The 71670-nt window shown below is 34.5% G+C and overlaps 7 protein-coding genes and 1 non-coding gene across 10 annotated transcripts in view; 6 read left to right on the top strand and 2 right to left on the bottom strand.

Moving 5' to 3' along the window:
* Nucleotides 2420–3306, top strand: LOC105163594. The gene is made up of 2 exons (XM_011082007.2): nucleotides 2420–2661; nucleotides 2789–3306. Exons 1-2 carry the CDS (start codon nucleotides 2564–2566, stop codon nucleotides 3015–3017), a joined length of 327 nt encoding a protein of 108 aa, XP_011080309.1. The 5' UTR covers nucleotides 2420–2563; the 3' UTR covers nucleotides 3018–3306.
* Nucleotides 8020–14337, top strand: LOC105163477 (receptor-like serine/threonine-protein kinase ALE2). 3 transcript variants are annotated; one of them, XM_020694899.1, is made up of 10 exons: nucleotides 8020–8535; nucleotides 8734–8860; nucleotides 9254–9334; nucleotides 9610–9702; nucleotides 9810–9874; nucleotides 10958–11326; nucleotides 11405–11671; nucleotides 12272–12661; nucleotides 12848–13088; nucleotides 13384–14337. In XM_020694899.1, the coding sequence occupies exons 6-10, from the start codon at nucleotides 11014–11016 to the stop codon at nucleotides 14093–14095; spliced, it is 1923 nt and encodes a 640-aa protein (XP_020550558.1). In that variant the 5' UTR covers nucleotides 8020–8535; nucleotides 8734–8860; nucleotides 9254–9334; nucleotides 9610–9702; nucleotides 9810–9874; nucleotides 10958–11013; the 3' UTR covers nucleotides 14096–14337. The 3 variants fall into 3 exon arrangements, with proteins under 3 accessions (XP_020550558.1, XP_011080134.1, XP_011080135.1); XM_011081832.2 differs by lacking the exon at nucleotides 8734–8860 and having other exon boundaries at nucleotides 9773–9874; XM_011081833.2 differs by lacking the exons at nucleotides 8734–8860; nucleotides 9810–9874.
* Nucleotides 16813–20515, bottom strand: LOC105163478 (FT-interacting protein 1). Its single transcript, XM_011081835.2, is given in 3 exon segments — nucleotides 16813–19854; nucleotides 19856–20070; nucleotides 20426–20515. Coding segments are annotated over 3 exon segments (3075 nt in total). The 3' UTR covers nucleotides 16813–17084.
* LOC105163479 (myosin-6-like) lies at nucleotides 31205–46525 on the top strand. The gene is made up of 39 exons (XM_011081836.2): nucleotides 31205–31719; nucleotides 32624–32752; nucleotides 33093–33236; nucleotides 33350–33495; nucleotides 33572–33728; nucleotides 33839–33897; nucleotides 34002–34161; nucleotides 34720–34869; nucleotides 34956–35092; nucleotides 35193–35339; nucleotides 35482–35583; nucleotides 36702–36759; nucleotides 36848–36949; nucleotides 37449–37486; nucleotides 37573–37699; nucleotides 37807–37977; nucleotides 38059–38190; nucleotides 38321–38430; nucleotides 38522–38582; nucleotides 39207–39384; nucleotides 39481–39686; nucleotides 39812–39931; nucleotides 40593–40691; nucleotides 41661–41873; nucleotides 41978–42117; nucleotides 42278–42389; nucleotides 42476–42505; nucleotides 42630–42707; nucleotides 42792–42962; nucleotides 43320–43475; nucleotides 43586–43780; nucleotides 44230–44358; nucleotides 44436–44506; nucleotides 44595–44694; nucleotides 44799–44855; nucleotides 44941–44997; nucleotides 45132–45212; nucleotides 45316–45398; nucleotides 45985–46525. The coding sequence occupies exons 1-39, from the start codon at nucleotides 31717–31719 to the stop codon at nucleotides 46097–46099; spliced, it is 4524 nt and encodes a 1507-aa protein (XP_011080138.1). The 5' UTR covers nucleotides 31205–31716; the 3' UTR covers nucleotides 46100–46525.
* On the top strand, nucleotides 59958–62017 carry LOC105163480 (probable indole-3-pyruvate monooxygenase YUCCA5). The gene is made up of 3 exons (XM_011081838.2): nucleotides 59958–60915; nucleotides 61009–61380; nucleotides 61500–62017. Exons 1-3 carry the CDS (start codon nucleotides 60079–60081, stop codon nucleotides 61722–61724), a joined length of 1434 nt encoding a protein of 477 aa, XP_011080140.1. The 5' UTR covers nucleotides 59958–60078; the 3' UTR covers nucleotides 61725–62017.
* Nucleotides 63143–63216, bottom strand: TRNAV-AAC. The gene has a single exon. It is a non-coding gene; the product is annotated as a tRNA-Val (tRNA).
* LOC105163482 (monothiol glutaredoxin-S10-like) lies at nucleotides 66435–68807 on the top strand. Its single transcript, XM_011081839.2, has 5 exons — nucleotides 66435–66844; nucleotides 66958–67031; nucleotides 67666–67740; nucleotides 68329–68355; nucleotides 68473–68807. The coding sequence occupies exons 1-5, from the start codon at nucleotides 66573–66575 to the stop codon at nucleotides 68547–68549; spliced, it is 525 nt and encodes a 174-aa protein (XP_011080141.1). The 5' UTR covers nucleotides 66435–66572; the 3' UTR covers nucleotides 68550–68807.
* The window catches only part of LOC105163483 (protein LOW PSII ACCUMULATION 1, chloroplastic), a 2959-nt gene continuing 1900 nt past the window's right edge, over nucleotides 70612–71670 (top strand). Inside the window, exon 1 of the mRNA XM_011081840.2 lies at nucleotides 70612–71018. Coding sequence (XP_011080142.1) covers nucleotides 70810–71018 — 209 coding nt within the window. The 5' untranslated portion in view covers nucleotides 70612–70809. The remainder of the gene's footprint in view (nucleotides 71019–71670) is intronic.

Genomic DNA, 71670 nt, shown 5'->3' on the forward strand with positions numbered 1-71670 from the left:
TCTGTTTCAAATGTTTGATCTTGCAGTTGTCCATGAAATCAGGAAAAACCAAATTCCGAAATCATCGGAACTCACTAGGCTCTTCTGGGCTTCCTCCAAGATAGGGAAATTCTCCACCAAAACAGCCTATCTAACACTTTCGAAACCTATTGCTCTAGTGGACCCTGAGGATAGAATTTTTGGAAGGAAAATTTGAAGACTCCAAATGCACAACAATTTTGTGTGGAGATTCCTGTTTGATTGTCTCCCAACTCGAGGTAAATTTGCTCAAATCTTTCCAATTCACGATACTAGATGCCCTTTTTGTGATTTTCAGGTGTAAGATGTTAGCCATCTTTCCTTGAGGTGCCCGTTCGCCAAACAAATTTGGATGCTCTCTAAATGGCAAGTGAGACTCCATCGTTGGTCCCACTTGTGGATTAGAGAGTGGTTCTTGCAAATCTCAAATGCAAGCTCCGATCTCTTTTTGGACCAGGAGACCCAATGGCAGTTCCTCATCACATGGGTCATCATCCTAGAAAGCTCGCAATGAAAAGACTCACTTAAAGCCGCCTCCCACAATAATGGAAGTTGCAAGAACCGTTCTAAAAAAAGTAGAGGAGCATTGTTCAGTGAGGATGCCAAAGCATACTACTCAGCAAGTCCACTATGTTTGGCATCCCCTTTCCATAGGTTAGTGTAAAGTTAATACTGACGCTTCCTTTTTGGATGGATAATCATTTGTTGTTGTTGTTGGCCGAGATCATAATGGAAATATTTTCCTGCTAGAAGCCTATAAGATCTTTACCTATAAGCCTACAACTGTTGAGGTCCAAGGACTCCGACTGACAGTCACAAGGTTGCATGAACTTAATGTGGAGCAATGCATTTTTGAATCGGACTCTGCTGATGCCATTTGATGGCATCATAAATCGGGAATAACAGGTGGATAGAGCTGCCCAATTGATATTTTGGAAATTAGGAGAATTTGAGATTTGAATGTAAATTGAATTTTTAGAAAAATTCCAAAACTTTATAATAGGTTTGCTCTTGGTGTGGCTAAGTGAGCACACAGAGCAAATTGGGACGGACCAATCCCACTCCCTCTACTCTCAAGTGATGTATTTTGTGATAAGAAACAAGATTTCTTGAACTGATTTTTGTGAAACAAAAGAAACCATATATATATATATATATATATATATAAGGCGTCTTTGAGTCTACGGTTTGTAATAGTGTAGGAAGAAAAGAAAGGGAAAAGGATGAAAGGTGAAGTGAAATGGCATCATCTTGAGAACAGTAAAACCTTAGTCAAAGGAATCCCAGGTGACAGGCCACTGTGGTGCTGCCACATGCCCCTTGTTAAAAAAATCGGTCAACCCTTTGACCAGAGGAATCCTATCCACAATCCATCTTATCCCCCGGGCCCCTTTGTAAAATTGTAATAATATCTCTCCAACTCGTTCTCGGGTTTGCTGTATCTCCACCTTTCATGGACTGCTATATTTATTTATTTATTTTTAAAAAAAAGTTAATATTTATATGTAAAATTCATTAATTTCCGCTAATAATAATTGAAATGCTCTCATTAATTGTAAAACCATCCTAATATAAATTACTCATTAATTTCAATACGAAAGATGTTTTTACGAACAAATGATATCTATGATTTTAACGTAGATGGCATCATAGACTTCTATCCCGCATAATTGTAGTTCAAAATTTTACTAATAAATATTTAATGTAAGATTATTTTGTACATAAAAGCAATAATTATATTATGATTATATTAATATTTTAATAAATTTATCGTGTAAATAATATATTGGTTCGATCAATACATTAATATAACTCAAAATTATAAAATACATTACAATAAAATCATATAAAATGAGACAAATAATTATATAAAGTGAAATAAATGCCCAAGCGTTTGGTGGTATTTGAACCTACAATCTCAAATTTATGCACAAAACATCAACCTTAACCATTGAATTAAGATATTATTGATAAACAATTAAGGTAAGTTGATCACTGATTTACAAGAAAATATATATGTAAACATCTCCGATAACTCTAAATTACAGTTTATTACACTAGTCTTCAACAAAAAGAAAAAAAAATCAACAAAAAAAGTTGATTTAACATGCATAAAAAATTTTCCAAGAAAATTTTCTTCTTTTTCTTTTTTTTTTTTAAAAAAAAAAAGCAAAACCCTAGTAAGATGCCATCAAAATAGAAGTTCAAACCACAAGCAAGGCATAGTGGAATTTGATGTGATGGGTCAAAGGATATTTATAGTGGGAGAAGGCTTATACACACATACATTAACCTAATTAATCAACAAAACCAATTGCATATATATATATATATATATATATATACTCTTATTTATAGTGGGAGAAGGCTTATACACACCACACATACACTAATTAATCAACAAAACCAATTGCATATATATATATATATATATATATACTCATCTTCCCTCTCTGATCATCAATACAATACAATACCTATCTAAAATTGACCGAACACAGCTCCAATTCCTTCTTCCCTCATCAAACAAGAGAACCCTACAACCATGGCCGCACCAGACTCCTCAAATACCCTCAAAATTACAGTCCAAAGCAACCCTTCTCAGTCCCAACTCTCTCAACTTGGCATCAAGTCTTGGCCCAAGTAAGCACAACACACGCACACACACACACACACACTCTACTATGTGTTTGTGTATATATATGTATAGAGTATTATGATTTACTATGGTAATTAATTGGGTTTTGTTCGTAAATAATTATATATGAAGATGGGGTTGCTCTCCGGGGAAGTACGAGCTGAAATTTGATGCGCAGGAGACGTGTTATTTAGTGCGTGGGAGGGTGAAAGTTTACCCCAAGAACCCGCAAGGTGAAGTGGTGGAATTCGGAGCTGGAGATCTTGTGGTTTTCCCAAAGGGTTTAAGCTGCACTTGGGATGTCTCCGTCGCTGTTGACAAGCACTACAAGTTTGATGCTTCTTCTTCTTCATCATCATAGTTTCTTTCAACATTAATATGTAATTATTAGTATTATTAATTCTTTATTTAAAAAAAAACAAAAAAAATTATGGCCCTCGATTGGATTTTTTATTCCAAATTCTATTATATTTTCTACTCCGTTATTTAATTCGTACGTCCTTTCAGTGCAAATCGTATTTCATCTCCTACCCCGTTCATTTAAAACACATCACGTGTATAAATATTTATTTAGAGAAAAAATTTATACATGTAGGGTGTGCATGTTCAATGAGTACAAAAATTATATCATGTTTTTTTTAAGGAAAAAAAATTAATTTTATACATACGATGTTTATACGTTAAATAGGGTAGAAGATACTGTTTGAAATAGAAAATTCAGTCCACTTAATTTATATGTGTTTCTTATTTCCAATCATGGTATTATTTGTTTTCTTGATTCATTTGATCAGTTTGGATTTTCTGTCATAAGAGTTTATTTAGAAAACAGGATCAAATTAAATGAATCGAGTCAAATACATTATTATTTAAATTTAAAAGTTGATAGTCGAAATATTTTGTCATATGGCATCAATTAAAACCAGCTTTTAGCCAAAAATTTTGTGTACAAGTTGGTTTATTAAGTTCAATAAATTAAATCCAAACAAATTTTATTGATTGGTTCCAACCAAATATTGAGTAATTTGATTTTTATATTAATATAATAAAATTTAAACTAAAAAAGTTAAATGGAGGGGATTATGTGTTGGTCAATTGTGGTCACAGTCAGACCAGACTTCTCTATGTCTATCAGTAGCAATGCTTTAAATGTTTCTTTTGACTGGTCAACTTATCATATTTTTATCATGACAAGTGATGATACATAACTAAAGGGGTTTATATATATATATATATATATATATTCTTTTTTCTACAACAATTATTTAGGCAGTGGACCAAGGTAGAAAAAAGTGAACAATTTTGTTTCTATTTCTTTTATATATTTTATTTTATTAATTCAGATCTTAAAGTATGTCAAAAAATAATGGAAGGTATTGAAGGTTGTAATGTTATTGACAAGAAATTCCAAGAGGATAGAGAGAATTCATAATATTCAGTTTTTACAACACAACTTTTAACAGAAATTCATTGTAAAATCAGTCATGGTTGGGGTTTAAACGTTATTCCATCATGAATGGAAAGTATTTATAATATTCGGTTAATAACAAAAATTGTCTTCCAATTGTGCAAGAATCCACTGCAAAATCATCATTCGTTGTGGTCTAGTAGTTAAGGTTGAAAGTTACTGATAAGAGTATATCACGACTATTTTTAAAAAAAAAAACATAAACATCTCTGGTTAAAAGGCAAATACCTCATATATACAAGGGTTTGTGTCTCTTCAAATCTCGGGTCAGATCAAGCTCAAAAGTCGTTTCAATAGACCACAATAAGGACTATTGATCGTTTTACAGCTTTGAACTGGAGATTGCGCCACTTGAACCAAGCAAGTTGGCACATTTAGCCCAATAATACATTGGTTACATTTTATTTATGGTAAGACACTTTTATTACGATCATCTGCTTCAAATATTTTCAGTTTGAACTAATCTATCTCGATTTCGAGCTGATTTAAACATCGAAGAGTCTTAGTTTGAGACCTCCCAATGAGCCTAATGATTTTTTTTTCTCAGGTTCCCTATTTCATGGGATATCCTTGTAATAACCTCGACATCCTACCTGAATCAGTTACTACACACACGGCGTGGGCACAAATTCTCGTTCGATAGGGCTAAACGTACGTATTGACTTATGTGTTGATTCTCACGTGATTAAACTTTAGTTCTTGACGATAATAAGTCTGTTGTAGGAATTCTAACAAGCACAAATGACGCAAATGCAAATTTTCGTGGCAAGTCTTTCGAGTGCCACCTCTAATTTTTTTGAAATTTTTTTAAAAAAAGAAAAAAAAATCCCATTGCAAATTAAAATATGTTTAAATAGGAGAATGTGATCATTGACCCCAAAGTATATGTTTTATAAATTTTGAAAGGATATATTGTTCTGTTTGTCTAGTAGGACAGTGGTCACATGCGTCTTCAAACAAAAATGGTGGCTGTTTTTCAACGATGGTGGGCTCTATGTCTCATTTCTGGCTCTGTTATATAGCAATTACTCAGCTTTAATCACATGCCTCCATATTTTTAAGGATAGATTCTACGACCTGTCGTGAGATTTGAAAGAATAATTAATATTTTTTTGTTATTTAAAAAATTATCAATATATTTTTATTTTAATGATTGTCTAACAATTAACACAATTTGCTAGATTTCTATTCATTTTTTGTACTATACTGACCGAAATGTCTTTGTAGATTAAAAAGTTAATTTTATTTATTTATTATTTTCTTATAAACTAAGTGGATGATTTTTTATAATTTAAAATATTTTCATCCACCCCATTTGATTCTTTTATAAGTTTTTATTTTTTAAAAAAAATTAAAAAAATATCATAGAAGCAAAGTTGATAATTTCATACATCTATTCAAGGATCACAAAATTTCATCATACTTTAGGGGATATTTGTAACTTTTTAAATAACGACAGGCATTTGTGATTATGCCAAAAATTTTAAGAGAGATCGTTGTAATTTCCCCTATTTTTTTATTTTTACTTGCAATGAGCAATAAATTCCTTCCTTTTTGTTCCATTCTTTGTGTTTAATTATAGGCGAAATTACAATTGAATGCCCGTACGTTTTCACATAATTATAAATACTTATTCACTATTTAGAAAATTGCTAATATTTCTCTAATATTTAATAAAATTATGTAATTTTTTTATAGAAGTCTGAAATTATCAATTTTACCATTATTGTATTTTTTATTTATTTTTAGAAAGTGAATAATTGTAAAAAAAAAATCGAATGAGGTGGATGGTAAAATTTGAAATATTGTAAAAAAAATGTTCAATAAAAAAATTAAATTTTTTTATAGTTTACAAGAATATTTTGGTCAATACATCATAGAAAAATAGATGAAAAACTAATGAAAGCTAATGGATTGTGGTAGTTGTTCGACGACTGTTGAAATAAGAGTATTATAAATTTTCAAATAACAAGAAAATATTCATAATTATATTAAATTTTATTAAATATTATTGTAATTACTTCTAATTAATTTCATAGTTGGAGTGTCCTTCGACATTATGAAACGCATTTTCGATTCGATCCTGTTCAACCTGGCGACTTTTAATTTTCTATCGATCGATTTGATCTCATTTGGTTCTACACTTCAATCGTTAATGTAAACACGTAACACTTGTATGCTGGATATATTCATCATACGGTATTTATTACTAAAATAAATGAGTAATAAGTCAATCGAGTAATTATATATTTTTTTTATTAGAGAGAACCACACACGAGAATTATTAGATGTAATCTCTCAAAAATCCCAAGAAGGCGGTGTAACTATTCCATTGATATGTTGATCCATAAAATTGTTGAAAAAGTATTAATATTAAATTTTAATGCAATTGAAACTGATACTGTTTTATAACAATTTTGTGCTTGGTTGAGCAACAAAAAGCCCAAACTTAAAGGCAAGCCCAATTCCGAATCCCACCCGCGTGGGGGAATAAAGGTCCATCCGAATTGGGCCCGAAGGCCTGTTTAGATATTCTATGGGCCATTCATTACAAGATTTGGGCCAGACAAATAAATACATTTGCAGGTGTATATTGGAGTTACCATTTGATCATTGCCATTCTCATACTTTAAATTAATTAATTTATTTTTATATAATTATAGATTATATATACTATTTGTTTTAGGTATATTGGCATTTTCATTCTTTTTATTATATGAAAAATAATCATTTTTAGATTTATTTTTTTCCGTATTATTTTAATAAAATTTTTCTCTTACGTATTTCAATTATACAATAGAAGTACTGAAACATAATATTTTCAAAAAAATAGATGCAACAATGATGTTAACTTTACCCCGTATAAAGAAGTAAGAAAAATATAAAAAGTTGGTTAGATTTTCATTCAGCTACTTTTTATGCACTGATATTATATTTTAAAATAATATTTGATTACAGTTACACAAATTTGACTTTCTATATTATATTTATCATCTTACGAAAGTTTGTGTAATTATATTGATGACATCAGTATTTCTTGTACAGTAATGGAAATGATACAGTTGCAGATGAAAATTTTTCGGAGGAAGTGAAAGTATAATTTACAAAAAAAAAAGGGGAAAGTATGAATTTGCATTTTCAAATGATGTCCAAGTATAATTTAACCCTGTAAAAATAATTACATCGCACTCCCTTGAGATTTGGTATAATTACATTTAGATTCACTTTAATTTAAAAAATTGCATCGAATACTCATGACGTTTGTTTTTGTGTAACAAATATACCATTCCATAAATCAAAATGTTGAATAAAAATCCATATAAGGATAAGTAGGTCAGAAAAAAAAATTATTTAATTTGCAATGAGCAGTAATAAATCAATTAAGAGCAAATATGGATTTTTTTGAATGTAAGTAAATACAGTAAATTTTGACTTGAGGAAAAATCTATTTGTTAAATGAAAGAAATAAACGTAAAGGATATTGATGTAATTTCCTAAATTAAGAGGAGGTCTATGTAAAACTATTAAAAACTTTATAGAAGGACTGTGGAATTATTGTTTAATATAAGAAGATCCGATCTTCATAAAAGAATGCAAAGATCATCATTAATGTGCAAAAATAAAAAAATAAAAAAAATTCCTTTGGAGACGGAGAATTTGAGTCCGTACACATTTTAACTGCTGGGATTGTCCTAATTCGATTTTTCTAATATTTAAGAAGTAATAAAAAGACAGATCAGCCATAAAATCCGGAAATTACATTTTTATTTATTTATTAAATACACCGAATATTAGTTCGTCATTGTCACGCGCATCAATGGTGCGTGTACCAGACAGACATCAAGTTTTGGCCGTAGGACACATTGCTGGTGGCTCCACCGTCATTAAAACCTCTCTACCACCTTCTTTCTTTCTCTCTCTCGCTCTTCCCTCCCTTCTCTCTCTCTCTGTCTGTCTTTCTCAAAAGTCTCACCGTCAAGATCTTCTGGATTCTCCTTTCATCTTGCTTTTCAAAGATCCACTTCTCACACTGTTCGACACTCCTGCTGTTTTTTTGCCATTTCTGCTGGAGATTTTTGCTTTGGATCTCCGTCGCACTTCATGGATCTATGAATTGCGCTTGGATTACCCGCATTGTTGTTTGGAGGTAGGGTTTGGTATTTTGGCGCTCTGAATTGCTGGAGATTGGTGGTTTAGTGTGTGGGAATAGATATGCAAACTTATCTGCGTTTGTGGGGAGAAGTGAATGGGAACGTTTGTAGTCGCGGAGAACTTCAGCAGAACCCCAGACTGCTCCAGGAAGTACTCCACGGCGGTGTTCTGGTCTGAGGAAAATGCTTGTGAATTGCATTTTGGAGAGAGAAGATGCTCCTTTTTCTTCTTCCTTTGCTCACTGTGCTTCATACTAATTTCGGTAGGTCTCGCCTTTTCGTTGCTTAATTTTCTTCGAGAACATTAGTTCAGCTTAACTTACATGCTGCTGAAAACGTCGAATAAATATCTGAATGGATATTTTGTTTTTTTAGCTCAGTTAGAAGTAAAATTTTGGATGGTTCCAGGCTCCTACAGCTTCCCTTTCATTCACTAATCATATAATAACCTTTTCATTTAGTAATGATCCAGCTGAGAAAGTTGATTCGTAAAGGTAATTTATGGAATGTGAAACGATGTGGTGCCAGATAATATGCTGCTGCAGCTACTCGTTGATGTAAAACTTCCTTACAAATATGAATAATGAGGTGACCCAGTACTACCCTTATTTTATTTCGTCCTGTAAACTGATGTAACTATATTATGATAACATTCTGTCACCTGAAGGGAGAGGTATCTATGTCTAAGAATTAATTTTTCAAATGCTGAGATACTAGTTAAGTGGACTAGATATTCTTTTTGAGTGCCTTGTATGGAAAATGTTGATGGACTTGTTTGCATGTTACTGCAGGTAAATGCATATCTTGTCTAATAGATTTTTTTTCCCTACCATGAAGTTGGTAATACCACTTTGGATTAGATCCAAGTGACATACTGATAAAATTTATGTGCACTCAATTGCCACAGTTGCTTCTGTTAGTTAACTCATTTTGCCATGGCCTTTGTACTCATTATTGATACAAAACGTTCCTATTGTTCAGGGACTCCTTCACAAGCCATTTACTTGTCTCCATCTCAAGTGCCCCCTCCATTATTAGCAAGGAAGAATCCTCTAGAACATGGTAAGTAACAAATTACTCATTTGTTGGCATGTTGCAGGTCCATTATTTATTTATATTATTTCCTATAGTTTTCTCATTTTTATAATGAGCTTTACTGGATTGAATTGTTATATAAAGAGTCGCTACACATTGAAGCAGGTAAATATGCCAATTGACATTTAGAAGTGATTTTAGATTTATATCCTTCTATTCCTTGATGTGCTCTGTATCATCCCAGAAGTCTTTCGCATATGTATGGGAATGTTAGTAATATAGAAGTTGCTATTATATTGCAGTGACTGCAGCATCGATAAGTACATTCTTTACTGCCCGGAGGCGCCACTTTAAATATTTATCAGCTGCACCAGCTCCGTCCACATTGTCACAAGGTATCTGTTCATATTAATTTCTCATTTAAAAAATTTTCAGCTTTTTTTCTGATGCAGAAGTCTATGTTAGGTCCACTTACTAGTCCTACTGGTCATACCTTGCCCAGGCATCGCCGCCGTGGGCATAAAATCAGAAGTCATGCAGTTTCTCCCTCTCCTGCCACTTCTCCAGGTGGTCATCTAGCCAGTGATCTCTTTTGTCCCTCACTCTATTCTCTGAAATTAAAGTAGACAGGAGTTTTCTGCCCCAGTGTTGCTTATAACAGTCTCGTAAACAAGCATCAAATATTTCGTTGATGTGAAATGATTTGATTCTAGTACATTATAAAACTATATAATGCTGCTTTGTCTGATGAAACTTATAGATATTAGTAGTGAAGACTACTCAACCACCAACATGCTCATAATATTCTCAAACTACAAGGACGTGGTTTACCCCACATGCTTGAAGGTGTAAGAGCAAAACATAACTTTCATGATCAGCCATAATGGTGAAGGGGGCAACCACAAGCAATATCTCATTGTTTTTAAGTTTGCTCTATTGGTCAAGACTCAAAACTGATGCTTGTATTGGTTATTGTCTTATTTAGATTTCTTTCCAAATTAATGCTTGTCTCGGGGTATTCTCTTGTTAAAATTTTTTCCCTTTGTGGTGCTTCTCTTGTTCTCTTTCATACTAGAATATCCTGACTTTCAAGGCGGTGGCACATGCAAGAGAATATGAGATTAAGAGAAATTCATCAGAAAGCCTGAAGTTTTATATGTCTGCAAAGCATGAGTTTTCTCTAAGTGCAAAAATTTGCTTTTGTACAATGAAGTGGATCCTTCGTCATGTCACTTGAATGCAAAAAGACAGAAGAACTTGTTACAAGTAGAGTTCTAGCGCACTTCTCATTAATTGTTTGAACCTCCACTAATTTTATCATCTTATTCTTCCTGTACTGAAACTGGCATCTAAAAGACATGCCCAAACTTCAACTTGTATCTTGGTTGGTCTTCAGGATTTCATTCATGAATTTGTATCACCTGTTTTTCTGAGTTTACTTTCAAAAGAACTCAACGATCCCTTGCATTTGCAATGAGTTAACTGACCTCTTCTATGTGGTGCCTCTATACATAAAGCATTCACTTTCTAGAGCATTATTAACATAGACAATCTGCATTTTCTCACCTTTTCTCCCCTTAATTGTGCTGTCATTATATTTACTAATTCTGCTTTTGTTATCGAGTGGCATTTAACAAGTTAATCTGGCAGGTTGTGGTCAAACCTGTGCCGAGCCACTTACTTCAGCTCCTTTTGGTTCACCCTGCATGTGCGTCTTTCCAATGAGAGTCAGACTTTTGCTAGGGGTGTCCCTCTATGCTATCTTTCCAGAGGTCACTGAGTTAGAGATTGAGGTTGCAGCAGGCACCTATCTTAAGCAAAGTCAAGTAGCAATAATTGGTGCTAGTGCTGACATTCAGAACCAGGAAAGAACAGTAGTTGATATAAATTTAGTTCCTCTGGGTGAGAAGTTTGATAATACAACTGCCATGCTGACTTATCAAAGATTTCTGCATAAGAAAGTGCCTCTGAATAGGACCCTTTTTGGTGATTATGACATAATGCATATTGCTTATCCAGGTAAATTGAAAAAGTAATACATTCATGCTGTACCCTCTGCCCGATTTTTGTCATAAACACTAAAAGTACTTTACACAGGGCTCCCTTCTTCACCCCCATCTGGCATTTTATTTGGTGAGGCTCCCACTGGAAGTGTTGGAAATCAGCAATTCCCTATCACTGCTGATTTTGTTGGCAAAAAGCAGAAAATGAACCCTCGACTTGTCTTCATAATTGCTTTCTCAGCTTTTGTGGTCCTGGTGGTTTGTTGTGCAGCAGTTGCTGTCCTAGTAAAGTGTAGGAAAGCACGCAGGTCATCAAATGCTGTTGGTCCAGTATCCGCACCGCCTGTGAACAAAAGATTTGGTATTCCTTCAGACTTGTCCAAAATGATCTACCTATATGGAGTCGTGTTTTATGTGATTGTGGACACTGAAAATACAAGTACATCTTTATTTCATTAATCTTGCTGCACTAGTAGAACCGTGTCAGTGTGTGAAAGTATTTGTTGTTACGACAAGACTCGGAGTTAGGGGGATCAACAATGTGGAACACATTACTGCGGAAGATGTTACTTTAATCCTTTTTCTGTTTGATTATGAGTGCTTCCAAGAGTATAGTTACTGGCATTATGAATGTTGCTATTGGTATACGGTCATGGCCTGATTTCAAGTGCAGTAGAGGTTTGTATGGTGTTAGTGGGTGTGAAAATGCTAGATTAACATACACGCATTCAATGGAGTCACGTACAAAATAAAGTAGTTCATCTGTGCCTGAACAACAACTTCTGTTCAGTGTCTTTGTCAGAAAATATTCTGCTCAGCTGAACCTGATGGCCCCTCTGACTATGATGTCATATGTGGAGCATTGATGGTCATGCATTTCTCAAAGCATTCAATTTTATTAAAGTGGTTAGTGATTATAAATGTGCTTGATTATTTTTCCCTTTCCAATTTTATGTTGCAGGAATAAGGTCTGTGCTGTCAAGTAGTCCAGCCAGCTCCACATCAGCCTCACTCATTTCCGCCATGCCTGCATCTGTCCTCTCTGTTAAAACGTTTTCCATGGTAGAGATCGAGAAAGCCACAGAAAAGTTCAGTCCCAAAAGGGTGTTGGGTGAAGGAGGATTTGGGCGTGTTTATCATGGGATCATGCAAGATGGAACTGAAGTTGCAGTGAAATTACTGACAAGAGATAACCAAAATGGAGACCGTGAATTCATTGCTGAAGTTGAGATGCTAAGTCGGTTGCATCATCGTAACCTTGTGAAATTAATTGGCATATGCATCGAACAACGAACGCGCTGCTTGGTCTATGAGCTTGTTGCAAATGGCAGCGTCGAGTCCCACTTACATGGTAGGCCTCTTATTTTCTTTGACTTCAGATGACTTAGTCTGTTGCTTTTGGTCTCTTGTCCTCCAGTATTAGGAGGAAAAAAAGGCATGGTGCACCAACTATTATTCTTTGTGCTATTAATGTCTGTCAAAGCAGCATAGCAGAATTTGCATGACCTAGACTGGAATTTGGTTGCTGATGTTTCAGGTGTTGACAGAAGCAAGGGACCTCTCAACTGGGATGCGCGATTGAAGATTGCTCTTGGTGCAGCAAGAGGATTAGCTTACCTTCATGAAGATTCTAATCCTCGTGTTATTCATAGAGACTTTAAAGCTAGTAATGTTCTACTAGAAGATGACTTTACCCCTAAGGTCTCGGATTTTGGTTTGGCTCGGGAAGCAACAGAGGGAACTCATCACATATCTACTCGGGTCATGGGAACTTTTGGGTATGTTCCTTTTTGCAAAAGGTTTCGTTAACTTGCTTCTTATCCAATGCAAGGCTACATTGTAAAATCTCAACCTGAACAGGAGCTGCATGTGCTAGAACTTACTGGGAACATATTCTTTGCTTAATGCTAAAATTATTACGAATAATCAGCTAATTGGTTCTCCTCTTCCTTTCTTTTTTCCTGTGGGTAAGATGCAAAAAACGAAAAAGAGCAGCTCATCAATTTTTCCCTGATGCCCTTCTCCTCTGTATATGATTTTGCTCTCATGTTATCTTGGAATTGTGAACTGCAGGTATGTTGCTCCTGAATATGCGATGACAGGACATTTGCTTGTCAAGAGTGATGTTTACAGTTACGGAGTGGTGCTATTAGAGCTGATCTCAGGTAGGAAACCTGTCGACATGTCACAACCTCCTGGACAAGAAAACCTCGTGACTTGGGCACGGCCTTTGCTGACAAATCGAGAAGGTTTGGAACAATTAGTAGATCCTTCCTTGGCTGGAAGCTATGATTTTGACAACATGGCAAAGGTTGCTGCCATTGCCTCAATGTGTGTTCACCCAGAGGTGACTCACAGGCCGTTCATGGGAGAAGTTGTCCAGGCACTCAAGCTCATCTACAATGATACAGATGGGACATGTGCAGATGCTTGTAGCGTGAAGGAATCCTCTGCTCATGATTCCGATTTCAAATGTGATTTCACGCAGTCTGACAGTAGTTGGTGGAATGCAGGTGGCATTACCCCTCGTTTAACATATGGACAAGCCTCTTCTTTCATAACAATGGAGTACAGTTCAGGTCCTCTTGAAGAGTTGGAAAACAGACCGTTTTCAGCTGAGGGCGGTGTTTCCTTGCCAATAAGGCACGGAAACAGATCAGGTCCTTTGAGGACGATCAGGAGTAATCGAGCGTTTTATAGATTAGACGGAAGTACAAGCGAACACGGGGGCCTTCTCCCAAAACGGGCTTGGAATTATGGCATCGGCTATGAAGCTTCGTTTTAGTGTGTTTTCAGAATGTACAGAATCGAAGAACCATTGTTATTGAGATGGGTGGTTCTTGTTGATGTAGTTTTAGGTGTTTGAAATTGGCGCAATTTCCTTGTGCAAAGAGGGGAAGAGTGGAAGGGCTCAATGGGCTTGTAATTTTGTTAATCTTGAAATTCATCAACATATGAACGAGCTGTAATTTGGAGCACTGATGACGTATATGCAAATGAATGAATACCTATGGTTCAACAGCTGAACATGCAGCAGCTTCATTGAGTTCAACTGTTGTAGCACCGATGAATATGAAATATGTATGAATGCGCGTTGTTGAGGCAAGAGACTGCGAAGGAAGGAAAGATGTGGCTTAAATGCACAATTGGGCCAAAACTGATATACTGGAGTCAGATTTTAGCCCATTTATGTTTCTAATTTGGTCACCCATTAACCGCAAGAAGAATTTAATAAAAGGAAAAGTACCAACCTATAAATTTCGGGAGAATTATACACCTTTTAGTTTTCAAACCGTCAATTTTTTGACAGCTTGGGTCATTTCCGTTTGAAGGCACTTAAAATAGACAGAAAACCTCATGTGAGGCAGCAATGGACCCAAAAAGAAAAAATAAACTCTCTTTCTCACCTTGAATTTGGTATTCTAAATTTACTTGAGAATGAGAAGAAAATTTGTTCTTAGAGCTTCAACTCATTTCTTGATCAATTCTCTCTCAAACAAACTGCCCAATCTTGAAGAAAATAATAGGAATGAAGTTTTTCAATCAATAACCGAAAAAGATCAAGTGCAAGGTGGAAAAGGAAGGTTTTTTCTTCCTCCTTTGCTCCTCACGTACTGTGCACGTGAGGTTTTTTGTTTACTTTAATGGCTCTCAAATGGAAAGGATCAAATCTGCTAAAAAGTTAACAAATTTAAGGACTAAAAGTGTTAAAGCTTGAAAATATCATAACTAAAACAGCATAAGTTGTTAAGGCCGGGGACCAAATTCGTAATTCTCCCGATAAATTTTAATTTCCCATCCACTCCTCACGACTGCTGACGCCACTCTCTGCAGAGCTGATTTTGAGCGCACAAAAAAACCAACAAGTAAAATGGTGCTGCCAATCAGACTACACTAGTACCCAAGCGCCGATCCACCGTATTCCTACTTCATTCTTCATCTTCTCCCAGGCATTTTCTCAAACAGATAACTTCATTTCATCTAAACATCCAATTTAGCGACTTTCCGGAACCATATGCGGTGTTACTGTCAAGTTCTTTTTATGATGCTTTTCTACCGTTTCAGGTTTGAAATGTTGTTATTAAATATGGAGGTAAAATGTTTCATTTTTTTAAAAATATAGGGAGATAAATTATTTTTTATTTTTTTTTTATGGGGTAATTTGCTTATTTATAATAGCACAAGTGTTTGCTTGCATTTTTTTCCATTTTTGGTTTTGTAACATAGGCCATTTGTGTTTTCGTTCTTTAATTTTTTAGGATAGCATTTTGGTCCAAAAGATCTTTTTAATTCTTGAAATTTTAGTCTTTTTTTGGCCGGAGTTCATCATTTTCGCCTGAAATTTTGTCCTTTTTAACTTTCTAGGGTAATATATTATCACGAAAATTAAAAAGATGTATGATCAAATTGTTAGTTTAAAAAGTCAAACAAAAAAAAAAAGGCCAAACGCTCTAAATTACGAAACCAAAAATGCATTATATCCATTGAAATATGTGGTTTGTGTAGCATCTTTTACTTCCTACATGTATGGTATGGTAGGCTATAAAGAACAAAAGTGATACACCCTGATTCCCACATCTACATCACAGTTCAGCGAGTATCCCCTCCCAGTCCCTGCGGAAAGGCAAAAGAATTTCACTAGAATTGGACAGTTGACATGTTTAGTAATGATTGATATCTTGTCCTAAACTTCATCCAATTATTTTATGCTTAAAGAGTGAGGTGAAATTGACAGCAAATGGAGTAGGAACTTTGGGTGGCCGGATGCTTTTAGGAACAGCAGAGGAGATTCCACCCCAAGAACTTGTTGAGACAACTGGTGCTGGTGATGCATTTATTGGAGCTGTCCTTTATGGTTATTAACATTTGCCTCAGATGACATGGATCTGTTTACTACATTCGACCCTTTTCTTGTCTTGTCCCGTGGGAAGTTCTGCAGGCACAAACAGGTCTGGAAGGTGTCGGAATCAGGTACATTCTTAATGTGATTTGTCATTAGCTAGACTCTTCAAATCTTTTGATCGTTTTTAACAGCATTGCTCCAAATTGAAGATGCAGCTCTTTTTCTTCTTTATGGTTTAAAAAGCTAGGGGTAGAGTGCGAAACCACCTTACGTGTAACCATAGAAGTTTCACATCTATGTAAAATGTGCAATATACTTATCACGTGTGTAATTCAGAAAAAATAATTAATTATATAGCATGTGTGTCCAATCATATGGTTGTTAGTGTAAAACTCACTCTAGCATGTAAAGTATCATTTTCTAACCAAACATGTGAATTTAAGTTTTTACCTCGTTCCCAAATGATTGTCTAAACTTCTGAAAATAAACAGCCACTTCCTTTTCCTCCATTTTAAGAAAAAAAAGATAGTCAAAATGAACCTTTCCTACAATCATTTCCAGCCTAGGACAAAACGTTGGGCAATCAATAAATGTTAAAGGGCCCAAGAAAAGATTCAACTGCAGAAACAAAAGGTACTATGAAATTATATGACTGCATATTGAATTGAATAGGCGACCAAGTACAACTGATCACATCCAATTAATTCATTACTCCAAACAGTAAATGCACAGCAGAGCTATCAACCAACCATTACACATTACACAGCTTAAAACAAAAAGATCTTCCTACAACACACAACCTTAGACAAAATACAACAAAAGACTGCCACTACCAACATTTCCTTTTCCCAACTCTAAGTAAAGTAAACTGCTGCTTTCCTACTGTGCAACTTCTAATCACTAACATGTGAAATACAGACAACACTGCATTTCACAACATGCTATCAGCATTTGTGGGCAGCCTCTTGAAGAAGCTAACAGCACTTGAAGGCAGCCTGTTCCTGAACTTGGGAGGCCTCAGATAATACAGACCCCAAAGCGCCACCACCCATCTGATCGGCACTAGGTAGAACCCAAAAGCAGCCAACAAGCAGAGTATCACGAACAGGAACGTCGCTCTAGGGTCGCGCCAACTCAACAACGCTTGGAATCTCTCGCCTTGAGTAGCCATGTCACCGACCACTGTTTGGATCCTTCCAGCCACGCTCCGGAGCCGATCATATCTCATGTGGATAATCTCCGCACTTCGACTTGTGGGGAACGAGTCAAACTCCTCATCCAATTCGTCGGGATGCACGTTCTCTGCATAGGAGAGTCGAGTGTCCATATGGGGCGGGTGGCGCGGCCGGGATCTATATCGCCAGAGCCCCGTTGCAGCCAACGTGAGCAATATGCAAGGAATTATGAGCTCGGGGACTAAGACAAGTACCATGAAGGTGGTCAGGAAAAACGTTGAGTATACAGGTCTGTGCCAGGTTCTTATAGCCTCCAGCAACCTGCTCATAGCAACAAACCAGGACAACACATTTGTGAGTCTAAGGAAATTTGCTTTGCTCTTTCTCATGCTCCACATATGTGAGTCATGATCCAGCATGTACTCGACTACTTCTCTTCCCAATGGGGGCTCGGCTCGACTGAGCCTCGAGGCAACGACGTTCATGGCCTGGTACCTTAAACTGTCCAGTTGACTCACAGACAGTGGCTGCACATAATGCATCTTTGGCAGCAGGGGCATGGTGTACATATGAAGCACGTTAAACATATTAGCACATGAAAACCGAACCGCCAAATGAAGTTCTCCCATTTTCTTAACACCAGAAGGATGCAACATTAGCAATGGATAAGCATGAGTGTATACTCTATCAGTTTCAAGGGTTGATAGGCGGATTCTAACCTTCCCGATCCGAGTATCCCGGTTACCATTTCCAGCCACCATATTCTTGTCAACCCGGGAGTTGTCAAACAGCCCAATGGAGATGACCGTGCAAGGATCAAATACTTCCCAAGTATACTGCTCATTCCATTTTGGAGCCAAGCTGTCAACCACAGTCCGAGTTCGAACCCACTTCTGCCCATACTTAGCAACACAATAGGCGTCTGTGGAGCCACCTTTGCCTTCTTTGATCTTCATAGGCATAAGATTGGTGGCCCCCAAAATGCCAACTTCAAGAACACCAATGTGGGGCTTCCAGAGCTGCTTTGCAGTGGGTCGGACATCACTGCTATACATTGTGGCCTCATCAAGCACATGGTAACCTCCCTCGAGTGAGGCACGAAGGTGAATTCGAGAGGCAAATCTAACAACAGCTTTCGGGTCATTCTGGCTGCTGAAGTGAGTTTCAAGATTGAACCACCTAGAAACCACCAACTTGTCATCAAATCGCCTTTCAATGTTCACAATTGGTAGAATCACCCTCCCAACAACCTCCTCTCTGTTTGGAGCCAAACGATCCTCGACAGAGATCATCAAATAGTCCTCAAAAGGCTCGGCAACCACAAACATCAAGTCCTCATTCCAACAAGGATTCGAGAGACTCCTACTTCCAGTAGGCGAAGCAATTCGAGTCCTTAAAACCTGGTTGCCCACTTGAACTTTCGCAAAAAGCTCCGGATACCTCATCATGTTCATAGAAGCCCCTTTGTCTCCCAATACTATATCTTGTGCTTCAAGGACACCAACCCTCAAATACCAAAGCTTGGGAGACAAATAAACCTTCGACTTAATAGAACACAAACCATCCAAATGCACATTCGCTGCCTTCGAATGCCAAGCCTCAGCAAAGGCCTCATCAGCCTGAGTCCCAAACCATATGGCAACCATCACCTCCCCACATTTAGCCCTTTCACCTTTCTTGTCCTCCATTCTATGCCATTGGGGAGCCAACTGACTATCCGGCGGAACCCTTTTAGGCACCTCATTCAAATCAAACCAAACACGCCCCAAGAATTCATCTTTATTGCCCTCCTTGACAAAAATTTCCACCACAGATGACTGTATGCAATCTTTGGAGAAGGCAAAAACTTGATCCCACTCAGCCATATTCCCCAAAGAAACCCTCTTTGTGATCCCTTTGTAGTTCCCAAGCTTCACCTCTGCAACCAACTCACCACCACCAAACACTGAAATCTCTCTGGCTTTCACAACTCTCACATACAAATACTGCATTTGCTCCACAAGATCATAAGTGGAGCTTGTTTTATCCTTGTTTAGACCACCAAGGTGTGGACTTGTTTCCTTCAAAGCATAGTCATTTGAAACCCCACCACGAACATGACCACCACCATGGAGACCCACAGTGCCGGCGCCGGCGCCTCCGGCCGGAATAACCGGCCCTGGAACAGTAGTAATAACAACAGGCTTAATATCTCCAGGGCCAGGCTCCACAGGCTTTAAATGAGCCTGGTTCTGCAAACCCATTCCCATTTTATTATTCTCTTGCACCATCCCCAACCCCATTTGCTTGGGCACCACCAAGTTCCCACCTTGCTGCTGCATTTTCTTGTTTTTCTTGGAAACAACACCACCACCGGAATTCACCACTCCTCCGCCTTCACCACCGCCATTAATAACCTGTTTTACCTCTTCCTTTGTAGATAAATAAAGCTTCAAACTCAACTCACCTCTCACATGCGAAAAGAGGCTCCTTTTGTCCAGCGTGTAAAGCTGCGGCACTTCCTCGCCTCCTCTCGCTATGCTCGACCTCGTTGAAAACGTTCACTTCTATGGTGCGGTAAGGCAGGTCCGCGACGTCGTTCACGTGGAACACCAGCTTCTCGTTCCACACGGGGTTCAGGTCCCGGTACTTAACTTGAGTCCTTTGCCTCTGGTTCTCAAACTCAACCTCCACAAACGGCGACGACGAACCCTCCCCGTCCTTCGGCATCAGGTTGTGCGCCGCCACCACCTCCACCACCACCTTCCCACCAGCTTCTCTTTGCCGCCGTTATGCATGGCCCCCTTTCCTTTTCCTTCCTTTCTTTCTTTCTACGTACACAAACACACACACAGAGCAAGAAAGCCCTCAAAAACAAGAAAAAAAAACACACAGAGACAGACAGAGAGAGAGAGAGAGATTGAAACACGGGTGTGATTGTGCTTTGTTTCCTCTGAAGAAGAGAGGAGATGAAAAATGGAATGAGTTTTGTGGGGGCGGGATAGCAGTAAAGAAAGAAGTATGACAGAGAGAATAGTAAGGTTGGATTTTGTGTTAAGGCAGCAAGCACAGCTCAGTTCCCTTATATCGAGCGGCGGTGTCAACCAATCGCCATTACTTCTGATTCTAAAGATTTTGAGAATATGTAATGTTGTAGAGGTGTTGGTGTTGGGGTGTCTCGGCACAGAATCCCACTTCGGAGCGTCATTTATAGGCCAAGAAAGACAGAGAGAGGGAGAATTTAATGTCCGCATTTTGAATGAAATTAAAGTTCCTTCTTATCTCCTCATTTACATTTTACAGTCGAGAATTTTTCAGTTGCTTTCTTGCATGTGTTTGATGAACGATGTTAATTCATCTAAACAAATCAGCATTTTTGTATTATATATACAACAACAAAATTATACTTTTTGGAATTTAAATTTAATTATTTTCTTGAATGATTTACTACAAGAGAATTTTAAGGATACCCTCTTATTGATTATCCGTACATTTTTTAAATTATTGACTTTTTAAATTTGTAATCTCTCTTTTTTCTTTTGTGGGGTTTAAGATTTTGATTCTCAATATCGTTTATAGATAATTTCATCCGAATTAACTAGAAAATGGTATATATGTGTAGTTGACATTAATTTGTCCGTTCATCAAGTAACACCGTTCTCACTTTTTAAATTTCTCATCATTAATGTTTTCTTTTTAAGGTTTGGATTTTTATTGTCGTTGAAGTTCATCGTGTTATTAAGAAATAACTTTTCTTCTTTTTTTGTTACCATCCATAGAAAAGATCGATTGTTGTATATAAACTATTAGTGTTACGTATGTTTAACTTTTTATTTATGGCATTCTTATATTTTCATTTGTATTGTCATGTAATATATTGTGTATATTTTGAAATAAGTTATTATGAAATATTGAAAGATATTTTCACCACGACATGTTATTTATTAATTTGTTATTGATTTTAAAAATTATATTTGTTTACGTTGTAGATTCAAAATAAATGCATGAGAATAACTCAATTTTGGTCGTACTACCTTTTTTTATGTTTTGAATATATTTACATTTCTGTCGAATTATATATGGTTATATATTTATGAGGAAGTTTATTTAGGAAAAATATTCGATGTCAAAATTTGAATTTCAATATGAGATTGGATAAAATTTGAATTGTAGAACAGGTTAATTTTAGAGTAAAATACACTTTGTCCCTTTGAACTATTCGTCATGTAATATTTATCCTCTTAAACTAAAAAAGTAATACTTATTTGGTTGGTTGGTCAAAAATGTCCTTCTTGCCTTGCACAATTATTTTATTTTCAATATATTTTAGTATTTTGCACATTGAATCATCACCAAATTATTTTTTTAATAAATAAAGAATTTACATTAAAAGTGGAATATGAATTAATATATATATATAGTAAATACATAATAAATATAATATAACCAACAACTCATATACGTCTTAACTTTGAGTTTGTAAAAAATAAAATTCATAACTATTTAACTCATTAATTATATTTTTACTTTATTATAAATAAAAGATATTTTTTTCAATTAAATTTAAGATACAAACTTACTAAAAAAATAGAAATTATTTGAACTAAATATATATATGTGTGATATAAAGACAATATTATCTAAAATTTAATTATGAGAGATAAGTATTATATTTATTAGTTTATAGGGTAATTGTTACAAGACGAATAGATCAAAAGGACAAAATTGTATTTTAGCCTCAATTTTATAATGTCAAGCTGTCACAAATTTTAATTAAATAAAAGACATGTATATAAATATTTTAAATTCATAAATATAAAAAATCAAAAATAGAAAATACAGAATGTAGCTTTTGACCAAAAGAGAAGTCAAAAGGAAGAAGAGTAGCACGTATGGGTATATGGTAGGGAAGTAGAAAGGCTGACCCGTACCCGCTTGCAGGAGAGCGCGTGGTATTCGAGTAGCGTGAAGGGGGGGTGGGGGCAGTAGCGCGTGACAGAATCTGCAGAGAATCCGATAAGCATTCAGGCGGGAACAAGGAAAGTGGGATCTCGTCCTCCGAGGTTATACCGGATTGGGTCGGGTCGGGTCAGGACAAGTTTCGGCACTTCCAAGGCGCGTGAAACACGGTTCGTGTTACGCACCTGTGTTGGACTATAGCTGTCTCTCTGGATGAGGCGCATTTGGTAATAATGCCTTCGCCAAAATTACCCTTTTCGTGTTATAGAGAGTTTAATATTTTTAATCTCAAATCTCTAAAATTATTTTAAAATTAAAAAAATAATCAACATATCTAATTTTATATTTGATTTTCATTAATAAATAGATCGTAAAGGCACATATATTCCAAAATCATCATAAAATTAAATGAAATTAGCTCGTTCTTAAATCATCGTTAGAATTATGAATGTATTTATATTTTCTCAAACAACGATAAAATATTTAAAATTTTATCAAATTTCAAAAGATGCAATTATAATTTATCAAAAATTTTATTGAAAATAAATTTGGATGAACTGAAGTGTTGAGCCAATCACATAATTATATTTATCTTGGGATCGATTTTTTTTTGAATTATTAATAATCACATTATAAATCTAATAGTAATTACATTATATAGCGATGCTTTGTGTTATTTCTCTAGTTGAAAATATTGTCATCATTTCGTAATTTTATAAATTTAAATAGGATGAGTTATGATATTTAAGGTATTTTGGGTGTTTAATTTAAATTATGACAAACCTAATCCAAAATAAAATTTTCCTATGACTGCGCCCAATCGTGCGGGGAAATTGAGCTAGCGTGACTCTCATTCTCTGCCAGGCGCGTGGAACTGGATTTTTGAATTTTCTGCCGCGCGGACACTTGGTTGGCTGTCTTGCTCAAGAACTGCTCTCTGACGATGTGATAAGCTGAAGGCTGCACATTCCCTACCTTCCACTCTTTTCCCCTTCGTTTTTTTCTTTTTTTAAATTTATGTGTGTCCAAAATTAAAAGATTTTATTATCACATTTAATTAAACCAAAAATATATATTTTCTTTAATGCTTTTTCAGAATTATTATTATTATTATTGTACTAAAATAATCTATGGATGATTATAGTAATGCTGAATTGCTTTCAATTGTAACTTATGAGACATGGATATGAATACAGCCATACGGATACAATACGACGAACATGGATAAAGCGACACGAAATATGTAAAAAAATCAAAACATGACACAGTATTGATACGGTTATATATATTATATATTTTTATTATATATTATTAACTTTTTATAAAATTAAAATATTGCAATATGAAAAATATTAAGATAAAATATAAAATATGCATGTCTTACACCTACTTGAATGTGGCTTAAAAAATATACATAATCAGTTTATTTTTAAAAGAACGCAAATGAAATATTTCTAATAATTTAAATTAGTTAAATTATCATGAATATCTCTAGAATTTTTAGCAATTTCATCCTAATATTTTTAGTTGAAGACGAGTGAATTAATTCTTTTTGTTATTAAGCCTATAATTTATTTTTTCTTAAAGATAACCCAATTTTTTTGAAATTATAAAAATAAAAATTTTAAATGTGTCCAAAATCTGGCGAACACGTTTGTCCGACGCCATATTCTTTTTTTCTTTTTTAAAAAAAAATTGGACACATTGATGCCGCGTTCGACGTAATTTCGAGCCATGTCTGTGTCCGCATACAATACGTGTCTGACATTACATCAGATAATTTTTTGAAGTATTCGTACATTATAAACCGTAACGTTATAAAATTTAGTTTTTGCTTAATTAAATTGGGAACAATTCAATCTCATTTCAAATGGTAAATTAGTCCATCAATTTGGGGATGAGAAAGGATATATTATTATTCGTTTTACAAAGTAATGTCACGAAATGTGGTGGACCTTGTTACGGCCAATTTAAATACGAATTTGACAGGAAAATTATTTGGCATATTATAAGTAATTTTTTTTAAACATATAAGATCCCACATTGTATCTCAAAATAAGTCATTGAAATTTATGGATAAAATAAGATTATATAAATTTATAATATATTTATTTCGGCAAAATTGTGATTAATTGAAGAAAAAATCGAACAAACTAGTTAAGATTTTGAAAATAAAACGGGAATTTCTTACCCCTGTATATATGTATATAAGTAATTTATAAACTGTTAACGTCTTATTTTGATTCTATAAGCCCAATTTCTGAAAAAATACCATACAACTCGTAACATTTTATGAAATATTTTAAAAAGCTTATAAGTTGATTCGAACACTCACTAAATATTATTTGTACGTTGAATTAAACGTGATTGATGAACTCAATCCTATAAATTAAGCAGAAAACATTAAAGTTCAAATCACTGGACTGTCCTTTAAGAGACAACTAAATAATGGAAATTAAAATTTCACACTTTTATTTTGTAACTAATATAATATAACTATTATTAAATAAAAATATCTCATTTAATTAATATATAGTATTTATTTTTGCATATATATATATAAAAAAAAAAAACAAAAGGCATATAGCTAAAGAAATAGGATCAAGTGTACGAGAAGGTCTGTCTATGGGCCCACATCTCAAAAGGATAGAAATGTTTTGTTTTTATTTACTTATATATTTAATTATAATATTTTTAACAAATTGTTTTATTTATTTATTTAAACCCAAAAGTCTGTCCCTCGTCCCCTCTCTGTCTGAAACCATTCCCTCGGCCCCATCAACAAGTTTCAGACACTTCTTCTTGCACACCCTGCCATCCCCACCCGCTTCACTTTTAAGTGGTCCACACTCGCCACGTCGTGCTCGTTCGAACACACGCTTATCAGTGTCTCGTCTTCCCTATTGTCGCTTTAGGTGTTAAAATTCGTGATTAGTGAATTATTATTAACTTTTTGTTGTAACCAAGAAGAGTTGGTTTGTTGGTTATTAGTGTATGATTTCAAACCGTTCAAAGATATATATATATATATTATAAGATATTATTGTCCATATATTTATAAATTTAAATAGGTATGTGTGGATAATAAAAGAACAACTTTACCTTATTTTATTAAAAGAGAAATATTTTTATTTTCTCTTAAAAAATAACTTCGATCGAATTTATTATAAATATCCTAATATTGAGACAAGAATATACGATGGCCATTGATTATATATTTATATATTATGGATAATTACACTCCCATCTTTTAAGATTTAGTGTAATTATACGTAAATTTCATGTAGTTTGTGAAATTACATCTAGGATTTGTAAGTTTGCTTCCATCTAATAAATAAATCACTCCTTTAGTCAAAATTCACCGAATTTATTGATATTAACAAACAACTGGACAGAAAGAAAAATATTTATATTTAATCCCAATTGATTTATTACTGATTTATAACATGTCAAATAAATCTTTTTATAATCAAATTATCCTCACACATCTTCACGCGTCAATGCATATAATGAGGTATATCTTCACCGTTGTAAGGGTAGTTTAGTTGGGAAGAAAAATTTGTTGACCTGTATTAAATCAGTAATAAGTCAATCGAAAATAAATATAAATTTTCATTCAATTTATTTGTGTTAATATTAACAGATTCAGTAAATTTTGGTTAACGAATGAATTTATTTGTTAGATGGAAATAAGTCCAAAACGTATTAAATGCTTTTAAATCACAAAAACTTTATACATAATTACATTAAATTTTAGATGAATGGAGTGCAATTATTCCTCTGGTAAATAACATTTGTTACATGTAAAACAATAAAAGAATGATATGTACGGAATTCTGTTCAAGTATTATTTAATATGAACATTGTAATCCAACCAGCACATCACGAATTAAGTTCAATTTTCATTAAATTGAGTATTATAAGTTGGCATATGCAACTCATAACATATTTACATAAAATGACGAGGTTTATATCCTCAGTTGAGAAATTCAAAACATTTATTGAAAAAATTAATTATTTAATTTATTGACTACCTTACTGACAGTTAAAAATAAACAAATGAATATATCAAAATATGTTACAAAAGAATGCCATAATTGTACCTGGTATAATCATCATTTTGTTTTTTATTTCAAGTATCTTACACATGTTATGTGTACAAAAATTACACTATTTATTTTATTTAAAGGAATATTTATATATATATAGAATGTAATAGAATTTAAAATAAAAAATCCAATCTGATCCAAGATCGAGGTCCTCAACGACCCGGTTGTTCCTTGAAGTAGGGCCCAAGGGAGTATCTCAATCTGGATAATTAAGGTTGGCCTGCACATAAGGCATTATGCTAGGTAAGGGTCGAAACTTAGGTCAAATAGTGTGATATGATAGTAATAAATGCATACTTATAAAATTAATCCTCCATATATTTATAAATGATTATATGTTAGAAACCATACATGCAACGTGTCTACTGGATAGCCATCGAATGAGTTTCGGATCAACGACAGACAATTCTGATCAGTGGATCAAGCGGATCGGGCATTAAAAAGAATGTAGGTCCCTAGAGTGCTTTGGTATTTTCAACCATGAAGAGCATTTTGGTCTTTTTAGACCAATTAAGATCATTTTGCCTCTCAAAATTCATTTTAATTTAGTTTCAACTAAAAACATTCTAGTTATGCTAACGACTTTGTTCGTACGATCTACCTCATGATCGCAACATAAACTCAAAAAAAACAAAAAATGCAGAGTTATGCAAATCCAAACAATCCTCCCACCTTAAAACACAACTCTAATTAACATTTGTTTCTGTCCTCCCTTTGAAAAAAAGATGGAACACATGAAAAAGAGTGAAAGCAATTCCACTGCCATTTTCTCTGTTGAGTTCCTCTCCACAAGAAAAAGAAGTTACACTTTTTCAGACAAAAAAGACCACTTTTTATCTGAGGAAGAAATGTAGAGCAACTTTAAACCTAACACATGAAAATGAAAATTGATGTTTGGTCTTATCTGCATAGTACAATGTGGTCTATTGGTGGATGAAAATGTGTTCAAAGCTTAAGTTAGAAATAGGAGGAAAGATTTTTGGTCTACTTCAAGGGGACATCCTTTTTTTAGGGCTAAGCATGCATTTCTTTGTACCCATCTCTCTGTCCTTTTCTACCTCTTATTCTTCTCTGTCTGTGTTTCTGTAGTAAGAACACATTTCGTCGGATCTGAACTGATTATATAACAAGTATGATTAGTTGTCATTGATTAGTATATAGTTCAAAAAAAGTGATGATTCACATGATTGAGCGGTCTGATCTAATTAAATCTAGTTCTGATTTTAAAAATAAATAAATAAATAAATCTCGTGCGGCGATGGTGTTATCTACTTAGAATAAATTGAACATCTGTTTTTATTAGGCAATTTATGGGCTGATACGCCCATGAAGGTTGGGCTTAGGTATGATTTTGGTGCTTGATGGGCCTGTGGTAGGGGATAAGCCCAATTTAAGTATTTAGGAAGAATTAATCAACAGGATATTTAAGGCCCAATTAAAAAGGCCTGCTAATCCACGTTTATTTGTTTGACATTTATTTTCCTAATCACGATGTGTAATCTATAACTACCAAATTATTAGTATTTGCTTCATTTTATTGGTAATATATGATTTAAATTATCTAAAATACTTCAATACCAGACATGAGAAGATTATTTTATCTATTAATTAACATTTTATTCTATGAAAAAATATAAAATTGATGAAAAATATATTACACATATTGATTTATAATTGATACTAAATTTTGCATGTCTATTGTTTTTCTTAAAAATCAATCTTAAATTTCTTGATTCTTTTTTAAATTTTATTTGTGTCATTACTATGATTTTTAATTAAAATCGTCACACCTGTGTGGTGCGTGCGATTTTAACATAGATCCAACAATTTTGGATTTCGATGATGGACTTGGGCTGATTGAACAAAATAACTTGAGAAATAGGATTTGTAAAATAACACATTAGCACTCTGAAGCTCAAGTTAGTTCCAAATATAAGAATAATTAATTGTAGAAATAAATCGCAAAGAGAAATTGAGATAAAAATAAAAATTTTGTAAGCAAAATATGGTGAAAAGCACGAGTTGAGAGTGACGGCGAAATAACAAGATAATTTTCAGATTCTTGAAGGTGTCCGTATTGAGGGGTGCTCCCTGTATTTATAGAGAAGGAGTTCCTCTTCGTAAGGACTCTATATGTGACCTACATTTCGAGAAAAAAAGGGCGAAAATATGTGAATAAGGCACGATGACATCTCATTCTTGACTTTAGCAGCACATGTTTGGTTGGAGGAGAACTCATATTCTACAAGGAGTTCTTCTAAGTCAATGAGTTCAATTTCTTGGGGGCGCTTTCCTTCTCATGTGCTGGGCTTAAGAAAGTAGGTTTGAGATTCGGCAAGCTTGGGCAAATCTTGGTGTATTGGGCTTCTCTCTTGGGCAGATCTTGGTGTATTGGCTTCTCTCTTGGACAGATCTTGGTGTACTGGACTTCTTTCTTGGGCAAATCTTGGTATACTGGGCTTCCCTTTTAGGCCGAGCTTAATAATTTTTTCAGCACATCGTCCTTGTCATGACCTGGCTTTAGATATTTTCATGAGTCCAATACTTTTGAGCTACACATAACTGCAGAAGAAATAAATAAATTCAAACAACCTCACAAGACACCACTAAAAATAGAAGGATTGCAAATTGCTTGTGTTTATACTATTAAAAAAGAAAAAAGACAATTTTATCGTAGTAAATTTTGAATACTCAAACATGCCATTTAGTTAATTTATTATTTTAAAAAAAATGATAATAATTGATTTTAATATTTTTTAATAATATTACCTTTTTTATCACTTTCTTGTATTTCTTTAATATATTTCATTTAATTTATTCTTATATAGTTGTTAAGATTATAATAATTTTTAAAAATGTATTTCATTTGATGGGCTTATGCCTGCGGGACAAGCCCAACTTAAGTATCTATTAACAGACTATTAAAGGCCCAATTAAAAAGGCCTGCTAAACCACCAACCCTACCCGCCAACACGTGAGCTTTGACCCGTCAGTTTCGGCGATGATAGAGAGAGAGAGAACACAATCCGCAGAGTTCACGGCTTAGATTGCACCGAAGACACTTCTGAAATCGGGACCGTTGAGTCGTCCGAGTTAGCTCAATCATAACGATGGTATTGTCGCACGTCCTCAAAGCCGTCAAACCATAGATTGTCTAGGGCACGCATCGACGTGCAAATATGCATTTCCCTTTCAACCGACTTCTTCCACCTCACGCGCCAATTCTCCCACGCTCATTTTGAATTCTCTTTCTCATATTATAATTTAAAAGATAAATTATAACCGATTCTATGAAACTTGAAATTATTAATAAATATTTTTTAAAATCAATAATAATTTAATAGATAATTCCCAACAATAATTTATTATATAAAATATTTATCAGACAATCATTAATTCTAAATAAATATTTATAATTTTTTAAATAATAAGCAAATATTTGTAATTATGATAAATATAAGAGGAGCGTCATAATTTAAAAGTAAGATCACACACAATACACTTGCATACAACATCAATACATGAAACAAATGTATACAATATAAGTAGTGACGGTTCCAATAGATGATCTATTGACATAATTCGTCCTACATTTTGTATAATTACATAAATCATTCTTGATAACAAAAAATAAGAAATAGTTTATATAATGATGTTGATATTTTTTAAGACGTATATGTAATTTTTTTAAAAATATAGATAATTTGTGCAAATAATGTTCACGTTTCCAAATGTATTGGTAAGCATGGTATTATATGAATATTTGAGGTTTTGGAAATGGGTTGTTTGGAATAAATATGGTTTAGTTGAGGGCGTTGAACTTTGATATCTCTCCGACAAATGATGGTGTTTGGTTCCAAATAATTATGCGCTTCTATTTCTCCGTGTTAATTTATTTGTTTAATGCCACTATTTTAATATGTTTAAAATCCATCATCCCCTTTTCATAAATGTATTCCCACTATTGCCCCTTAATCAAATTAGATTAGCTTAAATGCCCACTCATTCTCCCTAACCTTTCAATAACAAGTATTATTTTGAAATATTAAATTATTATTTAACAAAATACTTAAATATTATATTTTTATATTTTGATATCACATATATTTAAATATTTTCTAATTTTGTGACCATAAATCTTGTAAGTGCAATCTTATTAAAAATTATTTTAACAATATAAAAAAGATAATATATTTTCAATCTATTGGGAATAGCTGAAATCATGGGTAAGTGGGTGAATATGTCCGATCTCATACTCATGGGAATGGACATTTCCAAGAGAACGAGTATTTTTATTCTAAGCATGTGTTGGGAATGCATTTAGAAAGATCAATTCAATTTTTAATGTATTCTTTCATATCGTTTATTGTAATTATTGACATAAACAATTAAAATGCCTATGATTTAGTTAATTTTTTTTTCTCATATCAATTATTCTCATTATTGTTATTTTTAAATAAAATAATGACACCTCTTAAAAAAATAAAGAGAAAAAAAATCGCTGAAAAGAGAAGGAAAGGAAAGGCAGCAAATTGGATGTGTATCTATCTTCTATACAAAAGGAAGGAAACAAACAACCCCAACCGCCCGGCCATTTCAAAACGGGGGGGACCCGCAAGAAACCCAAGTTCGCAATAACGGCTATATAAGAGGGGCATTTATGGAATTCAGTTCATTCAACAAACGTTGTGCATTGGCGACTGCTACTTGTGATAATTAATTCAACTTAATTTAATTAATTAAAATTTCGGACAGGATCAAATCCCGCAGAACGTGGGGAGAGAGAAAACAGAAAATAGACCTTCCTTAGAAAACCAAAAGAAATTAAATGGAAAATTGTTATAATTAAAAAGAGTCGTTTGCTTAGCATTGCAAAAGTGTGGGGGGTTTTGAGTTTCAATTCTCTCTCTCTCTAAATTTCTTTATTTTTGTTTCTTCTTTCATTTAAACCTCTGCACCTCTCCGATTTTTCTTCTTTTCATTGGGAAATCGGAAAGGTGTAAATACGAAGCTCATTGTGCTCTCAGATCTTGTCTTGTTTTTGTGTAAATTTTTTCCTTTTATTAGAGTAGTTGGAGGAGTTCAGGAACTTGTTATTTGGATTGGCGGTGGTTTTTTGTTGCAGAAATTTATTAAATTGCGGTGGTTTATTGGATGAGTTTTTTTTTTTTTTTTTTTTTTTATTTTTTGGATGAGTTTTTTTTTTTTTTTTTTTATTCAAGTAGTAGAAGCTGCGGTGTTTTGATCTGCTTTGCGTGAACGGTTGTCTTTTGCGTTCTTGAGGAGTGAAGGCTGATCGAGGCGGCATTGAAGTTTCTGATCTGATTGAAGTTGTTACGAGATGGTAGTGAGCTTTATTTGTTGATTTATTTGGTTGTTCTTCAAGTGCATCTGATATTGCTTAATAATTTATGACATGTTGTTGTTTTCTTGGAATCTTGAATTGATCTGTGGTTCAGTTCACTTCAAGATTTGATACCTTTTGTTCTTTATTGAGTTCTTTATAGTTTTGGATATTAATATAGTTGTTGTGCGTGCATTCTCTCTGAGTAGTTGCGGTGCATAAGAATTCACTGTTTCTTGACCTGTTGGTTGAGGCTATTTTAGCTTATTAAACCTCTGGTGTATTCTTATGCCAGTGCATGTCTGAGTGCTCGTGCTTGATTTCTAGTGGTGATGGTTTGCTGTACATTATCACTTTGTGAATTTGTCTGTCAATTGTCTGAAAAATGGGCTTTTAAGTTGATGAATTGTTAGCGAATGAAAACTCATAAAAGGTTATGTGTGTTTGATTTGACCTCAATTATGTTACTGCTTAGCCATGTATCTTGATGTTGGTCCGAAAGCTCTCCCACAATACAAGGTGTGGAAAAACTCATGAGTTCCTTTCGTCTTCCTCTGTCAGTAAATATGCACAACTATTCTGTGATGTGTGTTATCCACTGTTCAATAGAACTGGCAACTGACAATTTGAAGATCAATGATAGACTTCCATGTAAATTTGTTATAAACTAAAATTGAAGTTATGAGCAGTTAATTGATCAAATGGACTTGTGTAGTGTGTATGTTGCATGCGCCTAATAATACTCCATCTTAATACCTGGAACTGGGCTTTTCAAGGTCATTATACATTTCGTATATCATAAGAATGTTTGCACGAGGTCGAAGAATGCCCTTCTCTTTTCGGGTTATTGTATTCAACTCTTTGTGGTCATTGTCAGTAAATAAACCCTGTTGAACTTTTGCAGGTTGCTCCGATCACATTAGGGGTCGGGTCTCTTGTGTGGTTGGAGGACCCTGATGTAGCCTGGATAGATGGTGAAGTTGTAGCTGTTAATAATGAAGACATCAAGGTGCTATGTACATCAGGGAAGACGGTGGGTGTCCTTGTAACACTTTAGAAGCACAATGAGGGTTCATATTTTTTGCTCGATGGGATTTATTTCTGAAAGTGCTCATGCATGACTGTCATCAGTTCCCATCTCTTTCAAATTGCTTATGCATGATTACTGTTGTTTCTCAATTTCATCCATGTGTGTTTTAGTCTCAGGAAATTCTTGTGCTCGTTATAGCACATTCTGGTGAAACAGGCATGAAATTGGCCTTTTAGTTCAGTTATCCAAACAAGACACTTTATAAACCGTTTCCTAGTTCTACTTTTCAATCGAATCACTCGAGGATGAGCTGAGTCAGCATGTGAGCAACTGTTTTCTGCAGGTTGCGGTCAAGTCCTCTAATGTCTACCCAAAAGATGCTGAAGCCCCACCTTGTGGGGTGGATGATATGACCAAGTTGGCATATTTGCATGAACCTGGAGTTTTGGATAATTTAAAATCAAGATATGACATCAATGAAATATATGTAAGTCCCAAATAATTTGTTCATCTCATAAAAAATTTGTTCTCCTTCAATCCTATATCACCAATAATGCTTGTTCAATACGGTTGAAGCTGTTCTTCTCACCATTTTTTCAGACTTATACTGGAAATATATTGATTGCTGTGAATCCATTTCAAAGATTACCTCATCTCTATGATAGTCATATGATGGCACAATATAAAGGAGCAGCCTTCGGTGAGCTGAGTCCCCATCCATTCGCTGTTGCAGATGCTGCATACAGGCGTGTAGTCTATAGTATCTCAGCTTTAGTTTTTTTTATTTGTATATTGCTATTAAAAGTTCATATTTTTGGACAGGCTGATGATGAATGAAGGAATAAGTCAGTCGATCTTGGTTAGTGGTGAGAGTGGAGCAGGTAAAACAGAAAGTACAAAATTACTTATGCAATATCTGGCTTACATGGGGGGACGATCAGCGGCTGAGGGAAGGACAGTGGAACAACAAGTTCTTGAGGTAATAAAGAATCTCATGCAGTCATTCATACAGATTGGCTGATGTGATAGTTAATATTAATGTCCCAGCTAATTTTCCACACATTATGTTCTATGTTTTCTTTGTTGCAGTCAAATCCTGTTCTCGAGGCATTTGGCAACGCAAAGACAGTGAGGAACAATAATTCAAGGTACCATAGATTCTATGCATAGTCTTGCTTTGTATAATGACTTTGTTTTGTTTTCTGAAAGTGTTATATACCAAGTCAATTGATTCACAACAATTATTGTGTAGTCGTTTCGGTAAATTTGTCGAGATTCAGTTTGATCAAAGGGGTAGAATCTCTGGGGCTGCAGTCAGGACATACTTGCTTGAAAGATCTCGTGTTTGTCAGGTGTCTGATCCTGAGAGAAACTACCACTGTTTCTATATGCTTTGTGCTGCACCTCCAGAGGTAATGTATTTCTGTCACAGTTTTCTCTTATTCTCAAGCCTCTCATTCTGTAGATATTTCATAGTGCATCATTCATTTATGCAGTGTTGTTTGAATGATAATTTGTTATTTCACGTTCCATTTAATAAAAAAGGCACGGTGCTTCATAAGTTGAGATCATATTTTCTCTTTGTTTTTTCTAGACTAATATTAATTAGTTTAGCATGTCTATCTTGCATGTTTTCACACATTTCATCTATATATTTCGCATTCCTAATGCACTGCCATTTTTTCAGTTTCCTTGTTATTTGCAGAAATTCTTTTTTTTAGTGAAGAGGATGAAGTTATTTGCAGTGCTATATTTTATTACAAGTTTGTTACTTAATTAAACATGCAGTATAGGTCTATCCTTCTACGTTTACATGATATAGAGGCCAAATATTGGGCTGCCTTGTCCTTCCGGATTATTTATTCTGTAATTTCATAATTTTGCTAATTCATGTCAATGTCTCTGTTCCAGATTCTCTCGTAAAATCTCCATTTCTGAATGCAAATGGTATTTGCTTCCTTTACTCTCAGGATATTCAAAAGTACAAGTTGGGAAATCCAAGAACATTTCATTATTTGAACCAGTCGAATTGCTATGAGCTAGATGGGGTTGATGATTCTAAAGAATATATAGCAACAAGGAGGGCAATGGATACTGTAGGCATCAGTTCTGAGGAACAGGTACGAACTGTGTTGTTTAACATGCAAAAATGTCTGCAAGTTCAATTACATTCTCTTGCTGATTCTGTTTCCTTTCTACTTCTCAGGATGCAATATTTCGGGTTATAGCTGCAATACTCCATCTTGGAAATATTGAATTTGTGAAGGGGAAGGAAATTGATTCATCCATGCCCAAAGATGAAAAATCTTGGTTTCATTTAAGAACAGCAGCTGAGATGTTCATGTAATTGATTTTATTGGGACATGCATGAAATTTTAAGAAATCTTATCCGTTTGTTCTTGGTCTTCCTTGCTAATAGACAAGGAAATTCTGAATTTTCTAGGTGTGATGCAAAATCTTTGGAGGATTCCCTCTGCAAACGTGTAATTGTGACCCGTGATGAGACCATCACCAAGGAGTTGGATCCAGAGGCAGCTGCTGCCAGTAGAGATGCTTTGGCCAAAATTGTCTACTCAAGGTTGTTTGACTGGTAAGCTTCATCTTTATGGTTGAAGGAGATCTATATCAGTGAATACTTACACCTGAAGTAGCCCAATTTGCTTTCTTTAATGCTTAATTCTTGTTCATATTTTGTTGAAAATCCAGTATTATTCCTTTATCATTACTTGCAGGCTTGTGGAAAAGATCAATAGTTCAATTGGTCAAGATCCCAATTCAAAATGTTTAATTGGGGTGCTGGATATCTACGGATTTGAGAGTTTCAAGACTAACAGGTGCTTTACCGGTATGCTGTGTCTTCATTGTTGCCATGATCATTTGTGTTTTCATCGGTTGCATAGGAATCTTCTCACAAGAGACACAAAATAAGTTTTTCTTGCATTTGTTTAAGCTATTGATGGCTGGGCTTTGCAGCAGAGTCTGTGAAGGAGTCGGAGGCAAATGGATAGAGCAACGCTAATGTCTTAGCCAACTAATGCCTTAATATCAACCTTATCATACCTAATCTATAAACACTGCATGCCCAATGGCCTCCTTTTCTTGAGTGGTCATGCGGAGCGGGTTGGCACTCCAACTCCATATTAGTCAGTTCACATTCATTCCTATGTTTTGGACTTGAAATGTTAAAGTTTTGAAGATAATATATGACTAATTGTAGAGACATCTTAGTTACAATAGAGCGATGCTTGTCTATAACTGCTCCACGACAGTAGGAATTACTTCTGATATACAGAACCTGGAAGCTAGGACTGGCAGTTCTTCCCCCTTACTAGTATTCCTAGCATCCATGGCATCTCCATTTCTGACCTAGTGATCCTATCAGCTCAACAATAGATAATACGGATGGGAAATATGGTCCATTGGTTCTTCTGAAATGTAGAATAAATCACAGTCAGTTTGAGAGATTGTTATCATCATATCTTTTTTAGTTTTTCCATTAAAAATAAGTAGTATTCTCTGTAACTGTTAAACTATATTTTGAAGATCTGAAGTTATGAGTAAATTAAGTATTGATGCTGCAGTTCTCCAAGAAGTTGTGGGGTTGCCAATGCGTTTGTTTCATTGTTCTACTGCAAAAGCCTAACTTGGTTGTTTATTTCATGTGTGCCTGGGTTTTTTGCGTGATAAAGATGTCTTAAAGCCTTATGAACTGCTGCTTGTAATTTTTTGTTGGATCCACCTGTTGTCGCAAAACATACGTGTTACATTATTAACCCATTCTGGACACAATGATGTGAATGATATTACACTCCATATTGAAATCTTAGTTCAAGTTTTGAAAAATCTACATCACTTTTCTAACTTAGTGTTTCTTTGACCATTGAGCTCAATAATTACAAAAATGGTTCTCAGGAACACCACTCTTATATTCTATTGCTGTATATTTCTGCAGTTTTGAACAATTTTGCATAAACTTGACCAATGAGAAGCTTCAGCAGCACTTTAATCAGGTATCCTATAGTTTTTCCATTCATTTGGTCATCTTTTATTACTTTGTCTTTGTTTGAGTTGTATGATATTGAACGTCTTATGTGGCAGCACGTTTTTAAAATGGAGCAAGAGGAATATACAAAAGAAGAAATTAACTGGAGCTACATAGAGTTCATCGACAATCAAGATGTTCTGGATCTAATTGAAAAGGTTGTGCTCCCCGTGCCCGGCCAATTTCAGTGAGGATTTCAGTTTTGGACTGTCATTTTGCTTTATTCACGAGTGATTATATTTTTGGCTTTACATAACTAGTATTTTTTTGTTTGACCTTATATACCATATTGGTGTAGGATTACTATTTATACTTATCATAGTCTTAATTTAGGAATGTGTTAATGCATAAGAGACTCTAGGTATGGAGAATCTTTCTTCGTTCCTCTGCCTCGTATTAATTTGGAATTTCAGTCCTAGATTGTTTGTGGTTTTCAAGATTTGATATCCAAAAGTTGTTTTTTTGAATCGTGGAGTATTGTTTCCTCTTGGTCTGTCTAGACGTGTAGACTGGCATCTTTAGTTGTGAGTTTTATGTTTATGGGCAAGCAAAGTTGTTATTCTTAATACTTATTTAAGTTTTAGAGAAATGTTATCTGGTTCTAATTTACCTAAATCTTCTTCGTCTAATATATACGTCTTTCTTGAAATTACTCAGAAGCCAGGTGGCATAATAGCTCTTCTTGATGAAGCTTGGTAAGTATCTCACCATTAAAGGGACTACATGTTTACAATTGTTTGTTTTGTTTACTGACTTTCGCTATGACTACTCTGTCTTGTAGCATGTTTCCACGTTCAACTCATGAAACGTTTGCCCAAAAGCTGTACCAGACTTTTAAGAACCACAAACGCTTCAGCAAGCCGAAATTAGCTCGTTCTGACTTCACCATTTCACATTACGCCGGTGATGTAAGTTAAATTGTGTGTTTCTGAAATCAAGTATTACATTGAAAGATATTACTAGGACTCGCATGGTGAGCTTTCACTGAAAAGCTGGATTACAAAATATGCACCAGGTGACGTATCAAACTGAGCAGTTTCTGGACAAAAACAAGGATTATGTTATTGCTGAGCATCAGGCCCTCTTAAATGCTTCCAAATGTTCATTTGTTTCGGGTCTTTTTCCAGTATCAAATGAGGAGTCCTCTAAACAATCAAAATTTTCTTCAATTGGCTCAAGGTTTAAGGTATGAATTTCTGTAGATTCATCAATCTGACTTTTCATTTGTTACTTGAGATGTGAAGTTTTCACGTGATGCATTTTGCAGCAACAACTACAATCTCTGCTTGAAACTCTGAGTTCCACTGAACCTCATTACATACGCTGTGTAAAGCCAAATAACCTTCTTAAGCCGGCTATCTTTGAAAATTATAATGTCCTCCAACAGCTGCGTTGTGGGGTAATACATTTGATTCGTCTCTTTTGTGTGTGTGTGTGTGTTACTGTGTTTCTTTTTCCTTTCTTTTTAATGCTACAAGTTTAGCTGACATCACCTTTTTGTTGTTGTACTTGTTACCTGCTCTATCCAGGGGGTCATGGAAGCTATTAGGATAAGTTGTGCTGGATATCCTACCAAAAAACCTTTTGTTGAATTTGTAGACCGTTTTGGTATCCTTGCCCCTGAAGTTTTGGATGGGAGGTATGGTTACTGTATCATCATACTTCCCCCTGATAATGACAATCAGTAACATTGGCCTTTCACCTGAATTGCTTCATTGGTTTCATGATAGTACGGATGAGGTTGCAGTTTGCAAGAGGCTTTTGGAGAAAGTTAGACTTCAAGGCTATCAGGTAATGTTAATTCGTTGGATAGTCTAAAGTATCTATGCACTGGTTTTCCAGAAATAACTTTCTTCTCACTGTGCTTTCCATGTTTATAGCTTTGTTGTTTTCAAATAAATTCATGCTTCCAAGGTCTTTTGAATCCCAGTGACGGAATGTTAAAGAAATGAAGCATGCATTTGTAGTAGGGTTGTTATCATGGTCTAAACTATCAATCAATTATATTCTCATATCTGAAAAGCATAGAAATGATATTACCTTTCTTGCCACTTCCTCATAGTGATTTAAGCTTCTGATACCAGTATCACCTCAAACTATTATTATGAACACCAGGCCAACAAGTCATCATGTTTTTGTATTTAATTTGTGGATGCGTGAGCAAATTCCTTACTTCAGATCTGTTTGTTTTCTCTTCATTTTTGTAACTAATTCGAAAATGTCTCATGTGACCCGAACAAGACGTCAGTCCCTCGTGCCCTTTTTTGCAATGCCATATTAGTAAAGATCTCTGGCATGTCTGTTGCTCTACCATGATGTGGTCCTACATAAACTTTATTAACTTTTATTGTTGGCCAGTTTTATTTAGAACAATGGGATGAAACTGCTTTTACTCAGTGCAGTTTGCTTTTGCAGATTGGTAAAACAAAAGTGTTTCTGAGGGCCGGTCAGATGGCAGAGCTGGATGCTCGAAGGACTGAAGTATTGGGAAGATCAGCCAGCATTATCCAGAGGAAAATTCGTTCTTATATGGCTCGAAAAAGCTTCATATTATTGCGTCGCTCAGCAATATTTTTTCAATCTGTGTGCAGAGGTACGTGATATTTGTTGGATATATTCTTTCTTTACAGACTTCTGAACGGATATGTATCAAGATATTCATTGTGGACTTTTATTTGCTAATTAACAGGAGAACTTACTCGACACATTTATGAGGGCATGCGGAGGGAGGCTTCTTGTATCAGAATCCAGAGAGATCTGCGAATGTATCTTGCCAGGAAAGCATACCAAGAACTGCACTCATCTGCTGTTTCAATTCAGACAGGAATGCGTGTCATGGCGGCACGTAATGAACTGCGGTTTAGACAGCAGACAAAAGCAGCAGTTGTGATTCAGGTAACATTATCTCTCAGCTAATCATCTGATGAGACATGGTTGTCTTTCTGATTTTTCGTTCACCAAAGAATTACAACTAATTTCTTTTGGACAAAAATATTGATGTCTTACTTGTATGATTCCAGAGTCATTGCCGTGAATTCTTAGCACATTCAGAATATATCAAGCTGAAAAGAGCTGCACTTACCACGCAATGTGCATGGAGGGCAAGACTTGCACGTAAAGAACTGCGTAAATTGAAGATGGTCATGCTCTATATCCTTCATTCTCCCTCCCTGCTTTCTCCTGCACTTTGTCTTTCCACTGTCACATCCTTTAGAACTTTTTCTCTAGGTGAAAATATGTAGACGGAACTTGTCTGGTCTGGTTATATGTGCCAAATAAGATGAATATACCCTGTTAGTGTATGATATTATTTGAGGATGATTGGACATAGAACTAACTGTTGTTCTTTGAAAGGGTTGAAATGGCTTGAAATGCACCAGTACACGTACTAAATGCTCACACATTTGCACTTTCTATATCTGGCTCTCAGAGATGAGTGTATATTATGCCAGATTGTCAAATGTCTTGGAAAATGTAAAATACAAGCCAAGCACATGGGTAATCAGGAAAACGAGATTACAAATAGATGTTGGAGCATAAAAGTACTTACCTACTTGCATTATACTAATTCTTCTTGTGTAGGATATCTGTCTTTATAAATCTGTAAATTTCTAGCATGATAAGAAATCTTGACAGAAATGGTTCCGAAGAATAGACAAGAAAGTCCGTTTCAAAAAGTGAAGAGACAAGAAAGTCCACTTCAATTAATAATTTGGTTTTTGGAACTTGTTTGATGGTTTTACTAGTGCTATTATCTTATTTTTAATGTGATTGTATATATATTATCATGTTAAACCACAGGCGGCCAGAGAAACTGGTGCCCTGCAAGCTGCCAAGAATAAACTAGAGAAGCAAGTTGAAGAATTGACTTGGAGATTGCAGCTTGAGAAACGAATGAGAGTATGTTGAATCTTCTGACACTTTGTTTTTCTTCTTTCCCTTTTTTTATGCTTCTGTTGCCAACATTTTGGAAACCACTTTGAGTAACCTAGTTTTTCAACTAATTGTAAATCCTTTTGCTGCAAGATTGTGATTGTTACCATATATAGTTGTGGTTGAGATAAAGGCAGTTCTTCTGTGGCAGCATAAGTGAAAATGCAAGCCTAACCCTGTTAATGAACATTTTACTACCACCAATCAAGTATAATAAAACTAAAAGGATTTCAATTTTTATTATATTTATTTCTTTTTTGAGTGTTTTTCCACTATATATTGACTAGCAATAAGGAGACAAACCGATACCGAGAGAAACACTGAGAATCATTATAAAAAATACAAGTATGGAAGTCCAAAAGACTGGAGTGAACCAGATATGCTGTCAAATGTAAACCTTATACTGTGAAGATGTAAAAGACATTAGTGAAGATGCTCATAAATCAATTACAGTGTGTCCATCCCTCCCCTTTGAGGTGAAACAGAAAAAGAGAGGACATTAGAGAACAAACATACTTGTAAATTAGTTTACATATGCAGCAGGGCAGGCTTCATATTTGTTTCATCCTTTTGTTTGGTATTTGAATCTGTTCATGCAAGAGAAAAATGTTGGTACTTGTTAGCGTACACTTAGTTTTTGTTCTAATTGGAACCTCTGGATGCCGGATTCTTCCTGCAATAAAATGAGAGATTGGAACTACATCCTCTGGTCTGAGGTTTGGTTATCAGATGGAGATGGTGCTCAAAATATCACCAGGGTTCAGGAATGTGAATAGGAATTTTGCAGAAAAATCACGAAACTATAATTAGAAATAGGACATATGATGAATGTAATAAGAGCAGGATGCACGACCAGTTTTTCTTCTAATTATATAGTTCTGAGACCGTGTCATAGTCTTCTTTTCATTTTTTTCTCACTGATCCATCTCTCTGTAGGCTGACCTAGAGGAAGCAAAAACACAAGAGAACACAAAATTACAGACGGCTTTACAAGAGCTTCAGCTTCAGTTCAAGGAAACCAAAGACATGTTGTTAAAGGAAAGGGAGGCTGCAAAATTGGCAGCTGAGCAAGTCCCAGTAATACAGGAAATTCCAGTCATTGACCATGAAATGATGGATAAGCTTGCTGTTGAAAATGAAAAACTCAAGGTATGATCAGACTTATTATGTTAAAGAATGAAAGGTTAAATTGGTGCAAATAATTTTTGTATATACTTGGATGTGTTATTCCATCCTCTTGTGCATTGTTGCAGGCTTTAGTTAGCTCTCTTGAAACAAAAATAGATGAAACCGAGAAGAGATATGAAGAAACAAACAAACTTAGTGAGGAGAGGTTGAAGCAAGCCATGGAGGCAGAGTCGATGATTGTTAAGTTGAAGACCAATATGCACAGGTTAGGCTTTTTGTGTGACCTATTAGTTAAATCTATTAGTTATGTTGAAGTTAGATAATGTAAGCTTGTGTTCTTTTGCAGCAGTAATTATAGTGTTTATGCTTGACTTATTATTATTATTTTTAATTTTGTTTTAAGTTATCTTTCTTTTAATGTGTAGGCTTGAAGAAAAAATTTCGGACATGGAATCTGAGAACAAAATTCTTCGGCAGCAAACCTTGTCAGCCGCTTCTAAGGGAGCATCAGAAAATCCATCAGCTTTAGCAACCAAGGTTGATTACTTTTCAAGAAAATTCACTTTTCTGTCTCCTGTACCTCTTTCTCAATCTCACATGATGTTGTCATGACTTATGTGCAGATATTGGAAAATGGCCACCATGCCGATGAAGTGAGTAGAACTTATTTAGGCTTCTCTTTCTTTAACAATGGAATTGGATTCTACAGAGCACACGATTGGGTTATACCTCAGTTCTCTTTCTATATTTGGTTTACATGAAGATTGACTTCTGCAGGATATACTACATACTCCAGCAAAAGTCTCCGAGATCCCTGAGAGCAAACCAAGGAGACCCCCTACTGATCGTCAGCATGTTCGTTCTTCTAAAAACTATGATTTGTTCCATTGCCTTTTATCTCTTGGTTTACCGGAACAGATAATCTTGAACTTTCCGCAGGAGGATGTTGATGCACTCATGGAATGTGTAATGAAAGATGTGGGGTTCAGTCAAGGCAAGCCCGTTGCAGCTTTCACAATATACAAATGCCTTTTGCACTGGAAATCTTTTGAAGCTGAGCGCACAAGTGTGTTTGATCGTCTTATTCAGATGATTGGTTCAGCCATAGAGGTAAGCTTCCTTGTCAATGACATGGAATGGAATGGGATATGCAGAAATGTTACTCGAGCAAGTTTTCTGGTGCAATATAGGCATGTTTGCAGGGGGAAGATTATTTTCCCACATTATTCAAATTAGTGCTTCACCTCTCCATTCTACAAATTGTTTAGATAATTTTGCAGCGTACATCACGAGCATTTGACATATTCAGTCTTTTGTTAACTTTTTGCTTTCATGTACCTGTGTTTACTTGGGGATTTTGTGGGTGTAAGTCACGTGTCCCTAAGATCTTTGGAAAATAATCCTGAACTAGGCAGTGTCATGCTCAACAACAAAAATGTGAATTAACTGAGCAATAACTAATTGCAGAATCAAGACAACAATGATCACATGGCTTATTGGCTGTCAAATACCTCTACGCTGTTGTTCTTGCTTCAAAAAAGTATGAAACCTGCTGGCGCAGCTGGTGTGACCCCAGTTCGTAAACCACCACCACCAACCTCCCTGTTTGGGAGGATGACAATGGTATTCAGATTCTTTCATGGTTTTCTTTTCAAGTGGTATACGTAACATGGTTATTCTGTGAGTTAATATGCAAAATATTGGAAAAAGTTAAAAATAAAATTTGTTTACAGGGGTTCAGGTCATCGCCTTCTTCTGTCAGCCTTGCCGCAGCTGCAGCTGCACTTGATACCGTGCGCCAAGTTGAAGCCAAATACCCAGCTCTGCTTTTCAAGCAGCAGCTTACCGCATATGTCGAGAAAATCTATGGCATTATTCGAGATAACTTGAAGAAGGAGTTGGGATCACTGCTTGCTTTATGCATTCAGGTACGCGGAATTGTTTGGTTTTTGCAAATCTTTATCTGATAGAGTGAGATCAGATAGACAACCAACAATTCGTTATCTGATAGAGTGAGAATCAGATAGACAACCAACAATCTGTCTAACGGATTTTACATCATATGTGTCAACTTCTGGTTTTAAGTTACATTTGGCTTTGCAGTAGAGTAAAAACAATTAAACAAAACCCTCACAACTTCAAGATATCCAACTGGAAATGTTATGGACTATGAGTTGAACTATTCCCTCGACGAACAGTTTCTTTTGCACATCAGGTTGCCATTGTGCAGCCAGCATATGACTATCGTCATGTGCTCATGTTGTGTTTATTAGTACTTCTAATGTTTGTATAACTTCTTCCGAAGTCAGTGAGTGAGTGTTGCATAGCAAAAATAAGGATGATAGGTTCTGATCTTGACAACTATAATGAAATTCAGGCACCAAGAACCTCCAAAGGAAGTGTGCTAAGATCTGGGCGGTCTTTTGGCAAAGATTCTCCGTCAAATCACTGGCAGGGCATCATTGATTGTCTCAACTCCCTTCTCAGTACACTGAAAGAAAATTTTGTATGTACTTATTTATTCTGCATTTTATTCACCTGTTTGTTCCCTTCGAAATTATAACAAGTTTGTCGTCTTTCCAGGTTCCCCCTGTTCTTGTTCAGAAGATATTTACTCAAATATTTTCGTACATTAATGTGCAACTCTTTAACAGGTGATTAGGGGGCTTTTGACTTTGAAATCTTTCTATACTTCCTTTACCATGGAAGATTACTAATTTTACCCAAATGTACAACTTTTAGTCTTCTCCTACGCCGTGAGTGTTGTACGTTCAGCAACGGCGAGTATGTAAAAGCTGGATTGGCTGAGCTAGAGTTGTGGTGCTGCCAAGCAAAAGATGAGGTAAATCTTGTCATCATCATATCAAGAATGCACAAGTTTTTTGTTCGACTACCGACTGTTTCTTCCTCATCTTCTTATATTGACAAAACATTCTTGGATCCCAGTATGCAGGCTCAGCTTGGGATGAGCTCAAACACATAAGACAGGCTGTTGGCTTCTTGGTACTTTCTGCATCTGCATTAATCTCTATGGCACTATTTAGTAAGTTTCTATGAATTCACCTTATTTGTTTCATTTTCCCCACAGGTTATACATCAGAAGTACAGAATATCTTATGATGAAATCACCAATGATTTGTGTCCGGTAAGTTGGTTACCCTTGACTTCCCCACTTCCCCGCCACACCAAAAAGAAAAAGGAAAATTTTCATTGTATAGCAGCAGGTTGAGCAGTAAATCAAGTTAATTTTCTAACATGGAAATTTGTTGGGATCCTCAGATTCTGAGCGTCCAGCAGCTGTACAGAATTTGCACTTTATACTGGGATGATAATTATAATACAAGAAGTGTGTCAGCGGAGGTAAGTACATTATGTCCAGAATATTCTTTTTCTTCTCACAGAGAGTTTATTGTTATTCTCGAAAACGAAAAATGTTATCTTAATTTTCAAACTTAAATAACAGGTCATATCGAGCATGAGGGTGCTGATGACAGAGGACTCCAACAATCCTGTCAGCAACTCATTTCTGTTGGACGACAGTTCAAGGTAATCAGCTACTTATTTTGCCATGTTAAAGTTCTGAAACTTTTCCAGCAAAAGTAACTTTTTGCCTCAAACGTCTCACTTTTTCCATTCAGCCACTACATATTCGCTTCATATTCCCTCATTGTTACATATATATCCCTCAAAGTTCCAAATTTTTACTAAGGGTTGTGGTTCGGGACAATATAGGGGCAGTTGAATTATGGTTAGAAGATTAAAATTATGAGAACTTTTTTCTGATATAATTTCCATCCAGAACCATTATTTATTCTAAATTCTATTGCATCTCCTATTGCTTTTAACATATATAGACACCACAACTTAGATGAAATAAATGGTGTTAACTTTTGTACACCCACCGTGTATATATTAGACAAAATAAAAATTGCATTAAATGAAATAAAAGTTGCAGTAAGATTTTGATTAAAAATCGAATTCGATGAGCCTTTGGGTGTATATGGTAGCTACCTTGTTGAATCAACACAAATTCCTCTAGATGCCGAAAGTTCCCTACAGTCCTGCTTCTCAATTCTCTCGTGTTGCATAACATAAATGTAAAGTCATTAACCTGTCTGTATGTGCAATGCAGCATCCCATTCTCAGTTGACGAACTCTCTACTTCACTCCAAGTTAAGGGTTTCTTGGACGTCAAGCCCGCAGAAGACCTTCGTGAGAACCCCGCCTTCCAATTTTTACATGACTAAGGCCGGGAACGTCCATTTTGGGTTTGGGTATGGTAACGTGCCATGATCAACACAGATCCATCGTGCACTGTAAATCCGTTATTTTTTTCATTTTTGGCAGTATAGGTTTGCTGTATAATTTATTCTTTATATCATATGGTATTTATGAAGGTTTTACAATATTAGGGGCTGGGGAAATTGATTCCATGGGCAGATTCCTTTGTTTCTATGTTGTTTTCGTCCCTGCCGGAATGGCAGCATTCTTTCTGTGGAGTTAGGGGACAGGTACATTTTTTCTTGTACTTATCCGACATTTCCATGTAATATAGAAATCTTCCTTGTTGAGAAGGGAGTTTGTTTATTTGGTTTTTTTATAGGTCTATACACGCGTTTGTACGAGTGTTTCTGTCCATGTTAATATTTGGAAATCATGGTTGAGTTATTTTACTTTTATGCACACACCCGAATTCGAACACATCATTGAAATTTTGAGATCAAATCGTTGGGCTGTTCCACACTTTGATTGAGTTGAATGTGTGAGCAGCACATGGAGAAAAATAAATTGTTATAGCTAAGAAAGTTCATCAAAGGTTTTTTTTTTTTAATTAAAAAAATTTGTCCCTTAATAGACATTGTTCTTGTTGTCTGACATGATTTTTTTTTTTAATTTATTGATATTAAATTTTGAAGTTAGTTTCTTTTTAACTATATATTCTTTTTGGAAAATAACTTGTGCCAAAAAATTAAATAAAAATAATTTTCTCAATATTTCCTCGAAATATATGCTCATACATTTTCCCCTTGTAACCAATCCTCAAAAAATTTTCAAATAAAAAAAAGAAAGAAAAATTAATTAAAATTAGATTCTTACGAAAATGTGAAAAAAAAAAATTCCAAAAAACTTTGAAATTATACTTACACTTCCTTTAAGAATTCTCTAACTATACTTAAACACTTTCTATTAGAGTTTTGAAAAAAAACGCTTAGCTCAGTGAAATAAACAAACTTTTATGTGATGAAAATGATTTTTTACATTTATATTCATTTGACTTTATATACCTCTTTTAAGTACAAAAATATTATTAGAGTATCTTTTGTCAATGAATTATACTAAATATTAAAAGAGATGTAAAATTGAAAGTTAATATATATTTTTGTTGACGTCTGTATTTTTCATCCAAATATTAAAAGGAAGGGTACGGTTGTAACGGAGAATTCTAGATGGGGGTGCAAGTGCAATTTCAAAATTCTTGAGAGATATAAATTTCACATACTTTGAGGAGGTCGAAGTGTAATCAACCCCCAAAAAATGCAAAAGATTATCTGTTTTTTGTAATTTTTATTTTTCTAAAAAAACCTTAATTTCCCCCAAAATATTATGGAGAGCTTCCATGAAACTCTCAAAAAATGGTCTAATTTTGTCATGTGGACAAATTTGACTTAGGGCTGCAATGAATGAACAATGAGCATTAGTATCTGAAGTTGAGAGCAGTTTTGGGGGCAGATAATGAAATGGACCAGTCCTTGAGGGAAATCACATGAACCCGCTCTAATTGGGGGCCTTCACCCCATCCCCTATTCTTCACTATGCCTATGGGACCATTTCGCATTTGTGTTCACTCTGCCCCACTGGACCACTCCTAATTCTTCCCTATTTTCATCTAACTCTAACACTGCACCCACTCGCATACCCTGTCCACTTCTGCAGATTGTGACATTTTTCTCTTGCGTTTTTGTCAACAATTTGCATTATTTTGACGCGATAATGTTGTCGATGACCGATGTGGAGTGCCACGATTGATCACTTTTCGTTTTTTTTATTAAGAATGTAAGAGAAACAATTGAAATGAATCAGATTGTCGACATAGAACGAACATCAATTTTTCCTTCTCCATTATTATCAAGAATTTGCTTTATGTTCACACGACAACGTGCTTGAGATGGACTCTGATAATATTTTATTTTTTTGTTTACATTCTAGACCATCATGAATGTAAGAACAAGGACATACAAACAATTAGGAAAAAAAAACAAATTGTTCGACATAAAACGTTGGGCTTGATAAAAACGAGCATTTTTCTTCTTTCATTTTTGTCAAGAGTTCGTCTTGTTTTGACACCATAACATTACCAATAGTTATTTTTTCGTGCTTATTTCAAATTACTCTCCAAGCCATCAATATGTAAAAAGTAAATATATTCTCGACATAAAATATTCCACTTGATAAAATACGACAATCTACATATAGCTAATCGTATATTTTTCACCTTTATAAAACTTTATATTCCATAGAACAGTCAATTAATATATATAATAAAATAATACAAACATACATGAAAAAAAATATAGATTGGGAATTCAGAAATTATGTAGGTATTGAGTTTGAAATTTATGAGCAGCCTCCCAAGTGGGTAAGGGGATTGAATTACACGAGACTGAGTCATATGTTAGAAGCTGTAATTGGTCCAATGTGCAATGTACAAGTCATATTTGGGCTCTTCCACTTGGCAATTGGATATTGTACCAATACACCTGCGCTTGTTGGGCCCATCACTCTTTAATTGGGTTAAAAAAATATTATATATATATATATATATATATATATTCACACACATATGTATTTTTAAATAATTTATTAAGTATTTTATAGGATTTTTTTTTTAAAATTAAATTTTTTAGGCTGCTCAGGTTATTTTGGACTTATTGACACAACTTAATACAACAGATAAAACTTTCAACCATATTATAAATATTAATTTCATCTGTAACTGGCAAAATCCCAGTTGAGTTATTTTGTAGTTGGGGGTGGATCAAGATTGAAGAATGAAGATGATTGAGAGCCATAGGAAGAAGTCCAAGTTAGTCAATTTCATAGTTGCAATTTAATTGTGGTGTGATAGGATCAGTGTTACCTACCTATTTTGGGCACCAAGAATGAAATTTCTACTACTTTGAAAAATAATAGTAAAATTATGTGAGTCATTAATATGTGGTGTTGATGTTGTTAATTCTCTAGGGTATGGACCATGCCAATATTTTCAAGATTGCTCTTATCCATGGGATTGGGATTGGGATTGATGGATGGATATAGATGAGTGTACTATTAGTTGAGAAGGTTCCAAAATATTAGAAATCAAATCTCGATTTTGTAATTAGGGTTTTATGTTGAAATCGATGCATGCGATGAATTTTCTATATTATAGGATTTTTGATTGAGAATAATGATGTTGGCATATAGCTAGTTTTGTTCAAGCATAAAATAAAAATCAAGAATGATGGTTTGTAGCATTTTGTATCTGAGTTTCCACTTAACGTTTTAAATTTTTTATTTAATTATTATCGATATTGAATAATAACTAAATTATTGCAACGGTTCAAAATACCCTTTTTATAGGAAGCTTCTAGTGTTTATTTTTGGTCCAAAGTTCCTCGTTCTACTAATCAAGAACTGATAAATTTGCTCCCATTGAAATCGAAATTAAGAAGAGTATTTTTTTTATTTTATTGAATAAATCAGTTACATTATAAATTTTTCAATCATCAATATATCATAAGGGCGGTGAATGCAACGCCAAGTTAGATCTATTTAAAGTTCCTCATACAAAATTATTAATCAACACCTAAAATAGGCAATTTCGTGTTTGCCAAATGACGCTTTTTCCTTCATAGATTCTGTTGCTTTTTGGTTATTATCTGGAAAGAAAAAAATTAAACAAATAAAATCGCTGTATGAACAGGTTGTCAGAAAAGCGCCGTTTTATGAGTCAAACGCACTTTTGAAACCCCAAACTGTTCCGGGGGTGGCAAATCCGTGTAGGCAGAGTCGCGTTTCAGCCCCGAAAAACGCCAAAACCCACCTAAGTTCCTATAATATATACTATAAATAAATACCAACAACATATGCTATTTGAGGCTTACGCGTTTAACATTAAATAACTACCCATTTTATCAACTCCAAATTCATCTGCATTGCTCCCAACTACGAGACAAATGCGACTCTACCTAGACTAGCGACAATCGTTTTCTTTAAACAGGATCTAGATTTTTTTTATTTTTACATTTATGTCTGATACGACTTGTTATTCAATTGATGCTCTGTTATATGAGTTATAGCTTCATAGAACAATCGCACTTCTCTATAGAGAGGAAGCTTTGGAGTTTCTAAACTCCTTCGTTTACAATCAAATAGGACGTTTGCCCATATCAAATATTAATTGTTTACTGAAATTAGATTTGGCCATAGTAGTTAGCTTAATCATATTGCAAGTGGCATTGCACTTATCATGCATGTTGTTTTGTAACTTTTTTTAAACTGTACATCAATCACATGTTGCTATGCGGGTTGGTTGGTCCGAACTAAAATTTCCAAAATTAAGGGATAGGAGGAGTAGGTGAAATTAAAAGATTCTAATATGATGATTTCAATCATTAAATGATGAAGATGAATGTATGTATATATATATATATTATAAGGTAGGAAAAAAATTAATGAAGTGGAAGAATGTGATAATTAGGCAATTGGTCCAAGTTGCAAATTTTGGGTCAAAATCAGGTAAAAAAAAGATATCATGGCATTATTCCTTGAACCCATTAATTAATCTCTCTCTCTATATATATATAATCCACCATCAAAATTAATTGGAGGTAGGTTAGTCATGCATGAAGTTGAAGACCACCCTATATATATATATATATATATATTAATGTGTATATTATAATTAGATTTATTTATTTCACATGTAAGTTCAGTATATATATATATATATATAGAGAGAGAGAGAGAGAGAGAGAGAGAGAGATAATTAATTACATATAATTATGTTGATTAATCAATATATATATATATATATAGAGAGAGAGAGAGAGAGGGGGGAGAGAGAGGTGTTTGATTGATTTAATTAATAGTTAGAGTAATTAAAATATAGATGGATTAAGGGGTAATTAATATTGGGATGAAATAGAGGTGAAAACGGGGAAGGCATGTGGTGTCATGTGTTGTTCCACAACATCAAATTCAATTCCATGGTCAACTGTAATTCAAGATCAAACCCTACCCATATACCTACTCTTCTATTTCCATTTAATATATATATATATATATTAATTAATCAAAAACTAACTAACTCTCTTTCTATATATATAAGCATGTTCTTGGGGCTAATTTAAATTAAATATTTGCTCACAGTTGTAGTACTAATTATCTACTTAATTACATTTATATTATAATGAAATTAATTAAATATTTTATGAATGACTAATGTATCCACCTGGGCACACTCACCATATATCATATATATATATATTCCATATTAAGCTGGGAATTAATTAATTAACTGTAATAAACACCCCATTTGACTAAATAATTTAGCTAATTAGTGGTCTGTATGTATATATATATATATATTTGGTCATGATCAATAAAATATAATAAAATGTGATTAGTTATGTAATTATATATGTAGTCAAATATTGCATTTATGGAGAGCTAATTAATAATAACAAGAAGAAGAAGAAGAAAAGGAAGACCAACGGCTATTTTTATGCTAATTATGTATACATACAAAAAGAAGAAAAATGAATTAGAAAATGACAAATTCAAATTATACAAACAATTACTCAATTTTCACTAAAAAAAATTATAAAAAAATTGCAAAAGTTCATACTTTCTCTTTATAATTATTTGTTTTAGTAATATATTATTATTCCTTATTTCAATTTGATCGTCGAAGGAGTTTAACTGAGAACCTGATCTCGACTCTCCCAACAATTTATTCGTGTTGCAGGCTTGATCCCTTTTGCACTCAGCATTATATAAAAAAAAATTAACATTTTTGCCCTTACTGCTCCAGAATTTGGGCGAAATTATATTTTATAATTTATATTTATGATCAATTGATTATTTTAATTGTCGTTATAAGTACACATCATTCGGATATACACTTGAGAAATTTCTAGAAAAAAAATAACGATCGAGCACTCAATGTTAGTTGATCATATATATATTTTAAATACTCCGTTGACTGTGTTCGTTAAACCATATATATTAAAAAAAAAAAAATCATGAGTTCGAACTACGTTAACAAAGAATAAGAAGTTGATGGGAGGGAAGGTCAGATCTAACACATGCATGCACTACTGCAATTACTACGAGAGTAGTGTGTGTAAATTATGTCAATTTTAATTAAGGGGCGGTTCAATTCAATTCACTAATTATGTGTTAAGCAAACATAAAACATAGCCCATGTGCAACCCTAATACACTCTCCTACTCATACCTGAATCAGGCTATTGCAAGAATTTTGAGAAAAGATTTTGAATAATAATTCATATTTAAAATTTATTATAATATTATAAAAAAATAACTAAAAACAAAATCTCGAATTTTTTTTTTTATGTAAGTGGGCAAGCGTACATATCAGTTGTAAATGGGGAATTTGAGCGAAGCAAGCATCTTTATAGGACAAAATTACGAGACTCATTTCATACAAAGTACTTGGAGCGGACAATACATGTTGAATCGCAAGCCGCATTAATAATTATTATGAATTTCAAGAATTGTGGGGGAATTTAAAATTAAAATAATATAGGGGGTTTTGAAAAATGTGTAGTTTTTGAAGGAAGAGAAGGGGGTGGTTACTGGTTAGGGCATGCATGTCTTAGCATCTCGAAGGGGATGAAAGCATGGGGAAAATGAAAAAGGGAGTGATTGGTGGACGTAAAATGCATGCATCTCATCCTACCCATTCATTCTCATCACTTTTTTGTTCTTCATTAATTGCAACTCTTTGATTAACTAAATCATATATATTATAATATATCTAGTTAGAATGTCTTAGTTATATGTAAAAATAAAAATAAAATATATGATACATAATAATAAGGTGTTTATTGGTAGAATTTATTATCTCGCTTAGGCATTTCTTGACTATCCTTGAACGTTCTCTTTCGATCGATTCTGATTTTTATTGTAATTTTATATTTCATTATTCACTTAAAGAAAAGCATAGCATATTGGCCGTATGTTGAGGTTGTTTGGTACAAGTCACGTACTAAAGTAATTAAGATTCAATCGAACAACCTTAAAACACCAAATTAGAGTGTCGGATTGACCTCGACACGAACACTTTGACAATCAAATTAGTTAAGGAGGTCACGGTCTTATGGTCGAATATAAAGTGGCAATTAAACAATGGTTTCTGAATAATTTCATACATAAATGTAATAGTAAATGTTTTCCTTTAATCGGTTCAATTTTTATTCTATTTTTATATTTAATTTTGCTTAGAAAAAGCATAGCATATTGATCGTATGCTGCACTCATATGGCATGGGTCATGTCCTAAGCAAGATCCAATCGACCAACATATATGCAAACACAAAATCAGAGTGTTCGATCGATTCCAGCATTGGCACTCCAACGATCAGGTCAATTGATAAGGTAACAATCTCATGATCGAATATAAAATGACAAATAAACAAAGTCTTAAATAATTTCATACCTAAATGTAACAGTAAATAATTTTCTCTAAGTCCATTGAATTTTAATTGTTATTTTATATTTCATTTCGCTTCAAAAAAGCATAGGATATAAACCAATATTAATAAGGAACAATATAAGTATAAATTAAATATTAATTTCGACCAAAAAGGGAGAGAAAATATGGGGAAATGTGCCCATTTTTTTAAAAAAAAAGAAAAAACATAGAGGGGCTATATGCTCTTTGAGAAACACAAGGGGTAAAATACCATTTACCCCCTAATTCATCATATATATGTAGACCCTAAGCAATTCCAAAATATTAATTAATTAGTTAATAATTAGGAGTAATTAATTAATTAAGTCCCACTTGGAATATTAAAATAGAGTTATAATTGAAGTATTAATGAAGAGAGAGAGAGAGATGTGTGTGTGTGTGTGTGTGAGGTAATTAAAAGGGTGGATGGGGGGCGGCACCTTGATTAAAGACAAGAATTAAGGTATGAAATTGTGATTAAAATAGTGATTAGGGAGTGGCACATGCAAGAACCTGACCGTTTCATACATATGCAAATGCAATGCTTCTAACATGGTATTTGGATGACTACTTCTATTGATCCAACCGTTTTTATACCGACCCGACATTGGCGTTGGAGTTGGTGGTAATAAATGGAAGTACTGGGATTAATGGTAAGGGAAAATTACATCAACATCCCTCAGATTTGACATAAAATTATAAATATATTTTTGTTAGATAACAAATTATATTTACCCTCTTTAAAATTTGTTTCATCTTACATTTAACTCTATCAATAGGGGTTTCGATAAATTTATTACATATTATTCTTAAAATATCCCTAATAAAAAGTTTGACTTTAATTTTATCAACTTTATACTTAAATGCAATTTTTTTTTTGTTAAAATTAGCCGTTTTTGTCCATTACATATTGCCTGAATTATTTTATATAAAGAGTGAATTACATCCCCACCCTCTAAAGTTTAGTATAATTATAAATATATTCTTGTTAGATAAAATGTATAAATATATTAAATTTCAGGGGGTGTGGATGTAATTCACCCTAATATATAAGATAATTCCCGCAATATTTAATGAACAAAAACGGCTAATTTAGCAAAAAACTAAAATTACATTTAAGTACAAAGTATGTGAGACTATAATATTTGAAAAATTAGTCAAATCATAGTCAAACTTTTTACTAAGGATTTTTTGGAAATAACATGTGATAAATTCACCGAAACCCTACCGGTGAAGTTAAATGTAAGGGGGAACAAACCTCAAGAAGGGTAAATGTAATTTTTTATCTAACAGGGTTTGTTGTACTTATAATTATGTTAAATCTCAAAAGTGCTGATGTAATTTAACCTAAGGATAATGAGGTCATCCACATTCCCAACCATGTTAGTTAATCTACACCTAATTACTGTATGACATTCATTAAAGTAGGGTTAATTCCCCAACATCATTAATTAAGCACTCTATTATTGAGACTACTAAAAGTTTGATTTATTATTTATACAAAAAAAAAAAAAATGTATTAGTCCATGTTCCTTTGCCATGTGGGCTTAACAAGAATTTGGGATCCTCAATTCTCATCAACAATATATATATAGATAAGTGTGGTGTGTATTCTTTTATTTTAATTGAATGCATTTTAAGTAATGTATTTTTGGGTCTAGCTTAAATTTTAAAAATTTATTCTAAAAAAGACATTTTATTAAGAACATAGAAATTTTAGGGTTTATATACAAACTCACAGTCATAAGTTTTTCAGACGAGGGAAGAGCACACGGGCTCGCTCCTAGAAACAATGTTAGATTATGTGTTGAGCACTTGTCCATCTAATCTAACACTTTACGTGAAGCATTGTCTGATTTATAAGTCGAAACTTCATGAATTGTCCTTCAATACGTCCGTTAAATTACAAGAAAGTTTCAGGATTTATACATCGTTAGATCCCTAATTTTCATAAAAACTTTTTAGATATATATGTATATGAATCCAAGAAAATCTTGAATAATATTGAATTAGTGTTATAATTAAAAAGAGGTGAGAAATTAAAGGGCCACATGGGATTTGATCAAATTTTCAAGAATGATTGAAGCTTTTTTTTTTTTTTTAAAAATGCATAATTGTAGGTGAATAAAATCTTGGTGAGGGAGTTGAGTTGTTTTACAGCAATTAAATGAAATATAAAGTGGTGCAGAAAAGAACAAAAAGAAATAGAAATTGATGATATGGAGGAATATTAGGGGTTTGCTCCACTACATAAAATCTTGGCAAACTTATGGAAAGTGCCAATTAATTAAATAATATTCTCTCATAATTGGGGGAAATTTTTATATGATATTCCAAGATTTAGTGATGAGTCAGTGTAGATAACGAAAGAGAGAACCTTTAAATACTACGGATCTACCAAAATCTTCCTATATTTCGAATGTAACAGGTTAGATTTCCAAAGATTTTTTCACTCTATTTTTTTCATTTCTTTCTTACTGCCATGTGCCTTAATTATCGCTCTTAAACTATCATTACTATCTAATCACAACCCATTCCTTATTGCAAATGTGATGTGCCGTCACACGTCCCATATTGATTGCAAACAGTGAATTTGAGCGGCTTATAAACCCTCAAAACATATATATCTTCTTGCAGCAAATTGCTTTTTCAAGAACGAACTCTTCAGATGAGAAGACCACATCAATATATATAATATGTGTGCTTGTTAATTTGAATCATGACTCAGTTTTTTTAGATGAAATTTTTTATATTAAAGTAATTGTTTAAAATTACTAACCATTGACCACTATTTTTTAGGGAAAAATGTGACCATATGTACATTAAGTTGTCACTTTTAAACTTTAATTTAAAATTCTATGTCGAGTCAAAAAAATTTAAGTTCAAGAATCGAGAATATCGTATCTGATTAAAAAAAACCAATAATATTATATGGAGACAAAATTTATGCAATAAAAAAATACCCTACTTATATATGTCTAAAGATAGATTAATTACACAAATAAAAAAGAAAATAAACTTATACATATGAAATAAATGGAAAATGGGTTGAAAAATGATTTATTAATGTAATATATATATACATATGTGTGTGTGTGTGTGTGTGAGAGAGAGAGAGAGAGAGAGAGAGGTAAACAGAAGTTTGAAAATAAATATATAAGTAAAATCTGAAAGGTCCCTCTTGCAATCATAATATTGAACCTAACCCCATAATTTAATACCATATTGTATATTCTGCAAAATTATTACAATGATTTTAATTAATATTGTTTAGAGGAAATATTCCCTGTAGTTGACCAGTGGAGGACGGAGAGGCCACGTCAGAAGACCATGATTTTTGGTGGGAAAAAATCTTTAAAAGTGATTGATTATAGTCATTGGGAGTACGTGGCAAAGTATGATTGGAAGGTGCATAAAGGGATTTAAAAATGAGGGTGAGAGTATTAGTGTAAGTAACTGTGTCCAAAACATTCCAACAACCTCTTTGCTACCAACTTTCGTCTTCCTTCAAACCCCAATAATTACTTCATTAATTTCTTCCTCATTACTATATACATAATTACTTCATTCTTTCAAAATTAACTTTATTACTACACCAAATATAAATTAATTAAGTTTGTTATATATACACAGATATCTCCAAATAAATATCAACAATTCACAAACAAGAAATAATTTTATAATAATTAATTTGAAAAGAATTTCGGATCCACGTAAATGGTTTGTCTTTGATTTAATTTATTTTGTACTAATAAATTAAATGGGAAGTGAAGCAGTCCCACGTCGAATTTTCCTCCCAAACATTCCTAAAAAAAGCCATAATCTCCACCGCTGCAGTATCAATCACGAACTTTCTTCTACGCTACCAAGCTTAAAGATTAATCCCCCAAAAGCTATAAGCTTCCACGAACTACACTCTTTTATACCTACGTCCCACTAATCTCCAAAAAATCATCGAATTCCTTCCCAATAAACTTTATGAGTCACGCGTGATTGCACCTCATTACACACTTCACAAACCCTTTTCATACTTTAATCAAACACACACAGCACACACACATGGGGGGGGCAGGTAGAGAAAGTATGGGGTGAAAACCCTAGCTAGGAAGGTCCAGAAAGAAGAGCTCATATTCACAACCTGGCTGTGGAGCACACTGCACCCAAAAGCAAAATATAAATAAAAACCAAGTCTAAAGAAATACAACTCACATTCCTATCAAATCATGCATGCCCAGTATCATCAATTTCTAATTTCAAAAAACCCCTCTCCCTCTCCCTCTCTCTCTCTCTAATTATAATTCACGTCGAATTGCGACATGATCAGCTTTCCGTTGTATGAGATATTATTCATTCTAATTTTGTATGAACTTATTTATCGTTTTATCTTAAAAAAACACCTCGCTAGGAATATAAGGCCTTGGGACTTATAAGCCACTGAAATTTATCGTATATAACCAATATAAGACGCTTACCTATATAAATAATTATCATGATATTATTGATTTATTATATTATAATTAAGATACTGAATCAATCTAATAATATTTCATGATGATCGATAATAAAGACGTGTCGAGGTCTCTACTATTTATCCAAGGAAATAAATTCATAAGCGATATGTATTTACAAATTCAAAAAAAAATAAATCTTTCACATTCTTCCTCATGGAATATTGTTATAAAAAAATATAAAATTATTTTATTTTTATAGGGAAACAAAAACAAATATAGCATTACAAATGGCAAGCTCATAGCTCACAATCTTTTCTCATAAAAAGAAGAGAGAATTCCATGAAAACCAAGGTTTCATTCACATGGATTCACACTCCAAGTGGGTGGGTGCGCACCATCCTTTAATCCTTTTAATTTATTTAATTTCTCAAACCCTATATATATACCTATACGTACTGATTAATTAGATTAATCGAACCTATAATTAACACACAAGTAAGATCCTAAACCCCTAGCAAAGTACACCCTAATCATCATTACAGCATGATAATAGCTACAACTTTGCTAAGGCTTTACTTTCTTACCAAGAGGACATGTGTCAAGTTTTAAATTATTACACAATACTTAATGTTGGATAAAGTGCAATTAGAGCTTTCTAGCTATGCATTTTGTGGCAAGTGTATGATCACTAGCTAGTCTACCATAGATTTATCGAGCCAATTCAGTTATTTATGTCAATATTTTAAAATTTGAATCGAATAATGTTATGATCATGCTTGCAGAAACAATGTCAATTAATGGCAGTGGTAGAATCATTCTTAATTTGTATTGGGCACATTCTTTTTTCTTTTTTACATAATAATTGACCGAAGTATTATATTTCTTACATTGACATTTAGGGATTTTATTATTTAATAGTTTTAAATTGTGCTTCCACAATTATCACTATTGATTGGAATTTCATTCTTTAAATAATAATTTTAAGCACAGCATACCTAAGCATAAATAAAATTAAAAATTGAACCTATTATTTTCTACATAATTTTAGAAAATATAATTTTGGTAGTTAGGAAGGGGTGATTGGGAGATTTTTATCCAAAGTAGTAATCAAATTAATTAATATTTGGACAAAAATAGGTGGGGCCCGCAGGGGCACCCACGTAATGTGAACCATGAGTTGGCAGGGATGGGCTTTGTGGGCCGCACTTCACAATCCGGATGTGGGGGTCCAACAAGGAGTGGGTGACGTTACTCGCCACGCTCAATTTGGGGCTTCCACTCCACGTGGTCACCCGGTCACTCATCCTACTCAGCTTTTGCTACTGCCAGGTTAGCATTACATTATGCCTTATGAGATTTTTCCCCAGTTTCCTATTGGATATTGATGGGCCCATCAGAATCAGATGATGATGACATTTCACCTTCACTATTTATAAAAAAATACACACCCACCAAATATAAGACTGAAGTTCCGGCGACAAATTTGAGATCATATATCGAATGTGTTAGTATTTATCTTATGGAATATGTTATTATTGTTAGTCGTAATTATGTATTGATTGAATCGATATATTATTAAAATATACACAGTTTGGTCTCCATTTCATTACATAACGTTTCAGAAAAAGACATTAAAGAACTGATTAAGAAGCAAGACGACAGTGCTTATCACCCGTTTTGTAATAATGGGCGATGATTGACACAAACATATGGTGTTATCTCAAATCAAGTTGCAGTTTTTGGTATCTTTGTTGAAGTTATTATTCAAAAAAGCAACAGAAATGAACAATAGGAAAACAGAATAAATATAAGAATCATTTTTCTGGTGAGTTTCGTAATTCAGAGTATTAAATAAAATCATAATTTGGAATACCCACAAAAGGAAAAAAAGTAATCTTAAAAAAATAAAATTAACCCCACTATGATTCTTTAATGAATTGCATAATTAAAATAATAGAGGGAGACTTTGTGTTATGATTTGGGGATGGGGCCATTGAAGAAGTCATTAATTCCCACCAGCCGTCACATGCGCCTTTCATGAGTCATCGGTACTTCCTCTATTTAAAGCCCCTCCAATCCACCATCTCCCTCATTCCGAACAAACTTCAACAACTCTCTCTCTCTCTCTCTTACAACATCTTCTTTCTTGCACTGAAATTTGCAAATTCCTGTAAACAAAACCAAGAATCGTACCCTTCTGAACCTACATTTTCGACAGCAAGAATGTTTAGTTTTGCAGATACTGATATGTTTTCCCGCAGATGTGTTTGGGTGAATGGGCCTGTCATTGTCGGAGCTGGGCCGTCGGGACTGGCGGTGGCAGCAGGACTGAGGGAACAGGGCGTGCCATTCGTGGTTCTTGAGAGAGCGGATTGCATTGCGTCTCTGTGGCAAAAGCGGACTTATGATCGCTTGAAGCTTCATCTGCCTAAACAGTTTTGCCAGCTGCCCAAATTCCCGTTCCCTGATCACTACCCTGAGTATCCCACCAAGAGGCAATTCATCGAGTACCTGGAGTCGTACGCCAGGCACTTCGACATCAACCCGCAGTTCAACGAGTGCGTGCAGTCGGCTAAGTACGACCAAGTGTGCCGTTTGTGGAGGGTGAAGACTGTTTCTCCCGACGGTTCTGAAGTTGAGTACATCTGCCAGTGGCTTGTGGTGGCGACCGGCGAAAATGCGGAGCGTGTGGTCCCGGAAATTGACGGGTTGAAGGAGTTTGGTGGAGAAGTGATCCATGCTTGTGATTACAAGTCTGGTGAGAATTACAAGGGAAAGAAAGTTCTTGTTGTGGGGTGTGGGAATTCAGGCATGGAAGTCTCTCTTGATCTTTGCAACCATGAGGCTAAGCCTGCTATGGTTGTTCGAAGCTCGGTAAGTATTTGTATAAATTACAGAATTTGATTTAAAGAGTTTTTAGTAACCAAAGAGTTTAGGTGCTAATGGGATTGCCCTTTGCTATTTCAGGTTCATGTATTGCCAAGAGAGATATTTGGGAAGTCAACATTTGAGTTGGCGATGTTCATGCTAAAATGGCTACCATTGTGGCTTGTGGACAAGATTATGCTGGTGTTGGCATGGATGATTCTTGGAAACATTCAGAAATACGGGCTGAAGAGGCCGTCGACCGGCCCATTGGAGCTGAAGAACACTCAAGGAAAAACCCCTGTTCTAGACATTGGTGCACTTGAAAAGATCAGATCCAGGGAAATTCAAGTGGTGCCCGGAATCAGGAGGTTTTCTTGTGGTATGGTGGAGCTTGTTAACGGCGAAAAGCTTGAAATCGATTCAGTCGTGTTGGCAACTGGATACCGCAGCAATGTACCTTACTGGCTGCAGGTGAGACGATGGTTCCAATTCTTATAAAAATGTAGATCACTAGTTAAAAGGAACAGAAGCTGTTCTTGATGTTCTTACTTGAATACAAGACTGATGTGTTCTTGATTGGTTATGTACAGGAAACTGAATTCTTCTCCAAGAATGGCTTCCCCAACGCTCCGTTCCCAAACGGGTGGAAAGGAAAGGCTGGACTCTACGCCGTTGGATTCACAAGGAGAGGGCTGTCTGGTGCATCTGCTGATGCCATGAAAATATCACAAGATATTGCCAAAGTTTGGAAGGATGATTTGAAGCAGAAAAAGCAGAAAGTCCCCACTCACAGAAGATGCATTTCGACCTTCTGATCACAAAAAGGGGGGCCTCAAAGTTCTTGCACAGCTTCTATTCTTTCCTTGTAAATTTTGTCAAAACCTTATACACAAATTATACAGAACAACGTAAAAATCATACAAAGAAAAGCAGATAGCATAGAGACCAGCCCTCTCCATAAAAAGCCCAAATTTTGAATTGTTGGGCATTTTCCATACTGAGGATGATGAGGCTTTTTTCCTCTCCATTTTTACTACTGACTGTTGTAGAAAGAGATGTACAATTGTGACTGATCAATTTGCAATGAAAAAAAGTCCCTTTTTCTCCATTCCTGATCTTGTAATCTTCTACTGCATTAGACAGCTATTTGACTTATCCCTTTTCTATCGAAAACGACTGTTTGTTTACCATCAAGCGACTATCACCGGCTATTCCCTGATAAGATCGACTCATCGAACAGGAGGAATGTCTCTACAGTGCAGTTGTTTTCAACTGGAAAATTCCCTTCAAATACTGGTCATTCACATAAAAAAGTTGTAACCATGTTTAGGGAAACATTACTATTCCTCCTTCATTATTTTCATTCCCCATCCAAGAACCACACTTTTCCAGAAAGGAAAGATGGTCCAGCATTTTATCACCAACTTGCACATCTAACATCATCTGAATGGGCTGTGCAATTAGTGCTTGTTCTTTCACATCATTTTCATTCTAAGTTCTACTTTGATCAAGATAACGCGTCCCCTAATGACAGCGAAAATCATTTACTTTTCATTATAAAAGAATATACTCTTCAGTTTACAAATGACGATAAAATAACAAATTTACATAAACCTAGACCTATTTTACCCAGACGAGATTCGAATTCATGATCTCATGCTTGCAGTAACATAAGACGTCAACCTTAGCAGTCGGACAAAAAACTTGAAAAGTAAACTCATTTACTCTTCAAACATGCAAGTTGTGAAGTGATTTTTACATTACTCTTCAATGTGATTTGTAACAACAGATTTCATCTGTTGTGTGGAAAAATCTTGATTCACGTTATTATTATTTTTTGAGTTTGACTATCTGAAATGAATTTAATATGAAGCATTCTGTGCTGAGAAGCACATGGATAAGATTCATAATTCTCTAGGCATGGTGGGAATTTACAGTTAACTCTTCTCTGTAAAGCATGACGATGAGTAAAAATTACAGTCAGCCTAATATTCTCCGTAAAGCGCTGTTGCTCTTCAGATACAGTTCAAAAGCACTCAAAAACAGTGTTGAAATTTGAAACTGAAATGGCCCATATGGAACTAGCTGGATTTTGTATGCATTTGAAAACAGAATCCCATTTTTTCGAATTTCAAATTTCAATACGTGGGATCTCTCTTTATTTACAAAATTATTTCCAAAAAAAAAAACAAGAGAATACAGAGAGAACAGGAAGGAGAAATCTTTCAAAAAATGGCGTCGCCCGGACTCGAACCGGAGACCTTCAGTGTGTTAGACTGACGTGATAACCAACTACACCACGACACCTTTGTGTTATTTGTCTGTTTCTTTTTGATCTCTATTGGGTAAGATGTATCTAATAAATATAGATAAGCGGCTAGTTTTGCACCTATTTGTTTGTGTTTTCATTTTCAATTTTTAATGACCAAAAGAGCCTTAACATCACTTGCTTACAACTTTCCTCTAAACAAAAAAGGACCATACTGCAAAAAAGATATAACAACTAATAATTAATAATGTTGTTGTCATAGAAGCGTAATTACCATGAGAACAAAATCGGAACGTAATTACCAAATTTTCCATTTTAGTGGTCCATCACCGAATCAATCATTTGCATGTATCTAGTCGATGAAAAAGATTACGTTCCATCACCATTAAGGGTTCTAATTACTCTAAATTTTGCATCCATTTTGAGTTCTACCCTGTACTTTTTCATCTCAATCGGATATTCTTACATGAATTATCTTCATTTTAATTGAAAATCTTACACGTTAATCAGATCTGTGGTTTTCATTCAATATGAGATGATAGTACACACTCACCATCACTTTCAGAGCTCAGACAGCAACGTGACTGAATAGCAAAAACTCAAACATGTTAACATACAAAATTCTATCCACTGCACTCAAACAAGTGCACAGCCACAGACATCATTTACTCCTCAATCTTCTCAAGACACAACCTAAGTGAAAAACAACCCACATGGTTCTCCCATGCCATGAATCAAGAATGACCCAAAACCCCTCTGACTTCACATTTGCCTTCAATTCTCTGTCCTTTCTCTACTTTGGCTCTGGTGTCTGCTGCTCCTTCGGACATCCCCAGCCCATGTTTGCAGAACACCACATGGACTTGCACTTCTTAGGTTTGTTCCTCCTGGGAATTCTTGGGTCCAGTCTGCAGTTTGTGTCTGTCTCCGTCCTGGGAAATAATAGTCCAGATCAAGTTTAATTGATTTGAGCCAATTATATGGTAAGTACAATACACTTCGGTGTAATTGGTGTATAATTTCAAAAAAGTGACGAATCACATATCAAGTATATCATACTTAACTTGTGATTGATTTGATTCGACCAAATTTAATTTGAATAAAAAATTTTCATTTGACACACAATAATTACGTAGAGTTGGATGTTGGATGTTGGATGACCCTTTCTAGAATAGTGGGCTTGTTTTAGGTTGTAGTAACTAGTATGCAATCCACCTATCACAACATTGCTTTTCTACATATGTTCATGATCAAAACAAGTTCCTTCTTTCAGACACATTCACAATATGTCAAAACGATTTCCTAACAATCGTCTAGTGTAATTGAGAAACTCATCGGCCGTAGACATGATAAACAACATTTCCAAATGTACGTGTCTTGTGCTTGACTTTTTGGTTGTTCTAACACATATTTTACAACAGTGTCTCAAGAACTAAACCCATTATTATCATCAAACACCGTTACAAAATATTTCTTTTCTTGGAAACTCATTATATAATTGCACTTTGACCTAATTACATGAATCATGTGAAGCAATAACAAATACTTGATCAATGTAATGAGTTGAGATGTTGGAAAAACACAGAAGCTGGGCTTGTCAGAAATGAGACGTTGATGTCTTATACACATACATCTAATCTAATCATATGAAAGCAACAATAGATTGGGTAACATCCAAATCCAAGTTCTTGGTTTCCATGAACTAGACAACCTATGCAACACATGAGCTGGAGATGCTCCATGTCCTTTCTCACTCACAGGTGTTTGATTCTTATCTCAGTCAGCTATACATACATGTTAGAAAGAATTCAAAAAGCAGGTTAAAATTTTAATCCAATTATAACACTGTCATTGCATTATTGGCAGGGGGGTTTCTGCAAGAATTAAGGCATTTTCAGGTATAATGATCTGATGCCATTAGAGGAATCAAAATTGCAAGGTGGGGAAGATGCATGAATTGACCTGGAGAGTTGAGACTGATCATCAGATCTCCACCCCAGATGGGGAAAGCAGCACCTTAAATGCCATTTTTCAATATGTTTCTGACATGTTTGCTCCTGTATAATTGATTGTCTGATTTTTTTTAAAACTAGCCAAAATTCAAGATATTAACATAGGAAAAAGTTCAAAATTTTCTCTTCACTTTTGTCTTTTTCTTTCTTTTAATGGCAAAAAATAAAAGGGATGATAAAAAACATTTTCAATGTGGCTTACAAATCCTTCAGTGTCCCATTGTGCAGTTTTGTCCTAATGCGTCTCTCCAAGAGAGGACGTTTTACCCACAACCAATTCTCTAATGGGTTATTGTTCGCTTTGACTTCAGTTCTATAAGAAGGAGTTGTACGGTTTTATTATATTAAAGCGCCTCGTTAGGAAAATGATGCCTTAAAACTTATATAAATCGCACAATCTCTACATCAGGAATCGATATAGAACACTTCCTTATATCAATATCAATCAATCTATTTAATTATGATGATCTCAGTTCTTTAGTACCCACATATGATAAACATATCACCATAGTCCCACTAACATATGAAACAGATAGAAACTATTTCTCATAATTATATTATGGTTTATATTTAAATAGATTCGACACGTCTTTTGGGCTTGACTAAGAATGAGTTTTGGGACACCTGTAATTGTAACAAATATTATTGGGTCCATTTTGGAAAAGTAAAGGGCCAATTTTCTTACTTGTGAAGGGCTGATGTAGCCCATGGTAGAATATATGTAGTCCAGAATAGATTTTGAGCCTATAACTGCATATTATGGGCCGAGGAGTTTGGGCTGAGAGACTTGCCATTGTTGTCAATGGGAACAATTTAAACACGCAGCTCTAATCTTACTTAAACTAAATTCTTGCCTTTGTACTCATTACAAATTAAAAAAAAAATTGATTAAATTACCTTTATAATTGTTAAGATATATCTTTAATATGTATTAACACATAAAGAAGTATGAGAGTAACTTGATCATAAAAAAATTTATCTGATTTGCGATAAATCAGTAATAAGTCAATTGAGGGATATAGAATTTTTTGTTAATATCAGAAAATAGGGAGACTTATTTGTTAGACAGAACAAACTTTAAGTATGCTAGATATAATGTCTTAAATTATAAGAATTTTATGTGTAATTATACTAAATTTTATGAGAGTAGAATAAAAGTTAAAATCTGCCACAATTAATTTTAATTAATCATTGGTTCTGTTTATTTTTTTCTTGATAAGTACTCCCACCAAATTTCGCTAACTTTCTTAATTCTTACACGCCAGACTAACGTTAAAGTTTAAACCCCACACTACACTTCAATAATTGAACTGGCCGGAAAAGAAAACCCCCGAGAAGGCAAGCGGAAAAAGGGCTTCGAAATTCAGCACCGTTTCTTGGTAATGGCATCCATGGCGGCCACGTCTCGCTTAACGATTAGGAGCTTTGAATCCGTTTCTCTCCCCCCTCATTCTTCTTCTCTTCTCCGCACACAAATTTCCTCTGTTTCTTTCGCGCCCAAACGTTTTTCGGTTTATTACACTGGAAGAAGGAATGTGGGTCTGGTAAGGATTCGGGCCATGTGCTCGGATTCATCCGGGTCCGGATTGGAAGAGGATGTTAAGAAGACTATTGGTGAAAACCCGGTTGTGGTTTACTCCAAAACATGGTGTTCGTGAGTGTTCTATGGACAGTTTATTTGCTCTGTTTTGTTGAATGATTGTTGGGTGTTTGATGATTGGATTGTGTGGTTGTGTTGTGGGTTTCTTGAATTTCTGTTGGTTTTAGGTACTCCTCGGAGGTGAAATCCTTGTTCAAGAGACTTGGTGTGAACCCGCATGTTGTTGAATTGGACCAATTAGGTATGTTTTAATCCGTGTTTTGCTTTCTTGGTCATAGGTTTGGTTGTGCAACCTGACATATTTGTTGATTGGGAGAAGAATATGTGTATATTGGTGGTCGGAAATTATATGATTGTAGAACATTCATCAAGAGAAAACAACTGCGCTAATCGTGTGTTGGCTTTTTGATGTCCTTATTGCTTGCCAAAGAAAGAATGTTGGTGATGGTTCTTGAGAATAGTTGAAAACTTGAGTTATCAATGAACAATTGTTGCCGTCTAGATTCTAAGATATTTCCTATTGGGAAAGGGATGCAATATTTAGTTAGCAAATAGTATTATCCGAGATGTTTGATATATCGATCGATTCTATGACCTCTTTGGTGTTCTTTTGCACGTGAGGAAGATTACAAGTTAGTTGTAATCCGAAGCTTAAAAGACAATTTGTACTTATCAATTTAGCTGACAACGTCTGTTTTGGAGGATTGCTTTGTTTATACAAAGTGGAACATTAAAGCATCACTGAATTGATCCTGCGTTCGATATGGTCAGTGTTAGAGTTAAAAATAACGAGATGCTTGAAAGAGAGTAATGTTGTGGAAAAGAATGGTGAATTTAATTTAGTATCTTTTACATGAAACCTCTCTCGTTTTCAGGTTCTCAAGGATCAGAACTGCAGAAGACTTTGGAGTCGCTCACTGGACAACGTACCGTTCCCAATGTTTTCATAGGTAAAGAACATGCTTTGTGGTTCTATTTCATTTATGTATCTACAATAAAGCTTCAGATGTTCGTGTTGGATTTGCAACATAAAGCTGCTTGTGCTTTTATGCTTGACACCGGCTAGTAGACATGTTCACAAAAGGAAGTGCAGGCTGGACCAACATCTCTCTACACATCATTCGTGACACTGATTAATGGAAGATTAATTTTGATAAAAATAGGAATATCAAGTTTTTCGATAGAGGAATACTCACTCAAACACTCTGTCCCGGATGCTGCATTGCTCTTGTTCCTTTACGGGATGTTCCAGAATATACTCCATTTCCTAAAAATAATTTGTCATTTAAAACAATGATGGGACACCACTAACTATTACAACAGCATAGTTTTATGTGTACATTTACGACCAAAGCTAGTTGAACTCTCACCTAAAGTTTCATATCAGGTCAAACTAACGACGCTTATGTAGGATGTAGGAATACCATATTGCTGGTTCATAATCAGTTTCTTATTTATAGTTGCACTATTACATAATACTCATTTTATAGTATATTAATTAAAATCGGACTTCAGCTAATATTGGATTTTCACGACAGGCAGCAAGCATATTGGTGGTTGTTCAGGTACTGCTTTTAAGAACATTATCCTCGTCCTCAAGAGTTCTATTGTGGCAAAACATTCTAGCCCGTCTTCTTTGAAAAACGAACATTACCCTCATGATTCTTATGTTTTTGGTACAGATACTGTGAAGCTACATCAACAAGGGAAACTTGAATCGTTGCTTTCAGAGGCTGGAGCTGTGAAATCAGAGAGCTAGACTTTTGAGTGCTATTATCAGTTGATATTGCGCCACTTCTACACCGATTATTTCAGACTACTACGAGATATGCAACCTTTCTCCTCGTTTATATACATTTACATATATCCATGTATATCTTGTCGAGTTAATAAAAATACGTCATCGGTTTCTGCATCGATTTGTATTTGCTTCTTGTACGAGTGAGCGTATCTCGGTGAACACACTGATTCTGTGGTGTTATAATGCAGAATTCTTCCATGTCTTTGTGTTGATTTATGAGAATTAATGCGATCTATTACAGTGTGAAAAAGGACAAAATTGTCAACATAGGATTAAATTTGTCAAAAAAGTACCAGATGTGAGATGTTCAACACCAAAGTCGTCAAGAAAAAGGAGTAAATGTGTAAATAGAGTAAGTTGGAGGACCAAAAGTGCTAACAACCTAAGTTATGGATCAAAAACGTAATTTTGCTTAGTTTTAATATTATTTGGACCAATGGATAAATAGTTTCCTAGTTTTGTATGCTCTTCTGTTTTGTCACTGGGATAGGTAGTGTAATTGGACGGTTCGGTTTGAAATGGGTTTATGGACTCAAGACCCGGTTCATACTTGAATAGGTTTTTGGAAAACTTCGATAAGGTTTGTATAATAACATGTAAATCTTTTGTGATTTAAGAAATTATATCTAGTATTCCAGACGTATGTGTCCGTTCAATAAGTAGATTCTTTTGTTGGTCAAAATTTATGGAATGTGCCGATATCCGTCAAAAAGTTGAATGGAAATTCATATTTACCTGATGATTTATTATTGACTTGTTGCAGGTCAAACAAATCTTTTCTGATCAAACTATCTATGTAAAGGTGAAGATGTATCTCTTCACATGCATTAACATTTGAAGATGTATAAGGGTGTTGGTCATAAAAAATTTATCTGCTGCAATAAGATAGTAATCAGTCGGATTAAATATAGATTTTCATCCATTTTGTTTGCTAATATTTTTATCAACGGAGGGATTTATTTATTGGACGAAAATACATTTAGAATTTTGGATATAATTTTTTAAATTATAAAATATTTGTGCGTAATTATACCAAACTAATAAGAGAGGACGGTGTAATCCCTAAGTCTTTTGTGGATTGGACTAGTAAGACATAATAGACCCGTTTTTTAATTTTATAAGTATTTTTTTGTAATTTTAATAAATAACATCACTGTATTTTTTGAACATGAGAAAAATTATACTATTAATAAATAGTTAACAGTTCACTAAATTATAAGTGCATGTTTTAGTTTCTAAAAATATTAAGAATTTCGAACATATTTACTACTTTATTTTTTTATATAGCATATATAATATTACACGATAAATAAATTTAAAAGACATTTTAATCAGATCAAATTCAAATTCAAAAATTAAATTTGAGATTCATTTCAAGGCTCGATAATATGTTAGGTTTGGAATTTAACTCGAACCCATTGTTATTCCTAGTATAGAAACACATTTGGTTGGCAATTAATATCGAATTTTTGTTTTAATTTTCATTTCTTTCTCGCGGTTCTATTTCTAAATTTAAATGAAACATAAGAGGAATTAATCCATCTTATTATATTTGGATTGATATATATATATATATATATTGTCCGTTATAGCTTCGATCATATAGAGAGAACAATATGTTAGATCGAACAACACGATTTTGTCTTATTATAGTGCCCTCTACACCATTAGTTCCCAAATGAAGAGTTTGGGACGAGTTCATAGCCTCATTCCTACAGATGACGTTAAATGATGTGACTTTTTATGACATGTTCATTATCCCGTTATGTAATTATTGTATGCTCTAACTTTGTTCCTATATGGAGGAACCACACAATTTTGCATTAGGCGTTTCATTAGTAAAATGGGCATTAGGGCTTATGAGTCGCCTAAACTCCTCATTTGCCTATTATTATGGATTTCAAATTTTAAAAAAATCAACATCGTTTTATTCTAAAATCTAAATTTGAAAAATATTAATTTTTAAAAAAAAAAGAATGAAAGAATTCAAAATTATTTTTTAATTATTTCAAATTTAGAACCATGACTCCAAATCAAAAAGAAAAAATGAATTGAGATAGAGCGTGGCTGCATAGAGATCATCCAGAAAAGAAAACCCCGAAACTCGAATTTCCAACCCATGAATAACAGCCTCAAATTATAGGCTGCAAACACTTTGGACAGCTGTAACCACCACCACCACCACCCTCTGCTGCTGCTGCTTGGCGGTTGCCCTGCCATGGCCGCGGTGGCGTGGCTCTCCACTGTTATAATTGACTGCCCCAGTTGCAGCCGCACCGTTAAACGCCTCGGTTTTTCCCGCCAAATCAATGGCCTTAGGCACAACTTCGCGGTAACCGGTGTCAACTCCGTGCGACGCCGGAAAAGTCGAGCTTCAACCACCATCACCTGCTTCGCATCCAATGGACCCTCTCCGTCGGAGATCAGGTCCCTTATTTTTTCAACTCTTATATCAATTCAAACTAGTGATGTTTTTTGACAGAAGACCGGCATTATTTGCTAATTGGTGCAGTTTCTTTTATTTGGATTCTTCAATCGCGTGCTATCTGATTATTCAGCTACCTGTGTGCGGTTTTCAGCACAGAAACAGAACATAATTAAGCTGTGTAGTTGGGATGCTTTTTCCGTTTTGTTCCGTTTAAACGTACTGCAAATCTAATTCTTCAAGAAGTTTTTCCGCCAAATAAGTTGTTCTTATGAGATTAATACCACATTATGATTTTTGGCAATTTTTGTTGATTGGTTAAATACTTAAGTTACATTTGGTTTGATTGGTATATTTTTATATAAATGAATGGTGTGAACGATTTTTTGCATCTTGTACTTTTCATAAGGTAAAGTTGGATAGACAAAAATAATGGCTTCGCGAAAGTGTAATTTTGTATTGTATGCTTTAGGTTTCTGTTTCTTCTTATCTCGATGAAATTTGAAGCTTTAAAATGTTCAGTTGAAGTTTCTCTTGCACTATTGAATCTTCTTCCCTTGTGCAGAACTGTAACTCGACCAATTTCTCTATCATTTATTTTGTTGATGTACATTTCTAGTCATAGTATAGGACAAACAGAATGTAGATCATACG

The sequence above is a fragment of the Sesamum indicum genome, linkage group LG6 (assembly GCF_000512975.1).
Source record: "Sesamum indicum cultivar Zhongzhi No. 13 linkage group LG6, S_indicum_v1.0, whole genome shotgun sequence".
Taxonomy (NCBI): Eukaryota; Viridiplantae; Streptophyta; class Magnoliopsida; order Lamiales; family Pedaliaceae; genus Sesamum; species Sesamum indicum.

Bases quoted from the DNA above. Each gene is read 5' to 3' on its own strand.
- LOC105163594 (XM_011082007.2), top strand. From the start codon at position 2,564: ATGGCCGCACCAGACTCCTCAAATACCCTCAAAATTACAGTCCAAAGC. The intron at 2,662-2,788 runs GTAAGCACAACA...TTATATATGAAG, and splicing joins GGCATCAAGTCTTGGCCCAA to ATGGGGTTGCTCTCCGGGGA.
- LOC105163477 (XM_011081832.2), top strand. From the start codon at position 8,487: ATGCTCCTTTTTCTTCTTCCTTTGCTCACTGTGCTTCATACTAATTTC. The intron at 8,536-9,253 runs GTAGGTCTCGCC...CCTATTGTTCAG, and splicing joins TGTGCTTCATACTAATTTCG to GGACTCCTTCACAAGCCATT. The intron at 11,327-11,404 runs GTAAATTGAAAA...TACTTTACACAG, and splicing joins AATGCATATTGCTTATCCAG to GGCTCCCTTCTTCACCCCCA.
- LOC105163479 (XM_011081836.2), top strand. The intron at 36,760-36,847 runs GTATCCTATAGT...CTTATGTGGCAG, and splicing joins TTCAGCAGCACTTTAATCAG to CACGTTTTTAAAATGGAGCA. The intron at 39,385-39,480 runs GTACGTGATATT...GCTAATTAACAG, and splicing joins TTTTCAATCTGTGTGCAGAG to GAGAACTTACTCGACACATT.
- LOC105163480 (XM_011081838.2), top strand. From the start codon at position 60,079: ATGAGTCATCGGTACTTCCTCTATTTAAAGCCCCTCCAATCCACCATC. The intron at 60,916-61,008 runs GTAAGTATTTGT...TTGCTATTTCAG, and splicing joins CTATGGTTGTTCGAAGCTCG to GTTCATGTATTGCCAAGAGA. The intron at 61,381-61,499 runs GTGAGACGATGG...GGTTATGTACAG, and splicing joins ATGTACCTTACTGGCTGCAG to GAAACTGAATTCTTCTCCAA.
- LOC105163482 (XM_011081839.2), top strand. From the start codon at position 66,573: ATGGCATCCATGGCGGCCACGTCTCGCTTAACGATTAGGAGCTTTGAA. The intron at 67,032-67,665 runs GTATGTTTTAAT...TCTCGTTTTCAG, and splicing joins TGTTGAATTGGACCAATTAG to GTTCTCAAGGATCAGAACTG. The intron at 67,741-68,328 runs GTAAAGAACATG...TTTTCACGACAG, and splicing joins CGTTCCCAATGTTTTCATAG to GCAGCAAGCATATTGGTGGT.